The following is a 72089-nucleotide window of genomic DNA, read 5'->3' on the forward strand; positions in this document are numbered from 1 at the left end:
GTCTAAGTCCTATGAGATATTCTATAAATCAAGGACTTTCAAACAACAAGCTATCCCCATGGGTAAGAGTTGACACTACCACATTGTATATTGATTTATGATATGTTCTTTAACTCTTGCTTTAGAGGAAAGACTTAGTCCAAGGACTTTCAAACAAGAAGTTATGCTTACTCCTAGGACTTTAAAACAAGAAGTTATGCCCTATGAGCAAGAGTTGACACTACCACATTGTGTCTTAATTTATTAGATATTCTATAACTCTTGTCTTAAATACAAGACATAACCCAAGGAGTTTCAAATAATAAGTTACTCCTCATGGGCAAGAGCTGACACTACCACTTTGTTTCTTAATTTATGAGACTCTATACTTTTCTCGCTTTTAAGATAAGACTTAGCCCAAGAATCATACAAAAATACAAATTACGCTCCATGGGCAAGTGTTGACACTAACATATTATGTCTTGATTTATGAGATGCTATATAACTCTTGTCTTAGAGACAAGACTGATCTCAAGGATTCTCAAACAACAAGTTATGCCCCACGAGCAAGATTTGACACTACCATATTGTGTGCTAATTTATGAAATGTTCTATAATTTTTATCTGAGAGATAAGATTTATCCCAAAGAACTTCCAAACAAAAAGTCACACCCTTAAATTTTCTTCGATATCAAAGAAGGAAGATTCTTTGCGGATTATCCAACCATCTATTAATTAGCAAAGTATAATAAAAGTTGAAAAAAAAAAGAGAAAAGATAGAAACATTGAAAAAGTAAAGAAAAAATGAAGAAAAAAATAAAGATTAAGAAAAAAAAAGAGAAGAATAAAAAAACAAGAAAAGGGAAAAAAATAAAGATTGAGAAAAACATAAATGAAAAGAAAAATTAAAAATAAAGTTTGAGAAAATAAAAAGAATGAGAAATGATAAAAATGAAAAATAAAGATTGAGACAAAAGAATTAAAAAATAAATAAAAAATAAATAATATTTTAGAAAAAAAAAAAGATAAAAGAGGAAAAAATAGAAAATAAAAAATAAAAGAAAACTAAAGGTTTAGATAAATGAATTAAAACAAGAAAAAAATAATGAAAAATAAAAAAGTAAAAAAAAAAGAAATAAAAATAAAAACTGAGAGACAAATGAGCATAGAAAGTTTAAAAACATTCGAGGTGTATAGGGGCAAAAAAGTACTAGTTGGAAGGATAGTCTTCAACTTTTCTTATTAGAGATTAAAAAAGAGGCAAACAACATAAATAACATTTTTAGCGGGCGGCTTTGTTTTCTGTCCCCTATAAGAAAATTCCTATAAAACTAGTCTTCCTTTTTTTCTTATGTGTAGGACTATTATCTAATTGGCTCTTTATGCCTCAAATAACTTTAAATAACTCTTCATGTTTATTTATCTTTCAACTTCTATTTTTTTTTATCTGTTTTGTTTTACTTTTATTTTATTTTTTCTTTCCTTTTTTTTTAGTTTTTCTCAATCTTTACATTTTTTTTTGCTTTTTTCCTCTCAACTTCTATTATTCTTCTTTTATTTTATTTTTCTTTGGTTTTTATTTTTTCTCTTTTTTTGTTTTTTTAGACATTTTTCCTCCTTTTTTCAATTATTTTTGGTTTTTTATTTTTTTTTCTCAACCCTTTTTTCTTGAGTTTTTTTTTTTACCTTTTTTCCTCTCAACTTCTATCTTTTTTCTTTTTTAAAAAATATTTGTTTATTTTTTATTTTTTTCTTTTTCTTCAACTTCTATTATTTTTTATTTTATTTTCTTCAATTCTTTCCAAAGAACAAGTTGCGTCCCATGAAAAAAAGTTGACACTACTACATTATGTCTTGATTTATAAGATGTTCTATAAATCTTGCCTTAGAGGCAAGACTTGTCCCAAGGACTTTCAAACAAGAAGTTACGTCCCATGGGCAAAAGTTAACACTATCACATTGTGTTTTGATTTATGAGATGTTTTATAACTACTGCATTAGAGGCAAGACTTAACCCAAGGACTTGCAAGCAACAACTTACGTCTCATCGATAAGAGTTGATACTATCACATTGTGTTTTAATTTATGAGATGCTCGATAACTCTTGCCTTAGAGGTAAGATTTAGCCCAAGGACCATCAAACATCAAGTTTCCAAGGGCAAGAGTTAGCGCTACCATATTGTGTATTGATTTATGAGATGTTCTACAACTCTTGCCTTAGAGGCAAGACTTAGACTAAGGACTTTCAGGCAAAATGTTATGCCTCATGGGTAAGAACCACCACATTATGTTTTGATTTCCGAGATATTCTATAACTCTTGTCTTAGAGGCAAAACTCAACCCAAGGACTTTCAAAATAACAAGTTAAGCCTCATGGACAAAAGTTGGCACTATCATATTGTGTCTTGATTTATGAGATGTTCTATAAATCAAGGACTTTCAAACAACAAGTTACGTCCCATAAGTAAGAGCTGACACTACCATACTCTACCTTGATTTATGAGATGTTCTATAACTCTTGGCTCAGAGACAAGATTTAACCCAAGGACTTTCAAACAACAAGTTATGTCCCATGGACAAGAGTTAACACTACTACATTGTGTTTTGATTTATGAAATGTTATATAACTCTTGCCTTATTTAGCCCAAGGACTTTCAACCAACAAGTTGAAACCTATGGGCAAGTGTTGACACTACCACACTGTGTCTTGATTTATGAGAGTTTTCTATAAATCATGTCCTAGAGGCAAGATTAAGCTCAAGGACTTTCAAACAACAAGTAACGCCTCATGGGCAAGACTTGACACTACCACATTGCATTTTGATTTATAAAATGTTTTATAACTCTCGCCTTAGGGACAAGACTTATCCCAAAGGACTTCCAAATAATAGTCACTCCCTTAATTTACTTCAATATCAAAGAAAGAAAATCCTCTTTGCGGATTGCCCAAATTTCTATTCATTAGCAAAATATAATGGGAGTTGAGAAAAAAGAAAAAAGAGAAAAAAAATTAAAGATTGAGCAAAAAGAGAAACAAAAAAGTAAAGGTTAAGAAGAAAAGAAAAAAGAGAAGAACGAAAAAAAATAAAGATTGAGAGAAATAAAAATGTGAAGAAAAAAAATAAAGTTTGAGAAATTTTTTAAAAAAAGAAAAAAGAGAAATGATAATATAAAAATGAAAGAAAATATAGGATGAGATAAAGAAAAATAAAAATCGAGGAAAAAAAATAAAAATAGAAGTTGAGAGACAAATGAGCATGAAAAGTTTAAAACATTTGATGTATAAAGAGACAAAAATGTATTTATTCTATACATAAAATGGACGAAAAACTAGTTTTTAAAGACTTTCTTTTGGAAACCAAAAATATACAAAGCCACCTACTATGAAGCTCATTCCATGTAATTTTCTAAACATTTTGATCTGAAGATGTTTGTGACCCATTTAAATTAACCTTCGCTGGTGAAATTCATAGGAGACGACCCACTTTCATATAATTACGTATCATTTTGTATAGGGAGAATACTTACAAAAATATCTGAAGTTTGACCTAATTTTCTGTCGAGCATAATGAACTTTGCGAGGGGTTCCTATTACCCTCCTAGACTTTTTTAAAGTGGAATTATTACCCCCTCCCCCCGAAACTCTATACCTAGATTTGACTGCCGGAGGTGTGATACACGCGCCCTTTCTTCTCCATTTTCATTATTTTCACCATTACAGCCATATTACTCCTACAAACAACATTGGTAATACTACAATACAAATTTTCACCATTTTTTCACCAAATTCTTGATTCTTCATTCTTGAAATTTGACTTTTATTTAGTTCATTAAGAAAATCTTTTTCCAAATTTCAAATTCAAATCAAAAATTCTCTTCAATAATTTTATTCAAATCGCAAACAGAGGGTTCGAAAATAACTGAGCATTATGCCTATCAAAGCTCCACATCTCCAATATTTTCTTGGTCCTCTCCTTCGTTGCAAAAACATGTTTCCTAAGCTTCCAATTCCTCTCCTGCAGATCCTCCATTAATCTCAAAATCAAGTTCTCCGCAAATTTCATTATGAATCTCATCCTTTCTCTTTTTCCCGATTGATTATAAATCCCAAATCAAACACTAATCATATGTATATAAGTGAAAATACAAATAGATATAATATCTAATAAATCACAATTCATACAGTAAAAACTCAATTTCGCTGAGGGTGTGTGTGTGTATTGAAATTGGGTAAAATTAATGTAATTGAATTGAGTGTGTTGAAAATGACTCATTTGGTGTGTGTGTGTGATGAAATTATTTTCAATTCAACAATGGAGCACCAATTTAACTCTATTGAAGAGAAGAAAGAAAGAAGAAAGAAAGAAAGAGAAAAGAAAAAATGAAAAATAAATTAAAAAAATATAAAAATTTTAAAGTCAGCAAATTGAGGAGTTATTTGACCAAAAAAAAAGTTTTTAACATTTTTAAGCACTCTCACGCGCTCAAGAGGCGTGATTACACGCACTTGTCAAAGTGGGTTGATATATGTCATTAAAATATAAAAAAAATTCTAGGGGGAAATAGGACCCCCGCAAAGTTCAGTATGTTCAACTGAAAATCTGATCAAATTTCAGGTATTTTGTGAGTATTCTCCCTTTTGTAAAACAATATAATAGTGTAAATTAATATCTCTTATAACTTTATACACTTAACATAAAATCAATACATTACTTTGTATACCGTGTATAAAAATTATTGAAAAACAAGAAAAAAGAAGCTATACAGGTATGAACCAAAAATTTGGTTATGAAGATGCAATGTGTTGTAAATATCTTCTAAGAAAATCTCAAAATTTAAACCGTAGCAAGGAAAAAAAGAAATATTGAATTAAAAGTGATTGTCAAGTGAAGGTCTTCAAGTTTTAAAAATTAGGTAAAAGGAACAAAAAGAACATTTTTTTTTTAACATTTTTTCTCCAACAACTAAAAAGGTTGTCTCAACAACTATAAAAGTTGTCTCAATAACTATCAAAGTTGTTCAACAAATAATTGTTGGGATAACCAATGCAGTTGTTCTCAATTGTTTAACAGACTTTTATCTTTTTTAACTAAATAATATTGTAAAACCCACTTGTCCCCTTTATTTATTTAAAATCTTTCTAACTCATTTTTTTCGAAAGAAAATCCATTTTATGCAAATCTTACGGCAAGACCCGTTGATCACACAATAACACACTCGGAAATGGATATTTCCAAGACATGCACTTGATAATATATTCACCAACGAATTAGCTAATCGAGAACTTTGGCTATTCTGCTGAACAACTGTTTTAACAGGAATTTCAAAACAGTTTTTTAGTATTGCACTTCTGCTCTTTTTGTACTCTTGATACCTAATATAGAAATTAGATCTAGAGCTTCATCTATCAAGGTTAGAAACTGCACAAATGATGTTACAAAGCAAAATATGAACATGATGCTAATGGCAATTTACAACTGTTCAGAGACCAAATCTAAAAGGGTTTTCCTCTAAAAAGAAAAAACAGGGATTTCGACAAATTTAAATGTGATTCTGCGAGTTGGAAAAGGTTCAAAATTTCCCAGCAGCTTTAACAAGTACGATCAGTAAACAAATCTCAGTTGACGTACATTCGTTCTGCTAGCCACTTTTCTGAGCAAGCTGCTCTGTGTCATCCTTGTCCATGGCTTTCCTCGCTAGCTCATAGCCAGCAAAATTCATCGCACCCAGAGGAGCAATCCAGAAAAATCTAGGAATGGCCCCTTTAAACAATCCGACGGGCCCTTCATGATGAAGAATTGATAATGCAACCATCGACGACGTCACACTCCTTCCTTGTGGAGCAGTCATCATTCTGGTCTTTATCACATCAAATGGAGTCGTTAAAACAGCTGTCAAACCACCAGATAAAGCTCCAACGGCAACTGTTTCCCAAGGCTCCAACTCTCGCCCCAGAAGCTGTTGCACAGCCTAGAATAAACACAAACGATTTTTATCAACAAGAAATGAATGTAAGACAGCTTTGTGTCAAACAATCAATTTAGTGGTTGATTATGACCTTGAGTAATGTCAAACGGACTTTCTGGAAAAGTAATCAGAAGGTTCATCGACAGAGAGCAACAAGATAATAATTTGTTAAGCTGAAGTTGGCAATATACACATCTTAAACTCGAAGGAAGGAGATTGTAACATTCAACAAATTTGTTTACCATCGCACATCAACAAATCCATACAACAGATTTTATAAAGATGTCGTTGATCCATCCAACTGCGTCTCAGAAAATTGAACGAGTTTATATAGCAGAGACAACATCCTCATGATGGGTTTCCTATGTCAAAAAGTTGAATAAATCCAGATGATTAGGAAAAACTTTATATCCCCTCCATCCCATTTAATAGTTTGTCTTTAATTGGACATGAAATTAGAATGTTAATCTGACAAACATACTAGGTTATGAAACAAAATATAGATGATATTTATTGGAGACATGATTGAGGACATTATTCAACCGGGCTCCTTATATAAGAGTCTTAATCTACTACAGTAAGGTGAATAACTACTCTATATAATAAGGTAAGTAATGTAATCCTATATGAAGAAGAATGTACTGTAAATTAGAATGTTTATAGCATTCGGCTATGCAATTGCAATGACACTAGCGATATTGTGAATCTAGAAATACTTACCATACAATTACATTTGCTTTTCTTGATTACAACATGTCTGAAAATATATAACAATATTGATAGTGAAAGAAAATATAAAAAGAATAGTCAAAAAGTTAATTTGATAGATAAACATTACTCAAAATTTAAAATTTAAATAGTTAATTAAATTTTTATAAGTGAAAGTTGGGACACCGATAAAGAAAATAACCAATTAAAGTTCAAAATGTTAATGATTGAAAATTAAAAAATTGCACAAATAATATCATAAGTGGAATGCTATAAAAATTTTCTCGATGCGGAAGAAGTATCACTGTAATGCTAAAAAAGAAAAATAATACAGAGTTTTGGAATAGCATATGCATTTAACATTGCTCCAGGTAATGCGCCACATGCCAGGAGATAAAAGACCTAAACAGATGAAGCTAATCCAACAAAAGCCACTTCTAGCACCCCATAACGGAACAAGATAAGATTCACTGTCAATTTGAAATCCCTCCTTGCAAGTTTGTTTTCTACTTAGAAGTACTATAACTCTTTTGTTCCGTCTTTTTCTTTTTACATCTTTTGCTGTTTCTAAAATACAGAATGTACATCCATTACTTTGTAACAAATAACAGGTCACAAAACTACAGAATTAGTCAATAATTAGATGTTTCGCTGTGTTATCGCTAGGGCAACCGATTTTTTCTTCAGTTGGTGTTTGCTAGAGTCCCACATTGGTTGATGATGAAATGGTGTCTATATGATATTGGGCATTCCTCACCTCATGCTAAAGTTGAATTAGGCCCAATTATTTTCTTAACTTTGTAATAGATCTTAAGACTCATTCCTATTCCTGGTTACACAAAGTTGGGCCTCCCATATTATATTATCCACACTCTAGACGTCCAGCCTTGGGCATACAGGAGGGTGTTAGAGTACCACATCGGCTGTGGAAATGGGTTGTTTTCTCCTTATAGATATGGGAATCCTCGCTCATGAGTTAATTTTTGGAATTGTGTTAAGACTCAAATATTCATTTAACAGTGTTGCCAGCTCTTGTAATGAACTAAACTAAGATCCCCTCTTCCCCCCCCCCCCCAAACCCCCGAAAAAAAAAAAGGTGAGGTGCTTTCACATATCGCAGTTTCTGCTTAATCTGAATATAGGGGAATTGAAGATGACTCTCAGATTTTAAAGCTGATTTACACAGAGTGTAGATGCTTATGCCTCGTTGAGTTACGCTGCAGAGAAGAATGCATGCAAGAAGGGAATGTTTTGGAATTTATGAATTCTATATCTTGGCTTAGGTCTTACTCTGCTCCTTCAATATCTTGTTTTCCTGATTTTCGGTCATATATTTGTTACTAACCTTTTACAGCTAACAAAATAAACTGATACTTGGAAAGGATGAAATCAGGAAAGAAATCATACAGATTAAGGCTATTGAGAGCTTAAAGTAAGTGCAAAATCACCTTTTTGGACTCTGCATATAGGCCCATGCCTACAACATAAAATGGAATCTCACGGCAGAGAGTAGCACCAGTTCCACGGAAAAAACCCTTAAGACCATCTTGCTGCCAAGTGCCAATGATTGCTGCCCCAACATTGTCAAAAAGACCAGCTTGCAATCTTTGCTTGAGCACCTCACAAGGTATTCTCACAGCAGTACCTAAGAAAGTGCTGCAGAATGATGCCACAGATTGAACCTAGACAACATTCCAGTAACAACAAAATGGATAAGTAACTTCCTTTGTGAATCCAAAAAAATGAACCAACTCGGTCAGAAATGATCCTGAGTAACATGATAATTTCTCAACTAATTGATCTCTCTTCCCTCATTACTTTGATATGTTCAAGCCTTCTTGTGCAGGTACTACTAGGCATACATGAAACAGCATCGCAGGTGGCATCCAAGAATATCAATTTGACTAGAGCATCAAAACCAGGAAGGAGGGGCAAAGAGAACAAGCACACTGAAAAATGTGAAAGAAAGAGTATTGTATCATTTTCGTTTGTCTTCCCTAAATATCATTAGCTTCTAGGGAAAGATCTTTAGTCCCACTGAAAGATGAGCAGATGCCATGGACACTTGGATAGTTCAAAACCATGAGAAATGTCCCTCAAAATTCAACCTAATACGAGTAGTCTTTTTTACTCAACAATTGTGTTTCGTCCCTAGGATGCTTAAAAAAATATATATTTAAGACAACAGAAATTATTCAAATTTGGCCCCCCAATAAAATGAACCGTCAGAAGGCAGAATCTACTGGGTAGCCACCTTGATTCTAAATGAGAACTAGATAAACCACAATGAGAATCATAAGCTGGAAACAATAATACAAGGGAAAACAAGAAGCAGACCCCAGGGTGATACAAGTCAAATGGTCGCCCTAACTTTTGATGACATCTTTGGAGGCCAACACCTAAAGGCTCAAGACTTGGTCACCCCGAGAGCATAAGGATATGCAAGGAAGGCCCGTTTTGAGCATGACTTAAAGCAATCCCGCGTGTGGAAGGTTGCTTGGATGCTTACATTGTTGTTAACCCGAGAACCAGAAGCCTTGAAGTATAAACCATCCTCGATTTTGAGAGCATTGAAGAGGTGTCATTCATTCAAGTCCAATACACCTTGGCCGCCCCTTCATTAAGGTATTTTGGACATCGCACCCCTTCATTAAGGGTATTTTGGACATTGCACATGGTGTATTTACACATCATGGCAGCCCCTCTCATCAAGGGCAAAGTGGTTTTTTTGTCTTTTTTTGTAATATACTATAAGTAGGACTTTTTAGGTCTTCTCTCATTAGTTGTTTAATGATGAAAATATGAGACATTGAAAATCCCCTCTCTTGAGAGTAGACCACCTTAGTATAGTTCTTAGTTAGGGTTTGGATTAAACATTGTAGTTTAGGGCTTGGAAAAGCCAATATTGTTCGTTGCTTGAAAACGGTGGATCTTGAGGTGAGTTGATTCCCTTGGCGGTCACCGTAAGGACTTGGTGCTTGTTAACGTGTTGTGTAGAGGTTTTAGTAATATACTCTTTAGTTGCTACATTACGTGTTCTCCTTGTGTCAAGTTAACTATCTTCTTTATCGCTTTAAGTTAATGTTCGTTTCTTGTACCATTTGTGTCTTGTTGTTGCGGGTGAATGTGGGGGATTATTGTTTGTGTGTGGACTGTTTTGTGCTTGTAGATACCGTGTGGTATCATTTGGTATCAGAGCAAGGCTTGATCTTGTTCCCACAAGATCAATCTTGGGCTCATAAAATTGAAAATAAAAAAAAAAGTGTTAGAGAACTGAAAAATCAAAAAGAGCCAAATCTGTCCATTTTTTGTGTTCTTGGCCGAAATTATGTTCTTGTTGTTGTTTTGGCCGAGATTTGTGTCGAGATCTAGGTGTGTTTTGCTTGTCTTAGTTGTTTCTAAGTGTTAGTTTTGTCTTCACTAACACCCTTGAGTCTAGATCCAAGTTGAGCTTGAACATTTTTGTTGGTATTGTTGTTACGTTTTCAAGAGCATGAACATTGCTAGTGTTATTGTGTGGACCGAAACTCGAAGGTGTGGTTTGAGCTCATGTTGTTGGTATTTTGTTGTGATTTTTAAGCTTGAAAAAGGTGTTGTTGATTATTGGAGGTTCAAAGTGAGGCTAGGTTTTCAAACTTCTATTGAAAGTTCTTGTTGTTCTAGACTATCTTCATGTCTAGTTGCAAAAAAGCTCTTCAATAGTGCTGCTTGATCCAAAAGCCAAGTAGAAAGAATTGAGGCCTTTGTTAGTCTTGAAAACAAATCCCAAAGACCTACCAAAAGGGAAGGGGGACAAAAAGATCTACAAAAGACTTTGTACCAAAAAAGAGAAAGAACACTTTTCTAGGTGTCCAAAAGAGGAAAGGGCCACCAACCCTTCAAAAAGGTGTCTTGCCCAAAAGGTGTAAGACAAGTCAAACCTTTTTGAATGTGAGAAAGGGCTCCAATCTTGATAATTTTCTTCTCCAACGCCGAAATACACTTCTTCAAGAATTGAAAATTGAACCAAAATTTCAAAGTTGGAAAAATAAGAACCTTTCAAAAACCTCAACCAATCCTAAACCGCCATATCACCAATTTTTGTACAATACCGGAACTTGGGGCTCAAAATCTTGGATTCTTAGTTTCTTGTTGTTGATTCTTAGTTCCATTTTTTTTATTCTTATACTAATTGGCAACTAGTAAATACCTACTAAGTTGTAAATTAGTTTTTGAATATGTTTCTTTCGTGTCTTCGTTATTTGTGTGCTTTTCTCGTTTGTAACTCGGAGTAACTTCTTTGTTTCAAGTTCGTAAGTGAATTTTGTTTTGTGTCTTAAGTCAATCAAAACAAGAATCCATTCTGGCCGCCAAGTAGGATTGACATCTTATTGACTATCGGAGTATAAGCAACTTTCAATATTTGTCGCTCCAATTATGAGAATCACAAAGGTGAGTGTATACGAGTGTTGGTGAGGAGCTTTTACTACTAATCTTGTTTGTTTTCTTTTGTTTGTTGTTGTCCTTTTTTTTTGTTAGGTACCATGGTTGCCCATAATTTCAAGGCCATGTGTGATCGCATCAACGACGATCTTGAAGATATGCAACGGCACATTGAAATTATACGCCAATTGTTACCCAAACTCTTCCCTCAAAATCCAATTGTCCAAACAACTTGCGATGAGAGCTTCCCGAAGGATGTTGCTGCCCAAGCTTGTGACGAACTTTCACACCGAGGTAAAGACGAACATGTGAGTATATTGATTCTTTGCCATTTGTGGATGATGTACATATTGTGCGAGTGGATACACTAGTTGATCCTATAGATGCCCGAGTTGACTCTTCTTGTAAGATTAACGTGTGTCCACCTAGTGTTGAAGCTATTGCGTTGAATGAAAGTACATCGTCGTGTGAAAATTGTGTTGACCAACTTATTTGTGAAACTTGTCCACGACTTGAGTATGTGTGTGATGTGATTAATAGAACTCAAGTGAGTGAAATACTTGAAAATATTGGTCAACAAAATGGGAGTGAACCCGAGAGCCATTCTTGGGACAATCTTATGCTTGAAACCTCTTTAAAACTTGATATTGATCTTTTAGAGAGTGAGGAATTTGCTAGTTTCAAATCTGCCCGTGGGATAGATCATTCTCTCTTTAGGTATAATGTCTTGTTTGAAGATGATATACATACTCCTAAGGAACCTAGTGGAGAAAATAATGGTATAGATTGCCTTGAAGTCTATAGACGATATGCTAATCCACTGTGGTGTGACAACATTCCTCCTAAAGATGGAAATCTCTTTTTGAAAGATGAGAGCACGCTTAAGGGTAAGGAATGTGTAGTCCTTCTTGAAAACCCGAGGGCAAAGGTGTCATTGACTCCTTGGGTAATGTTTCTAAATTTGCATCCTTGCTTGACATACTTGTGCTTACATTGCATAAATACCAACTTGAGGATGCCAAGTTGCCTATTTGCTTGAAGGAAAGAATGTGTATGTGCTTAAATGATTTATCTTCACCCGTGTATACCTTTACACTTGGTTCTTTCCTATACTAACTCTTTGCCTATGATGACATCCATGTTAGTTTTGGATTTGTATTACGTAGAGGTACGAAACTTGTTGGTTGGTTGACTTGTTCTAATGACTATGTCATGTGTGTTTGGTGGACTTTAAGACCAATAGTGGCACCACATTTGATGAGGTCACTTGAAGGGGTAAGGAAACAATTGTGCTTTATGGTCCCTAAGTTACGGGTAGCCTTACCTTTGGGACTTCGGGATACTATTGAGTCCTTTGTAGTTTCTTTATCTCTTGATACTGGTCATAACCATGCCCTTTGTGATGTTTTTGCTAAGCTTTTCATGACTAACACAACGGATTCATGGTTATATTTCAAGTATGTTCCGCCTTGGCATGATGATGTTTATTATTGTGCTAACTCTAACTCTCATGCCATAAGTAAGTTGTGCTTGTTTGTCCTTACTCTTGTTTTGCAAGGTATGGATTCGAGGTCGAATCCTTTTCAAGGAGGGGAGGATGATACAAGTCAATCACTTAATGGTTGATACAAGCCATGGTTATAGCTTTTGATGACATCTTTGGAGGCCAACACCTAAAGGCTCAAGACTTGGTCACCCCGAGAGCACAAGGATATGCAAGGAAGGCCCGTTTTGAGCATGACTTAAAGCAACCCCCGTGTGGAAGGTTGCTTGGATGCTTACATTGTTGTTAACCCGAGAACCACAAGCCTTGAAGTATAAACCATCCTCGATTTTGAGAGCATTGAAGAGGTGCCATTCATTCAAGTTCAACACACCTTGGCTGCCCCTTCATTAAGGGTATTTTGGACATTGCATATGGTGTATTTACACACCATGGCAGCCCCTCTCATTAAGGGCAAAGTGGTCTTTTTGTCTTCTTTTGTAATATACTATAAGTAGGACTTTTTAGGTCTTCTCTCATTAGTTGTTTAATTAGTTGTTTAATGATGAAAATATGAGACATTGAAAATCCTCTCTCTTGAGAGTAGACCACCTTAGTATAGTTCTTAGTTAGGGTTTGGATTAGCCATTGTAGTTTAGGGCTTGGATTAACCATTGTAGTTTAGGGCTTGGAAAAGCCAATATTGTTTGTTGCTTGGAAACGGTGGATCTTGAGGTGAGTTGATTCCCTTGACGGTCACCGTAAGGACTTGGTGCTTGTTAACGTGTTGTGTAGAGGTTTTAGAGTTTAATATACTCTTTAGTTGCTACATTACGTGTTCTCCTTGTGTCAAGTTAACTATCTTCTTTATCGCTTTAAGTTAGTGTTTGTTTCTTGTACCGCTTGTGTCTTGTTGTTGCGGGTGAATGAGGGTTGTTATTGTTTGTGTGTGGACTGTTTTGTGCTTGTAGATACCGTGTGGTATCACAGGGCTTTGGTTTAGTGGTAAGAGAGAAGCAGGTGATGTGTGGGTTAAGCGCAGTTCATGAGTTCAAGCCCTTCAATAGACAAAAGCCTGGTATTTAAGTCAAGAAGGGTAGAGAGGCGAGCCTATTGTTCACCGAGCTTTGAACCATGCAGCATTGATCCTTGATGATTTCTTGGTCATAAGAGGAGTTAATAAGGAGGAGGCCTCAACTAGGCACCATGTAAACAGACACAGCTAAAGTCAAGCAACAGGAGTGAAGATTGCATAAGAAAAACAAACTTCTTTTCTAATAAGGAAAATCATATTTCATTTGGGAATAGCAAAACAAACTCCCTAGTTGTTATGTAGGTAGCTTGGGAATTCTATTTGAACAATCTAATGACTCCTAGCCCAACTAATGCTCTTTCTTTCCCATATACCAAAGAGATTGGCTTCAGGCATATGCATTGGTTCGATAAAACCCCTTTGGAAGAAAGATCATCCACCAGAAAGAGCAATTCTTTCATAGTATGGACATATGTAAGACATCGACGTTGAAAAGGTGAGATAGCAAACTTGTCAAAGTCAGCATAAAAACTGATATGTCTTCCATTCTGCAAAATTTAAGGTCCAATCTTTTTAAGACCAAGGCAAAAGTAACTTAATTAAGCCAATACCCAACTTTATCCAAGAACTACCAATTTTAAATTCACATCCCTCTTACTATATTACTTTTGTAAAATCAGTACATGGTTGCAAACTACAACTACCTTCAGCACTCAATAAGCATACAGAGAATAGAGGCATACGGAAATTGGGGATGTTTAGATGCGCTTTGCTGCGAAAGCAGCTAGAGGTACCTCAATGAAGACAAGGCCATTTGGAAGATGTTGATTAATGTGAAGTACTCGATTCGTTACCAAAGGACATGACTTCTCACCTTTTCCTATGGGACGATTCTTTAGAAAGGTCTACCAAAGGGAAGATTGGACTTTTTCAAATCCGTCTGGTTCTTGGTGAAAAATGGAATTAGAGTCCGGCTTGCATTCAAGATTAGGGTGAATACATTCTGAGAAATGATTTCCTGTGATTATTTCACTAGCAAGGGACAAAATCGGGGAGCAGCTGGGATTAGATAAGCAGCCGAAGATATCTTTCAAAAGTCTATTAAGAGTCCCACATCGGAAAAGGGATGGGCAATTGGTCTCCTTATATGGACTTGGACAATCCTCCCCTCATGAGCTAGCTTTGAGGGTTGAATTGGGCCCAAGATCCATTCTTTACATGATATCAGAGTCCGCCCCATCCCAATTTTTTGTTCACAGATGTTAGGCTCCCATATTATACTGTCCATGCTCCGGTTAACGAGTTAACGAGGCTTGGGCATGCGAGGAAGTGTTACAAGACCCACATCGGATAAGGGATGGGCAATTGGTCTCCTTATATGGACTCGGAAAATCCTTCCCTCATGAGCTAGCTTTTGGGGTAGCATTATGCCCAAGATCCATATCTTTACACTGATAAATATTGAAGAATATTATTGAATTTTGTATCTATATTATTACACTGAGACTATGTATAGACACTACATTTCAATCCTTTTTCAAGTAGGACACTACATTACAATCCTTTTCAAAGTAGGATTTTATATACTATTTCTGTTCCTACTCCTATTCTAATACCACACCATACCCCCCTCCAGCTGGTGCATATGTGGTGCATACATGTAATATGTACCGAGCTTGTTATAGATGTAATTAGTAAGAGGACCAGTAAGGGAGTTGGTGAAGATATCAGCAAAAAAACTGGTAAGGACTACTCGGGACGTCTGGGCAACCACAGTTGGAAAGGAACAAATTGAAAAAAGTGGTTAGAAAAGTAGTAAACGTCGTCGGAAAGTCAATATTTCGGGTATAAAATATGTGGGTTGTCTCGAAATCAAGGGACGAGTAGATTCTGAACAAGAAAGTCACCAAAAAACATGTTGAAACAGCCTCGCGCGCCGAAGATGCCTAGCGGCGCGTGGGAGGTCGATTCATAGTGGCATTGGTTGGGGTTTGATTGCAAGGAGACAATGGACTTCTTGATGGTGTTGGTTTTAGCACAATACAGACGAGAAGTGAAACGACGTATATCAGATCCGATGAGTCACCGAAAAGACGCATAAAACTATGCAAATCAGCTCTAAGGAGTCACCGAAAGACGCTCGGCGCTACACAACTCCGATAAGAGAAAGTAGTCCCCGAAAAGATGCACGGTGCTACGTAAATCAGATATATAAGAAAGTAGTTAATGGAAAAATGCACGATGCTACACAAATCAGATCTGAGAAGCCACCGGATAGAAGCACGTTGACTACTTTCTCTGTCTCATATTCTTCTCAAAACAGTCCTTCTCAGCATGTCATTGGCCAGAAGGGCAGCTATATGAGTTATAACCGCCCGCCAGCTGCGAAAACTTTTATTTTTTAAAAAAAAATTCTCTACCAAGACCGTTGAGGCTATGATACCATGTGAAAAATATTGGAGAAGAATATTATTGAATTGTGTATCTACATTATTACACCGAGACCCTATTTATAGATACTACATTTCAATCCTTTTCCAAGTGAGACACTACATTACAGTCTTTTTTCAAGTAGGATTCTATATTATATTTTTGTTCCTACTCCTATTTTAACAAAGTACTCTTTTTTCAAGTAGGATTCTATATTATATTTTTGTTCCTACTCCTATTTTAACAAAGTACCCTTCAACACTGGGCATATGAGGAGGTGAAGTCATATTTGTTGAGATTATATAGCTAAACAGTCAGAAAATCAGATAAAATGAGTGGGGAGAAGCATCCAAAACGGTGCTTCTAAGTCTTAGGGGCTGTTTTGACCACCGATAACCTAAGGACGAGGATATGCAGAGTGGTTAGTTGACTTGCCTGTCCAAGAAACTGGGATGTCAACCACCTCATGCTTCATTGCGACTTAGTCTGGGAGTTGTGGGCTTTGACATATGCAGCTTTCAAGTTTCGACATTCATCCGGTGCTCCTAGAATAGATATAGATACGATTCCAAAGTAACTGGCTTTGTAGCTGTAGGAAGAACTTACGGAAGACCTTGCCTTTGTATTTTTGGTTATTTTAAAGAGAAAGAAATTGAACAGAGAACCTTTGATAAAGTTGAGAACCGAGTTGAGACTAAAAAGTTTTCTTTCATTTCCTTTGTATTTTTGGTGCAAAGTGAGAATACCTGCTTGCATTTTGTAAGGATGACACCATCTTGGTATGGTACTATGGAATTGCTTTAAATTTAGATGACGGAAACTGAACATTATTTTCTAGAAGAGAGGGAAAACACCTAGGAAGGACTCCACTGCTAAGCCTTTACCTGCAGTTCTGGAAGTGTAGGAGCAATATTAATCAGCAAAACCTTGCTTGCTTCAAAAATTCCAGTTCGCAATCCATGGCTGCAAAAATCAATCAAATTTATGATCCAGATACAGAAAAATAAATTATTACCAAGCTAGATGAACGAAGCAGAAAACAACTAACCTTGAAAACTGGCCTACAATGGCAGGAATAGAGCCTCTGTACAATCCCCTTGCACCAAGTTCAGGAAGCTTTGATATGATTTGTGGAAAGGTAAGTGTTGATGCTTGTACTTGTGTCTGAGGAACCAGCCAAAAGTTTTAGAAAGTCATTTTCACTCTAAGTGATTGCTAATTAATTTTCTACATCAACTTCAGCGTACCCAACTAAACCACAAAAATAATGCCACGATAAATGACCGACTTATCACCTTGATTCAGAGTTAGTTATGCTTCATTGAAACATGTTTATATAAATCACAAATAAAACAATAAGATACTTTCCAGACACAGCATACGTAACTCCAAACATGAAAAAGATCATATGAAATATATAACCTTGCATGAACTTAATTACCTATTGAGGAACTGGTAAGAAGAAATTATACATCTTCAAGCTAAAAAATCTTCATCAAGAATAGGAAATTACATACGCTTTCAACATGTCCCCACATACTTCTTAAGTAATAATTTTAAATAATAGTATAACTAAAACGCAACCAGTAATCAACCATCTAAAGTATAAAACAAAGCAAAGACGTCAGATGTTTTATTATAACATCCTTTGAAGAGACCTTCCATCCAGTTCACTTTCTGTATTTCTCCTTTAGACTTTATGACCAAGAAGAGTAAACTATCTATGCACGAAACAAAGGTTTTAATCCTAAAGGGTGTAGATACAGGCTTACAATCAGAAATGTATAATACAAATACAAACCTCTGTAAGGTGTGCTTATGGTAAAGGAAGACAAAATGAAAGCATATAATGTGCTTACTATCACATAAAACAATAAAATACTGTTGAATACTACTACCTCATTTCCAATTAACTACATTAATTTGACCACTTATTAAGCTAAAAAAAAAAAATATTACATTGACTATGCATTAAATAATGGTCGGGAATGTGATGAAGAGGAACCATTAGTTAGTAAGATGCTATATCAAGTTTGAAATATCATGAATTAGCATCAGTTTTATGTTAATTTGAAGATTTTGGAGGAAGATTTCTCATTTTCCGGAAATAGGTGATATATGTGGCACAAACCAAAAAGGAAGTAAATTTGCTTTGGGACAATGGAGCTCCTTTTGAATTGTTTACCCAAGATTATCTAGTCATATTTTACCTTTCTGGGTAACTTTTTACTGGAAATCCAAACAGTAACACCATGTATTATTTACACAAGCAAGTAAATGCTTCTGGAAAAACAAGTTACCTTAATCGTATCCACAGGGTGCATTAGAGATGTAGACAATGCACAGGAAAGGCCTCCTGCTAATGCTGATTTTAGGACACTTCCAGCAGGAATTTCTACAGGTGGAGGAACAGCAACTACTGTAGCAGCCTCAAACCAGATATTTCTGTATGTTATACACCACCAGAACACCAACAAACATGCGCAAAAAGGTTTAGAAACAGACTTGTGCTTTGAAGTAAGGCTCCATATCATCAATTAAAGATAAAGTAACAGTCAGGTTTTGCAATGCTGACAATTGCATGTACCATAAACAAAATAATTGTTAGAGACAAAAAAAGGAAACTGAACTTGTCACATGCATCTACATCCAAAAATGAAAAATTGATATCGCGAGTATGCGAAATTTTGATCTGAAATTTAATAACACACAAATCCTCCGCCGTTTTCTAATCGAACATTAAAACATTCCACTTACGAATTCTATTCCATCATACTATTCTCTCTCTAACATCTCTTTTCTTTTCGCTAATTTTGTGCTTCAACATTCTTTAACTATGTAATGTTTCACAAATATCAAGGTCCCTTTCATCTGCAGACAGCATCTGATTGCTATAATGTCGGGGGACCCACATGCATTCCTTTCTTTTGAGTAATAAAAAGGAGAGGAAATGTAGATCGTCTTTACATAAACTGCAAGTGTTATTAAACTCAATGCTTGATTTATTTGCTATGTGCAGATACTGCCTTTACTTTGCTAATGTGGATAATACTTCCAAATGCAATAAAACCATCAATGGATTTGGAAGCTAATTAAGGGGTAGGAATTGAGTATTGCATGTGATTACTTAAAGCAGTTACCAACTACATGCATAATTGTACAGCTTTTAAGAGATCTAATTACTCAAGGCATATTTGGTGGTGTGCACACGATACTCCATGTGTAACCTGGAAACACTTTAATCTTTGGCAACAAAGACATCCCCAAGAGCCAACTGGTAGTCTGGTACACGGTTCGAAACTCAGTGCATAATGGACCTGCACCTCTACCCTTCCCACCTAAATACCTTTTTTTGTCCACAGAAGGATTAAAACTCAAAACGTGTACCTAACCCACACATTATGCGTTGAGCTTGAACCAAAGCCTTGGGGGCTAGCGAGGAACTCCATTATATAGAGATTCATAGTTATGTAACTATATTATAGGGGATCTTCCCATTAATTGTCCATTAAATTTGACGAATGAGCTGGCAGATTTAGTCATAATCTGTTCCACAAAGCAGCTAGCAGATTTGATTGTAATCAGCTCCTGTAAATATGGGATAGCATGTATCTTAGGAAAATATATTATATATTAATTGTTATTCTAGGAAATAGATTAGAGGAAATTCCTTGATTCAAGAATCAGGGATTGATTAGTTTATTTTAATCTTACTTCTTCTATTATAAATACTGTAAAATTCTATGAATGAATATATACTTTTGCAGTATCTAAACCTTCATAGTATCAGAGCAGGACGTTTTCTCCTAATATCACATGGACAAATCGGCTTTCCAAGAAGATCTTCTTTCTGGATCATCAAATGAAGACAAAAGTTCTTCGCTAGAAGTTCCAACAGAAAATCTGATGACTCAAGGAGGCAATGCTTCTCACATGTCCTTCCAGTTAACTTCTCATCGATTAAACGGGAAGAACTATTTGGAATAGACGCAGTCCGTAAAGCTTGCAATTGATGGTCGCGGAAAGTTGAAACATCAGACCGGAGAGACGAAAAAGCCGAAAGTCGGAAACCCAAAGATGAATATGTGGAGATCAGAGAATCCACTCTTGATAGCCTAGTTAATAAATTCCATGGAAGCAATCATAGGTAAACCTTATCTTTTTTTACCTACTACTAAGGATGTGAGGAAGCCATTAGGGAGACATATTTTGACGTAGAAAATGTTTCTCAAATATTTGAGTTGAAAATTAAACTATGGCAGGCTAAGCAGGGTGACAAGGAAATGGTGTCTTTGTGGCAAGAGTGAGACCAGTGTTATAATGGTGAATGGGAGTGTTCTGTGGATAGTGTGAAAGCAAAAAAAGAGAGGATATGCTCCAAATCAAAAGGGATATAAGTGTTATGATCTTTAGTCGGGGAGGATAATTGTCATAATAGATATAACTTTCTTTAAATACCGACTTTATTTTACTACTCATCTTCAGGGGCATATCACGTAGGTGGAGATTCATCTTTTTGGGATATTGAGGAAACTAAACATTAGACAAATAAAGGGCTAGATATTACAATAAATACCAATGTGAGGGATCTAGGAGAAGATATGAATAAATGTGATGCAAGAGATGAAAAAGACAATGATTCGAGAGATGATAGGGACTTAAGTGACTTAAATGATAAAAACTTTGACATTGAACCTATAGAGCCTTCAAATGACAAATAAAAATGGGAACTGAGAAAACAAATACAAGTGTATTCGAGAAGGAACCGAACTCAAGAAAAAAAGACCAAAGATCCTCAACACTATCGAAAGTCAAATCTGCAAGACCTTCCTAAAATTCAAGGTAATCTTCCAACTTATTCTATTTCTAATTCCTTCTTAGATCTGGACCTATCTATTGCAAAACACAAAGGTGTTAGAAATATTTATAACTATCTTATTTCTATGTTTGTGTCCTATAAAAAATTGTCTCCTAGTTATTCAGCCTTTACTTCACAACTTTCTAGAGTGGAGATCCCAAAAACTGTGCAAGATGCTCTACGAGTTCCCAAGTGGAAGGAGACTATTTTGGAGGAATTGCAAGCCCTTGAAAAAAATGAGACATGGGAGTTGTTAGATAGAAATTAGTGGGTTGCAAATGAGTGTTCACCACTAAATTTAAGTCAGACGGATCCTTGGAGAGGTATAAGGCCCGCCTAGTAGCTAAGGGGTTCATGCAAACATATGGCATTGACAATCTTGAGACATTTGCTCTAGTAGCAAAGCCAAACTCAACTAGAGTTCTGTTGATAGTCGCGGTAAACCTTAACTAGTCTCTTCAACAGTTGGATATGAAGAATGCTTTCTTGAATGGGAAACTAGAGGAAGAAGTCGATACGGATCCCCCACCGGGTTTTGAAGAAAAGTACAAGTCAAAGATATGCATACGTAGAAGATCTCTTTATGATCTAAAATAGTCTCCAAGGGCTTGGTTTAAAAGGTTTACTCAATTTGTGGAAAAACAAGGATATGTGCAAGGACAAGCAGATCACACAATGTTCACTCGATATTCACTAGAAGGAAAAATAGCAGTTCTTATAGTGTATGTTGACGATGTCATCCTCATAGGAGATGATGAGGTTGAAATAAAAAAATAAAGGAGCGTCTTGCCTCAGAATTTAAGTTAAAGGACTTAGGCCTGCTGAAGCATTTTCTCGACATGGAAGTCGCACGATCAAAACAAGGAATTATAGTGTCACAAAGTAAGTATGTTCTTGATCTGTTAAAGGAAATGGGAATGAGTAGTTATAGACCAACTAAAACTTCGATTGACCCGAATCTAAAGTTTGCGAAGGATGGAAAATCAATTGATAGGGGTCGATATCAAAGATTGGTTGGCAAGTTGATTTACTTGTCACATACTTGACCTGATATAGCCTTTGTTTTTGTTGTGAGCCTAGTTAGTCAGTTCATGCATTCTCCACGAGAAGAACACTAAGAAGTTGTGTATCAAATGCTAAGGCATCTAAAGAGTTCTCCTGGGAAGGGGGTTTTCTTCAAAACAAAAAAAAAAAATGAGCAAAGAAGTGTTGAAGTTTATACAAATGCGGATGGGCTGGTTCATCTATTGATCGAAGGTCTACGTCCGGATATTGTACATTTGTTTGGGAAAACTTAGTGGCATGGAGGAGTAAAAAGCAAAACGTGGTGGCTCGAAATAGTGATGAGGCTGAGTATCGCTCCATGGCACATGGAATTTGTGAAATATTGTGGCTCAAGAGATTTCTGAAAGAACTAAGAAACCTATGAATTTGCAAATGAAGTTGTACTGTGACAATAAGGATGCCATAAGCATTGCTCATAATCTAGTTCAACGTGACAGAACAAAGCCTATTGAAGTGGACAGACACTTCACTAAAGAGAAGATTGAAGATGGATGTGTGTGTATCCCTTTCGTTCCAACTGAAGAAATAGCAGATATTTTCATAAAAGGCCTCTTCAGAACTACCTTTGAGTCATTTGTTAGAAAGTTTGGCATGTTCAATATTTACATGCAAACTTAAGGGGGAGTGTCGAATGAGCTGGCAGATTTAGTCATAATATGCTCCACAATGATTGGAAGATTTGATTGAAATCTGATCCGCAAATCAACTAGCAGATTTGATTGTAATCAGCTCCTGTAAATATGGGATAGCATGTATCTTAGGAAAATATATTAGTTGTTATTCTAGGAAATAGATTATAGGAAGTCCCTTGATCCAAGAATCTCTCAATTAATTAGTTTATTCTGATTAATTGTTCTCTCATAAATACTGTACAATTCTATGAATAAATACATACTTTTGTAGAATCTAAACCTTCAAAACTGACACTCACTGAAAAAGGGAAGTCTTGCAAGTACCCAAATTATAAAGAACCAACTCTCGTATAAATACTCTATGAATAAAAATATATTTTTGTAGTATCTAAACCTTCAAAATTGACACACACTGAAAAAGGGAAGTCTCGCAAGTACCCAATTATAAAGAACCAACTCCACTGTCTTCCCAAAGCCAAAACTTCTAATACTTCTAATACAAAACAATATTTTCCCACGGCAAAATATTAATGTGCTCAGATTAAAACATAAACTCCCCGATGTACAATAGCTGGCTGTTTCTCAAAATTGTTGTATGTCTTGCTACTTCTTCTGTGATGCGGCCAAAATATAATTAAGATCATAATGTCTCAAAATTAACAAAATTTAGAAGAACCAACCCAACAACTTCCAAAACCCAAAACTTTTGTATCCTCAATTCATATCTTTGGAGAAGTCACTGTATTATATGATCTTGGATGATATATAAATATCCTAACCAGATAGTTCCAAAAGTTCTTTTATGTTTTCTGTATTTAGCTACATACGAAGGAAGAATGCAAGAATATCATTTTCAATAGTATAGCATAGCTGTAAATAGCCATGTTCATTGTTGGTCTTAAGAAACAAAGGCAAATTTTGTCAGCCCAAAACCTTGGTATCATCCATCTCTTCCTTTTTACTAAGACAATTGTCGGCCTCAATAACCATTTATCCAGTTGGGTGATATAATGTCCCATATCAGACACAGGACATCTAAAGGGACAAACATTACAAAACTCAACATATGCCATCCGGGTAACTTGTTTTTCCAAGTTATGCCCCTACAAACATCTTTTCTAGTTTCATTTCCACTAGCATAAACATGAACAGTGATTAATCTCGTGCAGTAGTACCGCTAAAAAGGGGGAGTCCAGCGCACTAAAGCTCCTGCTATGGGCAAGGTCTGGAGAAGGGCCCCACCCACCTTGCAATTGAAATGCCACAGCAGTACCACTGATGCTAGAAATTAATTATCATTTAGGCCTCTGTATATTTGATCTTCAAATGATCAGTCAATACGAGACGTGATTAACAGTTGAATATTGTCTTCAAAAGAATCCCACAGAAAAGCCTCTAATCAACTCATTTCTCCAGATTAACTCAAACAAAAAATCTAGCTTTCCCAGCCAAAACTTGGGAAGTGTTACCTAATGGAAGCCAAAAGCTGGACCACCAATGCAAACCTAAACAAGAATCTAATCACTGTAACTTTCTTTCAGTAACTTTCTTTTATATTCTAACATCTTACTGTATTACGTGTTAACAAATTATCGAATGCATAATATTATCATATCATTTAAAAAGGGTAAAGTTATTCTACCGAGGATCTTCTTGAAGCCGATCTGATGGCAGTAGAAGCATAAAGTTCCGGAAATGTCCATAGGAAATTGATTCCTCTGCATCCGCACTTAGAAATCGCATCATGGCAATAGCATTGTCTTCATTTGCTGGAAGTCCTGCATTGTTTAGTGATGCAAGTATCTCACTCTTCTGCAATGTGCCTGACTTGCTTAAACAAAGACTGGTATAAGCCCGCAGGATGGTAGATTCCTTCTGTTCCATCAACGACAGAAATTGTTTCCACCCGAAAGATTTTGAGAACAAGTGACTTCTAGCACGATGCATGAGTTCATGGGCATATCTCTTTGGCAATTTTCTCTTTCTCATAGCAACTTCAAGATCTTCCAACGTGACCTGGCCATCACCATCTCTATCTAATTCCTCAAAGAATCTCTTCCCTGCAAGTTTGCAACAACACAGGACTAAGGGCATGTTTGACAATATGGAAATTTAGTTGCCGAAAATTACTTATTATGGAGTTCTTGTATGTAGCAGGCAGCCTCATCCTGACCAAAAGATAATAATAATAAAGTCAAATACATAGAGACCCACCTAAACTTGTCCACGTTTTTCATTTAGACACCTTAATTAGGGTCTGACCTAGTGAACACCTAACGCTGAAAAATATGTGCCTATTAAACACATACAGCGGACATGGCACAGTGCATGTTTGACAACCAAATTTGGACACATGCAATTGCTCTAAGTTACAGAACAAGGTATATGTTTGCAGGAAACTATGAAACTTCACTTAAAAAAATGGATTTCCAACCATTATCGTTTTCTTTTCAATCAAACTATATGTTTGAATCTGGTCAATGTTATCATCCTCCTTTTTAAAGTATTCATATCCTTTTTAAATATGGACGTCAATGGCAGCCTCTTCCTGAGATATCAGAATCTTCCAATCTATCTTGGAGAGTAATTTCTTTGAAATTGGACATTATGACTGCAAGCTCGACTTGCCGTATTTCCCATGGCAAAGTCAAATTCGATAAAACAGCTTCTGAAAATTAGAACATAAAAGTCTTACTTTTCAATATTCATTTCATCAGATTATTTGTATGGTCCCAAAACTATTGATCAAGTTACTTCTGTTATCAGAGCAAGAAGGTGAAGAAATCACAAGGTACTTCAGAGCATAAAACGATTTGCAGTTTTGTTCTCATTTGGAGGATATCTCTCTCACTGGCCAAAACGAACGAAGTTCTACTCCCCATTGTCAAACCTCCAGGTACCTCCATGTTAGATTAGAACTGTTGCAAGTTAATGGAGAAAAGCTACAGCATGACCACAAAGAGGAGCACGACTACTGCTGCCTAATGAGCTGAACATGTAGGGTTAATTTTGTAACAGTGGCTACTGCAATTGGATATGGCTGGTAAGCGCCGGAAGTAGTAAGGAGAAACAAAGAAAAGCCAATGTCTTTATTTTCCCAACGTGTCCGTTTTCTTTTCCTTACTGATGTGACATAATTTCCTTTGTTTCATTTGCCACGTCACAGCGAATGACATTCACACACTTTAAGTGGTTTAGAGTTGTCAAATATGTATTCAATAGGCACACATTTGATAACATAAGTTGTTCAATAGTATAGGGAACCTAGTTTAAGTGTATATGAAAAATTCAGACAAGTTTAAGTGTTTGTCTGTGTGTTTGACCCAATAACAATAACAATAATAGTAATAACGCTGATGACAATGACAATGATAATAAAAATAAAAGGTGCACATAATAGAAGGAATCATTTATTTCAATCACGTCGACAGTTGTTCAGCTACTGGAAAAATGTTCCAGTTACTTCTGTGTTTCCTTAAACTTGCAATCTCATCCAATTCCACATTAACAAAATTTTCTTCTAGGGAAATTTTTAGTTATTCTTACAAGTCAAAACCTGGTACAAGCTATATTTCTTGTGCTTCCACTCTTGTTTATCTTGAGTTTGCAGTTTTCTTGTGTAGCCACATCTTCTAGCACAATGTCATTGCAAAATACAACCAGATAGACAATAATATTGTATGCAATTATCTATCAGACATGTTCCACGTCTCATATTTTCACTGAACATATTGTTACCATGCCCCTTAGATAATACAAACTACGTGCCAATAGTTACGAGGTTTCTATTTTAGCCATCAGAACAGATGCTCTGAACCTCAAAAGACTTGGGAAAATCAATTCTTAGAGAAAGTCAAGCATTACCAACTATTTTTCCAAGCTTCTCAATATGTAAAATTAAGGCTTTAATTAAGCTAGGGGCAACAAGTTTAAGCAGAGGTACGTGGAACAGCATAGTATGCGCATACATTAATGTGTCTCCTGTCTCATGTTACAAGAGAAATAGTTCCCTTGTTATCCACTATTTCTGATGCTAGAAAACAGTGCAGCTGACAGGGTTACTGTTTATTGAAGATGTGCATTTGCTTGATATATGACACAAGGCGAAAATGGGAAAGAAAACCTTAGACAAGGCTCTTTATAGTTTAGGCACATATTGTCTTTGTATGGAAGAGCTCACTAAAGCAAGAAGAGTAAAGAAAATCTTATATCACTCAGTTACTGTGGGTCCTAAAATATTTAAGATCAGCTAAATGAATCCTATATATCCATTTATCTGCTGTCAATCTAGTACAACCCCCCTCGTTTATCCAGGTTCAGAATCGGCTTAGCCTTGCGGAGTGCACACAGGCAGTGCAAGGAAATTCTATGCTCAAGGAGAATTAGAGACAGGTTGTTACGGAGTGTAGATTGCTAAAATGATCATCATTTTCAATCACAGAAAACTAGAAAACTTCTCATGGGTTTGATAAATGTGTAAAACATGAGCGGAATAACTAGCCAAATACTGGTGCACTGGATTGCCAAACACACTGCAAGCGGTTAACATTGTCTGAAAGAATAACTATCTGACAAAGATTAGTCATTAGTGTACAGCACTATAACTACGGATTATATGAAAGCTGAATTAAGAGACAACAGAAATATAGTTTAATCTTATTGAAGAAGTGCAGAAAATATACAAAGACAAACCCGACGTAGAATAGAAAGCTGCAAACAAAAGGAAAATCAAACAAAGAAATCAACATTATAAGATCAATTATGACCACATAGTTCTCAGAGTATGGTGCTAATGCTATTGACTCCTACATCGCCCTTTCTCCTTTAAACCAAGGACCCAAGAAAACATGTTCTGTAATATAAAATAGAAGATCAGAAGTAGTAATCAGTCTACTGTAACACAAAATGGCACACAGATATGAGGAAAACTCACTATTTGTTTGATTCGTGACCAAGAGAAACAAATATGAAAAGCTTAAAAAGTTATTTTGACAAATTCACTTGAACGGGATACACATCAGATCAACTTAAAAGTAGGAGAGAGGCATACCTTCAGCTTCGGTGTATCTGAAAAAGTCCTGTACAGAGATCAGCTTTTTCTTGTCAGGATGGTCTTTACTAGACCGCCCTAACTGAGGAAAAAGCTCAATTAGCTCTGTTATTGAAACTGTGGACAATGTTGATCTCAAACGCTCGACATTGGATAATGGAATACTAAGCAAACCATTCGCTAAACTTTTTGCGGAATTTCCTGTGCTCTCATCTTGACCATCAATATCATTAGCACCAGCTTCTCTCTCTTCTCTTGTAGAAGAACCTACATCAACAATACTTGAAGGAACACCTCCTACTCTTGCAAAATTCAGATTCCCCAGAAATCCATTGACATCAGCTCTTTTACCCTCTATAATACTGACTAGCACCTTAAAATGATCAAACTGATTGGCAGGCTGAGGAATTTGACTGAGGCATTCGTGTTGTTGTACTCCTAAGTCAAATTTTTGAAGCTTCATGGCTATTTGATCAAAAAGAAAACCAAAAACGCACTCAAAAGATAAATTGTTTTCCTCTTTGTCCTTCACTCCATCATAGTTTCGAATAACAACCTGATCACTTGACTTCTTTACATGATTCACCCTCACAGTGTCCTCATTCGCCTTTGAAGACGGCTTTTTCACAGACTTAAACGGGGTCGGAACAGCCTGAACAAAACCATTCATTAATAATGACCAAGCAACATCAAACTGCAGACAGTTTACACAGCTCCCACCATCTCCTTTTCCAACACCAAACTTTTCCTTCAGCCCTTTCTTGGCCACATTATTGGCCCCTTTATTATTATTCCCAAACATTCCAACAAACATCTTAATGGGTAACTTTATGAGCAAGCCCTTCTTTTTCTCATCAACACTAGCAGCCACGTCTTGCTTACTTGCTGCACACATTTTCTTGACATCTAATCCAGGAGTCTCATTCTTTGGAGCAAGCGGCCAACAATGCTCAAAATCCTTTGCCACTTTCTTAATACCTGACTCTATTGGGGAAAATGCATTCTTAAACAATTGTACCGAATTCAGAAATGACTCGACAGGGTCTCCTCCACCCCCAGATGCCACCATCACTCAACACCCTTCTTCACAGACCCTAATCCTATTACTATTCACAAAACAAACAGATCCCTAATTGTACGAGAACATAGCAAAACAATTGCCCCCAGCACAATTCAATTATATCAATTCAAACTCGGAGCTGTACAACGTGGTCAACTGTTATTTACACAAAAATTGAAAATGACAAGAAAATTGGTTTTCTAACTTTCCTGTTACTGTTATCCACTAAGATTTTAGAAGCCACTAAAATTCTGCAGATCAAATACCAGAGAAGTGATGACCGTAAAAGAGAATAACTCAGAAAAAGAGCCTCATATTTTTTTTCTTTTTTTTTTTAATTCATATATCATTGGAGGTAAGATAATCTTAGAAATTTAGAGAAGAATAATAAAATAAAATTAAAAAAAGACGTCCACTTGTGCGTGATGATTCTTCTTAAATGACAGAAATAGCCGTACTATTTATTAGGAGGTTTTCAGTTTATACGAAAACTAAGTGAGCGATATATTTGTCATTTGGATCGGGGTAATGGAGTGGCTGGAGTTTATTGGAGGGTTAACTTAACTATAATTGGAATATATATTTGAAAATGTTATTATTTTTCCTCTTTCTCTTTTTAAGAGTATTTTGTTAGTTTTTAATTTATATATTTTTGAAGGTAGGATTTGGATAAATGACTGGGCTGAGGGTGAGTGTAGATAATATTGGGTGACGCAGCGTCTAGTGGGAAATTGGACAATTTGTTGGCATTACACATATTCGGTCTCGGTATATATATATATATGTGCGCTTGAATTTAGAGCTTATGTTATTTAATCATAATTAATTAACAGATATTTTACTTAATTTAATCACTTAATCATAGTACAGAACATTAATTTGATATATACACTGAATGTGAATGTGTGTTAGTTTTTACCTCATTCTAGGCTTTAGTTGTAAAGAGGTATAAGGTGAGATATCTCATCAACAAAATTTATTATTTTTGTATTTTTGATATATTTTTTTGTGAGTTAATTTAATTAATTTTTAAAGTTAAATTTAATTTGATTAATTCAATTTCTTAAAATTAAAGTTTAGATATTCAAAAACTATATGAAATCTACCATGAATTATAATTTTTTTTAACTTGATTAAGAAATACATCTCAAAATATTGATTAAAGTTTTATCGTTTGACTTTTAAAAAGGTAAAAAAATATATAAAAAGGAATAAATTTATTTCCGAGCTAATTTATACAATCATCCTAATATGGTATAAAACTAATATCATCAATCATGGGACTATTTATACCACCTTTCACATAGTATAAAATTGTCCAGAAATTATAATCCCAGGAATACAATTCTAGGGATAATTTGGTATGTACCAAACAACCCCTAATCATGTGTAATTATTAATAGGTGTTCATGCAATCCTACTATAATACGCATTTATTCTTTTTTCCTGATACTTTCTTCTTCTCATATTAGTTGTCTATCTTTTTTTTAATAAATTATATATAAGATGGATAATTTTACTAATTTATATTTTATCAACAAATTTGAAATAATAAATTCAAAACTTAACTTATTTAGGCTTTCAAAAATATTAACTGTAGGGGAAAAAATAATTTTTTTATTAATTTTATTTTGATTTAGTAAATGGACAAATAATTTGATACAATTATTTATAATAAAGTGCACAACTAATATGAAACTAGGGAGTATGGCATAGAACTCTGATTTGGTAGTTGGGTAAATTAAGAAAGTGACAGGAGGCAAGTGAGACTAGTCATATGTGATTTCGCATAAACAATATTGGATCTATTCTTGAGCTATAACTAAACCTTAGCAACTCTGTCAAAACTCTCTTAACATTGGTTAACTCTAACCAATTTGACCTTAGGCAACTCTACCTAAGCACCCTCAAAGTAAAGAAAACAAAAGAGCATTACTCTTATAGACTTAGTAATTCTGTTACAAATCAGGATTCACTCAAGAGAACTCACTCTTTTAGCTTACAAAATAAATAAGAATATGACCAATACTTGAGCAACGTTGTAAATTGATTTTTTTTCTTTTTTCTCTCTTCAGAACTCTTTTAATTTTGCAAAACCCACATGATGAAGAAGCATCCCTTTCCTTTTATAGATAAGTGATAAATAGGATTGAAATATAATTAGACCAGGTGTCCTCAATAGTACAAGCAACACATGCACAGTTTGTTACATAAGAGGACACAACTGTACAGACGCGTGCTAGCTATACTGTTGCCTTGAACATCTATGACCTGGTCCCTTGTAGTTATTTGCTCATCATTAAAACAAGATACAATAATTTCCCCCCTTTTTTATGATGACAAACTAGCCTTAGAGTTTTGAGCATCAATATACATTCATCACATTTAATTAGTGTGATTACCATTACTGAAGATGAATGTTCCCCATATCATCATGTTTCCACCATCGTACAACATAGGGATCTTGTCCATTGTTATCAGTTGGCACAAAAAACTCAACTCATTTGCTTCCCCCTATCAACAAAGCACCAATATTTCTGCACTATCATTACTTCCTACTCTGTCATTATGCCTTCATACGATTTATCACATACTTTCCCTTGTCAATATGCCATTCATATTTGTATTTCAACTCACAACGTGGTACCTAGTCCCTACCACATAAAATTAGTATTTACTCTTTTGGCATTATTAAAAAGTATAAACAGTAAACCAAGAGTAAAATAAGCACATGTTAGTTAACTCATGGCTACTAGGGCAACACTAGCCTAAAGACCAGCCTTTAAAATGAAAAAGATACAGATTAAGAGAACATAAACAAGAATTCATTCATATTCAGCAGTTTAGGTATCATTGTAGTGCAAGACTTATACTTCCTGTTCCACAGAAAGAGCCACAGAAGTTAGAGAAATTAATAAGAATGAAGGATTTGGGGAGACGGTTTGGAGAAGTAAGGCCATCAGTTTAATAATTCTTTGGTTAGCGTCTTGAAATCTATATTCAAGATTAGAGGCCTCATGGTTAGAACTGTAACCTTATTGTTGAGTTCATTATTCTCACTTGCTAAATTTAAACCTGCATCTCTCAATTTACGTATTTTTAGTAATTGGTTTGTGTTTTTCCCTCTTTTTGTTATATATATAATCCCTACTAGGTGCGTCATAAGTCATTATTTTTTTCTTGGGACCAATCCTTCAGAAGTCTGATGCTTTTTAGTAGGATTTCTAGATTTCACTTTGGAGACTTGTTTTCAGGCTGTCATTTTGGTTCTTAGGAACATCCAAACTTTCTTCTAGGTTATGTGACAGCAAAATGTATTTTTCAATAACCCAAGGATCACCAGTCATCATACTATCAAAGAGGTAATGTGTTTCTAGGGATAAATCCCTATCAGAAAGGTAAGTGAAGAAAAGTTTTGGATTTGAATGGTTAGAATAACTGAGTTGGGCAGGGTCCATGGAGTTAATTCAAAGATGAGTTTGATTTCAATTTTGCATAAGACAAATTTTCGGAAAAGGGGAGGATATGGCCTTTTATAATAGAACAGATTGAATCCCATATATGCAGAAAATGCAACAAGAATTCTTATTGCCTCTATTCTTACTACAGGCAAAAGTCTTATCATAGTCAATCCCTTCTTCCTAGTTATAACCTTGAACAACTAGCCTTGCCTTGTTTATGTTAATAGTTCCACTCTCATCTTGCTTTTTCCTGTACACCCATTTGGTCTTAATAATTATTCTGTCAACAGGCCTGGGGACCAGATGCCGGACTTTGCTTTTTTCAAATTGCTGGAGTTCTTCCTGTATTAAATTGATCCAATAAGCATCTTTCAGAGCTTTTTTCAAATTTTTGGGCTCAATTTGAGACAAAATAGCTGAAAATACCATACCATTTTTGGCTTGAGATCTTGTTTGGACTTTTGTTTCCAAAGGTGTAGTGAGGTTCTCAAAGGGATGAGAGGATTTGTGCCTCCAATTTTGCCTTATGAGATTGATACCACTAGGACCACGTATCTGTGTATTCTGACTAGTTTGCTCTGGTTATTCTTCTACTAGATCTGGATTTTATGACTGAGATCTTGGATCAATATCACTATCATCACCCTCATCTGCATCATTTATCCCTTGATCATCATCTTCGGCAATATATCCCTTTGAATAGGAATGGGTTCTTCAACTTCTGAATCTTCGCCATCTCCTGAATTTATTTAGTTTCTTAACTCATTAAAGAACATATAAACACTTTATTCAACATACAGTGTTCTTTTATTGAACACTCTGTAAGCTTTGCTTATTGAGGAATAGCCTACAAACACTACTTCATCACTTTTGGAGTCAAATTTTTTCAATTCTTTCTTGCCATTGTTTAGCACAAAGCATTTTCATCCAAATAGTCTAAAATAGTCTAGCTTAGGCTTTCTATTGAATACCGGGTCATATGGAGTCTTATTCATTAGTGATCTAATTAAGCACCTATTAGTAACATAACAAGCAGTATTTATGGCTTCAGCCTAGAAACTCTTTGGAAGACTATTATTAATTAGCATAGTCCTAACAAACTCTTTGAGTATTCTGTTTTTCCTTTCAACAACTCCATTGTGTTGTGGAGTTCTAGGAGCAGAAAAGTTGTGACTCATTTTATGCTTATCACAAAATTCATCAACTTGAGAATTCTCAAATTCAGTTCCATGGTCAGACCTGAATTCACCAATTTTGCCATTTAGCTTCACTTGTATTTTCATGGTAAAATCCACAAGAACCTCATATGTTTCATCCTTAGTTCTTATAAACATTGTCCAGGTGAACCGGGAGTAGTTATCTATAATAACCACCTTATATTTCTTCTTTTCTCTACTATGGACTTTAATAGGTCTAAATAAATCCATGTGTAGTATTTCAAGAGGTCTGGAAGTACTCACCAGCTTCTTTAATTTGAAGGAGGACCTGGTCTGTTTTACTTTAACACAAGCATCACAAACTTTATTGTCTGGAAATTTTAGCTTTGGCAAGCTACGGACTAGGTCCCTTGAAATCAACTTGTTTAACAAAGAGAAACTTACATTTCCTAATCTTCTGTGCCATAAATTAGTATCTTAACCTTGAGCACTTAAACAAGTTAATTCCCCATCAGCCACTAACTCTAGATCAGCTACATACATGTTTTTTTTAATCTTTTTTTCTTGTAGAATAATTCTTCCATATTTCATGCTTGACAATAAGAAATTGCTAACACAATGGATCAATACACGGGAAACTGGCCGAGAAGTCTAAGCTAGCTACCAGCTGCCCTGGATGGATTCATTCATTCATCATAATGAAACTAGTTTTAGTATGTTAAAAATAGGGTTAGTGTGAAAGAAAGATCCCAACATTCATTTCTGAATGAATATTCATAGTACATCCATTAGATATGAATTTTACCTCATTTCCTTTGTCACAGATTTGAGATACACTTAGAATACTGTACTTAAGGTCATTCACATAATACACATCTTCTATTGCATGATGAGGTAATTTTCCAATCCTTCCAACACCTTGGATATACCCATATTTACCATTTTCAAAAGACACTCACTTGAAGTGTCTTTATGGAGAGAAAACAGTCAACCCTTCCAATCATATGCCTTGAACAACCACTATCCATAAATCAATTTTGGGTAAAATCTCCTTTTTCTGCCCATTTTCTTCTTTATTTTCATTAGTTGCCATGAGAGAAAACCAGGAACCTGAGATGATTTTCTTATCATCCCTTTTCATCATAAAACCAACTCCATACACTTTATCTTTCTCAGATTCATTGGAGGAGTCTTCCCATGCAACCAACACCTTTTTGACTATACAGCTAGCTGCTTCCTTTCTTTTTGATTTTTTTAGGATTTTTCTCCGTCTTTTGCATTGGGCAATCCCTAATGAAATCTTCAAAACTACCACCTTTGTGACACATTTAAATTTTGCCATTCTTTTTGCTAAGCTCACCATTTTTCTTCATTACTCTAACAATCCTTATTGCCAGAAGTGCAACATCTGTGTCTTTCTCACTTGAGTCGGACTCTAAAGCCTTCAAAGTCAGGAATCTCTCCTTTTTTGCTCCTTTTCTCTCTACCCCTAGCTCAGTTATAGCATTTTCTTTACTTTTCCAGGTGTTTGGAATAACTTCAAAGATTATTCTTACCTCTTTGTATAAGGGAACCTTTTATCCTGTTCCAAATTCAGTGAGGCAGCCATGATGACCAAAACACTCTAGGTATGAACCTTTTAGAGTGAACCGTCTCTGATACTAATTGTTGGAACCCTTGGGGGTCGCACCACATAGTGAGGGACCTGGTCCCTCAAAATCAGTCATAGAAAATAGAACAATGAAGCAACTATGAAGTGCTGGAAAAACTAAAGGCTTTGCAGGAAATTAACAACATAAAGATTTAACGTGGAAATCCCCCAGCCCAAAGGAGGAAAAACCACGACTTCCCCTCTCAAGCTCATCAGAAATCCACTATAATCAACCTCTTGATTACAGACTCGATTTTAGCCTAACTCTAGGTTCTTCCTGTTTGTAGTAACTCTACTACAGCCTAACCTTAGCAACTCTACCAAGACTCTCTCAACATTGGTTAACTCTAACCAGTTTTGACCTTAGGCAACTCTACCTAAGCACTCTCAAAGTAAAGAAAACAAAAGAGCATTACTCTTATAGACTGAGTAATTCTATTACAAATTAGGATTCACTCAAGAACACTCACTCTTTTAGCTTACAAAAGAAATAAGAAGATGAGCAATGTTGTAAATTGAGTTTTGCCTTTTTCCTCTCTTCAACACTTCTTTAATTTTACAAGAAACACTTGATGAAGAAGCATCCTTTTACTTTTATAAATGAGTGATGAATAGGGTTGAAATATAATTAGACCACTTGTCCTCAATAGTACAAGCAGCACCCGCATAGTTTATTACATAAGAGGACAAAACTGTGCAAACGCGTGCTAGTTGTACTGTTGCCATGAGTATCCAGGGACCTAGTCCCTTGTAGTCATTTGCAAATAAAAAAAAAGATAAAAAAGAATCAAGTAACAACAATGAAAAAAGAAATACCTAAAGTCTTAAATTAATCACGTAACCAAAAACCAAGAACAAGAGAATTCCGAGATCAAAAGTCAATTTTGAAATAAATATATATTTATAAGAGTATAAAGTGCATCAAAGTGTGTAAACTAACTAAAAACGTCAAAAGAGTATTTATAGATTACATAGAAACCATAGAAATCCTTTGAAAAAAAAGAGGAAAATTGAGTCTGCGACCACCTATGGTGCCACTTACGGTACATAGATGGCCTCACGTAGGTGACAGGGTCTTCAACTCTACATTATCTTTTAAATCTTTAATTTCTAGCACTTACGGACCATAGGTGGTACCTATGAGCTGTAGGTGCCCTATCATAGGTAGTATGGTCAAATTCTCAACTTCTGATTCTCTGAACTTCAACCTTCTGACACCTACTCTATTACCTATGCCACGTAGGTAGAACCTATGCCAAGTAGGTGCCAACATAGGCTGGTCAAAGATCAGCTTTCATTTTCTTTCCTTCTGTTTAGATCCCAAAACCTAGTTTACTGCAAAATAAGACACAAAACATATTACATCTACAAGATAGGCCTAAGTACTTGCATATTTCTCGGTTTTAAGCATCGAAAGTGCCATGAAACCATGGCACATCATCCTTAACTTAGATATTTGTGTGTCCTCAGGCAATACAAAATAACAAAACAACACAATGATGCTTAACCAAGAGAACCTTAAGACACCTACGATAGTCAATTTCAATTTGAGCTCAAGAACATTGCTCCTCCAATTTTGACATTTTAAAACCAACTGTGTGGATATCAATGTAGCCCAACCATGTGGCATGAAGGAATAAATTTCATTTTCAACAAATGATCATACATATGTACAAGTTACACTACCCGAATTGATAAGCAACTAGCAACACAACCCATGCATCCTCATAACAAAGAATACCTACTTACTCTATAGGATAATACATGTTTCACGACCTGAATCGGTATTTTTCGTGACGGGCATCTCTAATTCACTATGGATATAAGACCACCCCACCGTCCAATAATGACTGAATTCTGAACATATAACAAAATAGCACAAGATAAGTTCAATGAAAAAAAGATATGTCTATAACCGATAATCGACAACCGACCAAACATATCTAACCAACATCACCCAAATCCATAGTAATCCAACAAAGCCTCTATGAAAAAAAAAACCAAAAACCAGTTTTGGTCGGGATATGTCCTCGACTCCGATAATGATAATGGCAATGATAATAAAAACTCTCAATTCTAATCTATGATAAGAATTAATTAAATGTCCAAGTCTTTCAGAGAATGGAAGCTCACCACTTTACAATAATGAACCGACGAACTAAGATGATCCACCCAACTCTGCATAGAAAAGTAGAAGTATCTCCGGTGCCTACATCATGTGGGGATACAACGTCCGAAGATGGTTAGTGGGTTGAACACTAAAATGTAACTCAGGGATAGAGGATAAAATAATGCCATGGATAACCATTCAAATCCAGTCCAAAATCTAATACACATAATCAAATACAAATACACACACACATATATATATCACGTATCAGGGTAGGGAACAAGTCTTAGCATGCCCTTTAAAACTTAGGTCTGGATTTTGTAGCTCAACCTTCATATCATAAGAAGGCACCCACGGGCTATATAGGGACAACTCTCCCCCAGTTGGAAGGGCCCCTATGCATGTGGCTGCACGAACTAGAGACTGTGTATATGCACCATGGAAGACTCGAACTGGGAACCTCCCAGCATACCGAGGTGACAAAATCACCCAAATATGTAATATAATATGGGGGACTCGAACCTCCCAATCATATGATAATAATAAGGAGGACTCGAACCACCTGGTCATATGGACCCCAGCGTTGGTAATCTCGGTTTCTAGTATTGGTCCCTAGGGACCTCCACTTTTATGACTCAGCTACACAACCCTCATTAAAGCCCAATTAAATAATTTATCACATATTCTCAATCATTGAACTATGATACATATTTAGGCATACATTGTTGGTATCATCATACCAACTACACTTGTAAGGTAACATCAACATGCCGAAATAATTTCATTATTTCAAGAAATTCGTAGCCCCCTTGGTTCAATTATGCATTAGCCTAGGGAATTGTACAACCCCATAAGGTTCATTTCAAAACCATTATGCTTCATTGACTTTTCACATTATACAATAGTTCAAGAGTAGTTAAATATGTATAATGTTTATATTCAAACCAATTTCATAATATGGGATTAGGTTCATTACCTCTTCAAAAGTCACAAGTTGGAGGAAATCACAATCCACTAATTTATTCACCATACCCATGTACCCCCACCAGTTCAAAACCATAACCAAAGCATGATAGTCATAGGTAAACCACGAGAAACATTGTTCAACAACAAATATTCAAAATCCTCAACCCATGTTTCAAAACCAATACAAAAACCATATGAATAATACTTTAAAACACATACTTTTAAGCAAATAACAATTAGGGTACATGCCTGAAATACCAAATTTCACAGAAAGAATTTGACCCTTGAGCCCTTAAATGGCCTACTTCTTAGAAACCCTAAGTATCACTCTTGAGAGGATTTGAGGGATTTCTGAGAGTATTTAATTACGTTATGAATGAGAAAAAAACCCTTTAAATGCTTTATGAATATGGGGTTTTAATTGGGTAAGAAGGGAATTGTCTAAAGTGCCCTCAAATTAAAAGCTGAAGTTTAGTCATCGGTGTTTACGGGTCACTATACGACTCATAGGGTTTCATTACGACTCATCACCACGTGTCGTAGCCAAGACAGTTTTAAGGGAACACACTATTGACCTTAAGACTCCACTAATACAACTCGTAATGGGCCCCTACGACTCGTAGTGTCCAGTCATAGTCAACATAGAAACTATTTGGGGTAAACATTAGACATTCTATAGTTTGCACAAAAGGACTCAAAACGAGTCCTTATGACTCATATTGAGACACTCGTACTTAGAACATAACTTAGATAAACACACACTATTTATGCTATGATTTGAGTCTAATGACTCATTAAGACTCCCTACGACTCATACAATAAGTCATAGTCAGGACAGTAAGGATAAAATTTCAGAAATTCTCAAAGTTCAACACCTGGGGTATTTCATTCTGCCCCCTTAGGATCATTCATCCTCAAATGATGGGTCAAGACATCCCTTAGCATAATTAAACACAGAAATTCACCCATACTTACCTTTAACAAAGACAGAAAATAAAGATTTTAAGATCATACATGCCTTAAGCATAATTTTTCGGAATAGGGAATAGGAACGGATTCTTGGACTTCATGTCCTCCTTAACTTCCCAAGTAGATTTCTCATACTTTTGGTTCCTCCAAAGAACCTTTATCAAAACCACATCCTTCGTCTATAACCAACAAACTTTCCTATCCTAGATCTCTACCGGAACATCCTCGTAATATAAGAAATTCGAAAAGCCTACACCTTCTAAAGGAACAACCAACGAATGATCACCCCCACTCTTCCTCAACATAGAGGCATGGAAGATCAAGTGAATAGAATTCAAGCTTGAATGCAACTCCTATTCATATGCAAAAATACCAACCCTTTTCAAAACCAAATACGAACTAACATAACGAGGACTGAGCTTCCCCTTCTTCCTAAACCATACACACCCTTCACGAGAGACACATTCAAGAACACCCAGTTACCAACATTAAACTCTAACTCCCTTCGTCTTACATCTATATAGGACTTTTGGTGATTGTAGGCAGTTTTAAGACTATCCTGAATCACCTTTACCTTCTTCCTGGCATGGTGAACCAAATTGGGGCAAGATAACCTATTTTTACTAACTATAAACCACCTTATAGGAGACCTACACCTTCTACCATATAAAGCTTCAAGCTGAGCCATACCAATGCTAAAGTGATAATTGCTATTATAGGCAAGTTCTATGAGAGGCAAGTGGTCAACCCAACTACCACCATAGTCAATCACATAAGATTTGAGCATATCCTATAATGTCTGAATGGTTTTCTCCGCTTGCCTATCCACCTGTGAATGGAAAGCGGTACTAAGGCTCACCTTAGTCACCAAAACTCTCTAAAAGGAATGCCAAAAATGAGAAGAGAAATACGTACCTTGATCTGATATGATGGAAACCAGAACACCATGTAACTTCACGATCTACTTAATGAACAACTTGGCATAATCCTCAGAAGAAAAATTAGTCCTTACTGGCAAGAAATAAACAGAGTCCTTACTGGCAAGAAATAAACAGACTTAGTCATCCTATTGATGATGACCCAAATTGAATCAAACTGATGGTGAGACCGCAGAAGACCAATAATGAAATCCATATTAATTATTTTTTATCTCCACACAAGCAGCTCAATTTCTTAGAAAAATCCACCAGGCCTTAAGTGCTCCACCTTCACTTGCTGACACACCATGCACTTAGCCACAAAATTGGACAAATCCCGCTTCATATTATTCCACCAATAAATTTCCTTAAGATCATGATACATTTTTGATGAACTAGGATAAATAGTATATTACGACTCATAAGCTTCAACCAAAATTTTTTCTTACAACCCATCAATATCAGGAGCACATAATCTACCTTGGTACCTCAAGATACCATCACTACTAATCTCAAAAGACTTTATCTTCTGCCTACCTATATCATTTTTGAGTTGCATCAACATAGGATCCAACACTTGTTTCTCCTTTACCTCAGCACTAAGAGATGACTTCGCCATCTCTTGAACAATCACACCACCATCCTCGAAATCTAAGAGACAGACTACAAGATTAGCCAAACGGTGAATATCCTTCAACAAATCCTGCTTCATCTCATCCACATGGGAACAGCTTCCCATGGACAACCTGATAAAAGCATCAGTAACCATATTAGCTTTATTTGGATGATAGTAAAGACTTATGTCATAATCCTTTAGCAACTTAAGCCACCTCCTTTGCTTGGGATTTAGCTCTTTCTAACCCATATTGCAGGCTCTTATGATCAGAATAAATATCAATAAGGACCCCGTACAAATTATATTGCCAGGTCTTCAATGCAAACATCACAACTAATAATTCTAAATTATGAGTCGGATAGTTCTTCTCATGAACCTTCAGCTGTCTAGAAGCATATGCAACCACCTTTCCATGATGCATCAACACACAACCCAGTCCCACCCAGGACACATCACAATAGACAACAAAACCATCAGTACCCACCCTCAGGTAGAGTCAAGACTAGAGGCGAAGTCAACTTATCCTTCAATTTCTCAAAATTACCTTCACAAGTATCAAACCATAAGAACTTTACCTTTTTATAAGTCAACTTAGTCAATGGGGTAGCAATAAAAGAGAAACTTTCCACAAACCTTCTATAATAAGTGGCTATACCCAAGATACTTCAAATATTGGTTGGAGTCGTTGGTCTAGGTCACTTCTTAACCACCAAAAATTTTTGGGAATCCACCATGATCCTTCACTAGAAACAACATGACCTGGATAAGTCACAACATTCAATTAGAACTCATACTTAGAGAATTTAGCATACAACTGCTTCTCCTTAAGGGTCAGCAACATTAAACAAAGATGATCGTCATGATCTGTCTCACTCTTAAAATATATAAAAATGTCATCATTGAACACAATAACAAACAAGTCCAGAAACTGATTAAAAATCTAATTTGTAAAAGCCATAAATGCTACTGGGGCATTTTTCTAACCAAAGAACATCACCAAAAACTCAAAATGACCGTATCAGGTTTGGAAAGCAATCTTAGAGATATCTGCCTCCCTAATTTTCAACTGATGGTATCCAAACCAAAGATCAGTCTTATAAAGTACTTAGCACCCTGAAACTGATCGAACAGATCATCAAATCTTGGAAGAGGATAATTATTTTTCACGATCACCTTATTCAATTGGCGATAATCTATGTACATCCAAAGGGACCCATCCTTCTTACAAATAAATAGAATTGAAGAACCCCACAGAGAAATACTAGGTGGATAAAACCTTTATTTAGAAGATCTTTCAACTGCTTCTTGAGCTCTTTCAATTCTGCCGGATCCATTCTGTAAGAAGGGATAGAGATAGGATGAGTGTCTGAAAGAAGATCAATCAAAAAATTGATTTCCCTATCGAAAGGAACACCAGGAAGATCATTAGGGAACACCTCAGAAAATTCATAGACCACAGAGATAATCAAGAGACGCATAGAACGAATGCAACCAATCCATCCCTAAAATCACATCAAAGTCTAATATTTCCAACTCTATCAGATCTACTGGGGTCTCCCTATCACAAACTGATATCACACAACCCCTATATAATTTTCTAGCCACAATAAAGTCACCCACTTAGTGGACATAGAGAAGGGATCCGGAATACACTCAGGGTCAAAACCAAAATGGATAGCCACATTAGGGGTCACATAAGAGAGGGTAGATCTGGAATCAAGTAGATAGTATATATCACCAGAGAAAAGTTTGAGCATACCAGTAACAATATTGAGGGATGACTTAGAATCCTGGCGAGTGATAAGAGCATACAAACAGTTTCGTCCAGTGTTAGAGCCAGAAGCAGAAGTAGCACCCTTTAGTGTAGGAGACGATAAAGTATTAACATGAATCTTATTTGCTCCAGAAGTAACCCTAGAAGGACAATCCCTCTGCATATAACCGATCTGCCTATATTTAAAGAACTTGTTCCTCTCCTTTTCACAAATACCATAATGCACTTGACCACAAAATCTATAAGGGGGATATAGTGGCGTTATTTGAGCCTTACTAGCCTGAGGCTGGGAACTCTATACCCTTGGACACACACTATTTTTAAAATGATGATCACTCAATGACTATGGATAAGGAGCACTAGCCGTAGAGTAGAAAGCAAAATTTTCCCACTTCTTATTAGACTATTTTCCCTTATCTCTACCACTCTACTGTCGACCTCCACCCTGATTTGAATACCAAAACTTCTTACTTTTCCTTTCAATCATCTCAAACTACTTTTTCATTTCCTCCTCAACCTATTGAATGTACACTACCAACCCAGAGATATGCATGTCTTTGTTCGATAGAGCAGCTTTGCATTCTAATACCAATTACAGGATAATCCTAAAGAAAATTTCCTTATCTGAGTTCTCATAGAGGATACCAACTCTAGAGTATAATGAGACAGCTGGTAAAGCTTCAAGGCATACTCATTTACTGTCATCCTGCCTTACTTCAAATTCAAGAATTTTTCAACCTTTGCCTCTCTCAACTCTTGGTCTCATATGCTCAAATTCTCCTCATGATCGACCTCATTCTTGGAATAAATTCAACTGAATCATCCAGTTCCAGCCAGAAAAGTCATTTGCACTGGTGAGTGGCTGAATATTGTTCGTCACAATTATAGCATAATCCCTTAGCTCTTCTCTCCGCCATCTCTGTCCGGGTTAATCGCTTGGCAAAAGGGGTTTGGTTGTTGTATGGGTACTAGTCGAGGTAGATGAACCAACCAAACTAGTAGCAGACTTTGCTGAATTTACCGTGCTGCCAAGGCTTGTTCGGGACTGCTGCCATGCCACCTTGCGGATATTACTGACTTTCTGCAATTGTTGTTTCTGTTCTAGAGCCCGAGCTAAACTCATAGCTGTCAATAACTCAGGTGGTTTGAGAAGTTGCACGTCCATTCTGATTGAATCATCCAACCCCGCCATAAATATTCCTACGTGCAAGTGTTCTGGAATAAGATGACTAGCCCTAGCCAAATTTTCTTGAAACTGACGTTAATAAGCTTCAACTGTACTAGTTTGCCTAAGCGTGACCAATTCGCCCACCGAGTTGCTACTTTCAGGAGGTCCAAATCGCTGGAAGCAATGTTTTTGAAATTCTTCGCAAGTCATTGGGCCCTTAGCTCGTTTAAGCTGATAATACCATAACTGTGCTTCTCCCAATATGTGAAACCTAGCCACTCCAACCTTTTCTGTTTCGATTGTGTGTTGATTTTCAAAAAATTGTTCGCAATGATGTGCCCCAATTAATGGGTCATCAGTACCATCATAAGTAGGAAAGTCCATCCTTGCATACCTTGGTGTTGTTGAATGGGAATTACCACTTGTTTGATGGTTTTGGTCGCCCATGATTGGAATAAGTAGAATATTGCCTTTAGTAGCATAATTTGTTGATTTCCCAGCCGTTGGGGCGCTGCTCGACTCAGTTCCATGGGTTTTCGATTTTGTGGATCCGATTCCCATGCTCGAAAATTGTTCTTGATGACTTGAATAATTCTTTCACTGAGACGTTCCATAGCTATAATTTTCAAGTCTATTAGGGTTTCTGTAATCTCACGTTTTTCTTGGAATCTGGAATTGATCTCTCGTCCATTGTGAAAGGCTCTGATACCAAATTATTACGATTTCTTGCAAAGGATCGAGTCACAGGAAAATTAATAGGAAAATCTGAATCAATTGTCTTTGATTTCCCTTTGCTTTTGTTAGAATTCCTAGAACGACCTATTTTGTATAACAATATTTGGTATATAAATTCAGCTCGTTAAAAGGGAGACTGAAAACCTTAGAGTTCAGTGGGAGACAACTCCGATCTCTTGATTCTAGTTGAAATTTTGCGTAAATTTTATTCTCTAATTCTCCCTTTAAATAGGAGTCTTTATTATAACAAATAAGAAGCCTAATCCTTATGAAACTTGGAAACACAAAACCCTATTGTAAACTAATAACGACAGCTAGCCTGAATCCTATTTTAGAATAATAAATAAAGCTACTAATAATAAAATTAATTTCTTAATTTAACTGTCCTTCCTGTGGACATATGTCTTGCCCACAAACGCATCCATAACAATATCCCCACACAAAATAACCAGAAGCCCTTGTAATGTTAATCCAAAACACATATTTAAATACCTAGGAACATTTAAAAATGACTAGAACAGGTCAATGTCAAAACAGGAATCCAAGTGTTCATACCAGGACTTTTTTATCTTTAACATGCTCCACAACAACCGATTTACCGTCCTCCAACTTCTCATAATTTTATCAGAGCAAAACACTTATATGGAACTGAGTTCTCCAACTCGAGAGAAAAGAGGAATAAAAATTGGACCAATAGTTGCTGCAAACGCAAACTCAGACAGATCTGTCATATTCCATACTTCTATATAGCAAAATGATAAAACATAACGAACTGCATTCACATAGGGTAAGGAACCAGATTCAAAGTAATAAAAGATTGCGAGAATTGGGAAAAGCAAGAACTGAGAACAAATGAGCAATTAACCAAAACTGAAACTTACCTTTCCAGGCAAGGAAGCCTTGTACTACAGCACGCAACTAAGAAAGAAATTGTGGACTGAAATAACATTTCCAAGGGGGCAACAACCAACCTTCATCATGCCTATTGAGAGAAAACTCAAACCCAAACACACTGAAAGCGATAGCAACCCAAAGCAAAACTGCAGATACCACCAAAGGTTACAGAGCTAGGCAAGTCAGACTAGCAGATTAAAAGTGCTAATTACCATTCACCAGAGTAAACAAAGACGTCCGTAAAATAGCCCACAAAAACAGCAACAACGACCAAAGAGAACAGGGTTTCACCTTTTATCTTGCCACAGCAATTCTACAACAAACAAGCTAGACAGGATGCACATGAATGCAAACTGAACACCAGCCATCAAAATTTACTAAATTTAATCCTCCTAACTGTCACATACATCCCAACAAACAAAATCAAGCTGGAGTAATACAAGAAATAGGAGGCAGAGAATATAAGCAGTGAGAACACCAATAGAAAGGGACCACTTGACAGGGCTGTCAAAAGATCCAAGAACGAGTTTTGAGTACATATCAGGTGTCCGTAAGACCATATTCCCATCAACCATGAGGAATGTCATCACTGGACATCACAAAACATAAGCATCTGGACTAAAAACTAAAAATGACAGCAGAATACAACACACAAGTGAAAAAAAAAACTATTTTAGTTGGGAACATCCATAAAGCGACAATTTTGACAGAGAGGAGGGACTACTCTGATAGGGGACAAAACTGAAATGAAAATCAAAACTTAAAACTAAAAAAAAACTCACGCTCTATGAAAAGAATAATTCACTACTTTGAAGGACCCAAATGCAAGCGCAAAAAGAAGGGAACAGTTGAGTGAAAAGCTGATAAAACCCTTACCACCTAAGAGATAATTAGAAATGCAAGATCAAGATTAAAAATCCCCTTTTTGGTCTAAGCCTAAAATTGGAGTGCAAGCACCAAAGAGACCAAGAAATACGGGAATGCATACTAATCATTTATTACTGTCACCAATGTGGTCTACACATCCATCTACCAACAAACAAGTTGGCGTCTAAACTAAGAACTAGGACACAAAAAGTAGAGGAGCACTTTTTTGTACCCATAACCAATAAAAGACACCAGGATCATCAAAGAACATGAACATCTAAACTAAGAACTAAAACTGGAAGCAGAAAGCAGTATACACACTTGTGAAAGAATTATCTTAGTTGAGAACTTCCATATAGTAGCAGTTTTGACAAAGCTTCAAGAGACAGAAATATTTATTACTTATATAGTCAAAGACCTGGGAACTATTGTATCTTTCCCGATCTCAAACCTCAGAATTGCCCAAAACCAGGAAGAGAACGTTCAATTTCTAAAAACATTGGAAATCAAATCAAAGAATATGAACATTACGACCAAGATAAGTGGCAGAATGTAACAAGAAGAAGGAAACAAAGAGAGAAATCCTCAAAAGATATTCATTAAATACACTGGAAGATACCCCATAGTCATTCTCCTATGATCCATTAACCAGACCTGATAAAAAATTGGCACTGTTGACATACAAACAAAAAAAGTAACTGTGAACTAATTTAGATCATTAACCACACCTGATCAAAAAAGAAAATCAAGAACTCCCAAACCCCTAAAAGGCTCCTCCACTTATCCTAGACTTAAGTTTCTTCTCAACAAAAAAAGATAAAAAAGTTGCAAATGCAGAAAATCAAAAGGAAACAAATGAACTAAGCAATTGTAGTAAAGCAAGATTTGAAAGTAGATAGGGTGAGATTTATGAAAGATGGCCAAGAAATCAAAACACAACCAACCGCTCCACTGAACAAACCAATCGCTCCCTCCACAGGAAAAATCAATCACTCATCTTTCAAAGAGAATCAATAAACAATCTGGCAATCAATGGATTGAAAACCCATTGACAAGAAGAGGAAAGGGTACTAAAACAAAACAAACGATTAATTGCCTAGGCTATTTATAGGCTAAAACAAAACGACGAGTATGATGATAAAGACATCGTGCGGCTGTATATCTGAATATTTTCGAGGCGGTTGCTTTAGGTCGGTGTTTTGAGTATCATAGTGGCAAACACCTAAAATTATCCTTGACCCCCTCCACTAATAACAGCCACGACCAAAGAGCAGAAACCCGCACCCAAAGAAAATTAAAGTCCAACAAATCAGACAGATAACTGGCAGAAGGATAGAATTCGAGTTGCCCGTCCTCCCCACCCTTCGAGCAGGGATGTTTATAGAGAGTAAGGGATGTTTATAGAGGGTAGTGAGGAGAAATAGATCAGTACAAGATTAAGCAGAAATATCAACTCCAAACCATCAAAGTCTAACCTACGACCAGACAAGGTTATGAAACTCCCTTTCATCACTGCCGGGTGATATCCAAATTGCAGTGCAACCACCAAAATGGAAAGAACTAGGGTACAAAGGGATGCACGCTGAAACCAAACTACAAAATTTCCAAATTTTATCCTCACTATCACCACCACATGGGTAAAAATATTCATCAAAACCAAACAAAATCAACTGGTGAGCTAAACAATAACAGAGAAAGTAAGTAGCAGGAACACGAGAAGTAGAGGAGTACGTTATAGAGCCATCAAAATATCCAAGATTGAGTTCGAGTACACTCATCATGCGTCTATAACTATGGAGATATCATCAGTTGAATCACCAAAGAACATAAGCATCTGGGTTACACCAAAGTAGAGGAGCACTTGGGGCCATAAGAAGATCCAAAATTGTGTTTGGGTACTTCTCAGGTGTCCATAATGATCAGGTATCTCATCAGTTAGATCATCCAAGAACATAAGCATCTGGATTAAGAACTTCATTGCTGCTGAGTACACAATAATTAAGTAGAAAGCTGAATTGAAGAGTTCATGCTCTGGAAGACCAAACTGTTACATGCATATAAAAAAAAAGGACAGCTTAGTGCAAAACTCGGGAAACCAATAATGCAGGATAGATCATTAGAGATGCCATAAAAGACAAGATTGCAAAGCACCCGTTTCTAATGGCTGGTAATATCCAAATAATCAAATCGCAGTGTAAGTACCAAAATGGCAAGAAGATGCACACTGAAACCAGAATACAAAATTTCCATATTTTATCCTCATTATCACCACATAGCTTACAAACATTCATCCAACAAAACAATATCAACTGGCTGGCTTAACAATAGCAGAACATGTAAGTACTAAAGTAGAGGAGTACGTTACAGAGCCATCAAATGATCAAAGATTGAATTCGAGTACACTCATCATGCGTCCATAACCATGGAGATCTCATCAGTTGAATCACCAAAGAACATAAGCATCTGGATTACTAAGAAATAAATATGGCAACAGAATACATACTAGTGAAACAGTGTTGACAACGAGAAGGGAACCATTCCGATTAGGGAAGAAAACGGAATTGAAGATCTAGATAATCATTAGAAGCATCAAACAAAAAACCTCAACATACGTTGATAGACAAGACTGCTCCATCAAAAGAAGAGTCTACGGCTCTGTAAGAGCCAGCGGCTACAAGCACAGAAAGACTGGAACAGTTAAGTGCAAAGCTGGTGAATCCCGTACCACCTAGGAAATCACTAGAAATGCCAAACAAGATTTAGAACCCCCTTCTTTCGAACCCTGACTACATCCAGATTGCAGTGTAAACACAAAAATGGCAAAGCAACAGGGTGCACAAGAATGCACACTGGACACCAACCTTAAATATTTTCCAAATTTAATCCTCTTAAATGTCACGTACATCCATCCAACAAACAATGCAAGATCAAGATTAAAAAACCCCTTTTTGGTCCACTTCTCTGAATGATCCACTGCAAGCACAAAAAGAAGGGAACAGTTAAGAGCAAAGGTGAAAAAACCCATACCACCTAAGAAATCACTAAAAATGCAAGATCAAGATTAAAAAACCCCTTTTTGGTCGAAACCTGACAATATCCAAATTGGGGTGTAAGCACCATTCACCAATAAGACCAAGAAACAGAGTGGACAGGAATGCATACTAATCCTCTATAACTATCCCCATGCACTCTACACATACATCCACCAACAAAAAAAAATCATGCTGGCATAATAACCTATGGGAAATAGAAGAAGAGAGAAGATAAGTAGAGAGAAGATAAAGCTGTGACATAGATCAATTTCTTTAATTTCACCCTAAGATTTTGTGGAGAAAAGAAAGTATGAAGGAGCTCTCTTTCTACATTAAAGTTTTACGTAATAGCTAACACTCTGACACAACTCCCCAAATGATTGAATATCTGGAACATAATACACATGCTTCAAAAAGAAAAATTAGGAGAGAGATCTCCAAAAACAAAGAGACTTCATTTACATAACAACAAATAGTTTGAAAATAGTATTAGTGTTTGTGGCTGTAAATACAACATACAATAAACGACGCCGAAATTGAATGAAAAATGGCCATGTAATGTAACAACCACCAATATGTAAAATTGTCAGTAAAATCTAACTACTAGAAGAGCACCACTTCCAAGGAGTGTATGGTGAGAAGATCATACCAATTAAAGAAGAGAACCAAACTGAAAATCGAACACTCACAGGAGCCTGAACTAAATGAAACACCTCAACTCAAATCAACAAACAAAGGATGCTCCACGAAAAGAATAAATTTACTACTTCAAGACCATAGCTGCAAGCACAGAGAGGGAATACTTTAGTGGTGAAACCCAAATTACAAAGGAAATCAGTAGAAATGATATAGATAATATTAAAAATCCCCCTTTTTCTCGAAGCCCTGATGATATCCAAATCGCAGTGCAAGCACCTAAAAGACCAAAAACATCATGAATGGGAAAGCTTACTGAATTCAACCTTTAAAAATTCCAAATCTGATCCAACATCCTTCCACAACAGACAAAACTGAAAATGGTGTGATAAGTAAAAACGAAAACAAATGCAGAGAAGATAAGCAGCAAGAACACGAAAAAGTAGACGGCCAACTATATAAAGATCCAGAATTGAGCGAGTACTTAACCGATGTCAACAACCATAAGAGACCTAATCGGTTGGATCATCGCAAAAAGTAAGAAGCTGAACTAAAATCTGAAAAGGGCAAAAATGACATTATACCTACTTGAGGAAAGATTTATCAACTATCATAGTTGAACACTTATGTATAACAACACTTTTGAAAACCAGACAAGGGAATCTCCAAAATCAGGGAAGAAAATAGAATAAAAAATCTAGACACTAGATCAATGCCTGAACTAAGCGCCTGAACTAAGGAAATCTCAACAGTAATTGAAAAATGAGGCTGCTCCTTGAAAGGAAGATTCCACTGCTCTTGAAAGATCCAATGACTACCAGCACACAAAAAAAGGAATGGTTAAAGTGCAAAACTGTGAAAACCTATGCCACATAGGAGTGACTAGAGATGCCAGACAAGATTGTGAAACTCCCTTCCATTAATGCCTGGTGATATCGAAATTGCAGTGCAAGCACCAAAAAGGCAAAGAAACAGGGTGCACAAGGATGTACACTGAACCAAACTACAAATTACCAAATCAGATCCTCTCACTGTCATCATGTGATTTATAAACATACATCCAAACAAACCAAATCAAATGGCATGGTAAACATAAGGAAAAAAAAATCAAAGAAGATACGTGAACACCAAAGTAGCAGAAAGCTTGGGGAAATAAGATGATCCAAAATTAAGTTTGGGTACTTGTTCCTGTGTAGTCCGGCCCGTCATATTGTATGGAGCGGAGTGTTGGCCGGTTAAGAATTCGCATATTCAAAAGTTGAAGGTGGCGGAAATTATTCGGGAGAAGGTGGGAGTAGTGTCAGTGGAGGATAAAATGCGGAAAGTGAGATTGAGATGGTTTGGTCATGTGATGAGGAGAGGCACGGATGCCCCAGTTCCTAGGTGTGAGAAGGTGCCTCAGTTCCTAGGTGTGAGAGGTTGGCCTTAGAAGGTTTTAAACGAGGTAGGGGTAGGCCGAAGAAATACTGGAGAGAAGTGATTAAACGTGACATGGAGCAGTTATAGCTGACTGAGGACATGACCCTAGATAGGAAGATATGGAGGAAAAACATTAGGATAGAGGGCTAAGGGTATGGTTGAGTCATAGTAAGTATTTAGGTGGACTTTGGTGTCCTTTGTTTGGCAATGTACATATTTTATGAATGTCGTACCTATGTTATTTTATCGTGTTCTATGTTCTTGATGCTTGTGTATACTGCCTTTTATCTTGAGTCGGGGGTCTATCGGAAACAGCCTCTCTACCTCTGTAGAGGTAGTGGTATGGACTGCATACACTCTATTCTCCCCAGACCCCACTATGTGGGAATATACTGGGTTTGTTGTTGTTGTACTTGTTCCTGTAGAACCACTGGCACTAAAGTTCCATCCATGTATTCTTGACAACTGATAATGAAATCAACAGATGACCAAACCAAATAAGAAGGTAAAAGAAGTTGATGAAACGATTAAATCAATATTAGCATTAAATTGGAAGTCAAGGGATCAAATGCAAACAGATATGATTGAGCACTGCTTGTGACACAATAGGTCTGGAATAACGGCAGACACATTCATTAGAAGATCCAAGTCACAGCATGGAGAGACAAATTCCCAGCTCTGCTAGTATTCTGATTCAACAAAAAGGAAATTGCTAGGTTTCGGGAGTAGATAGGGTGGCAAAACAATGTACAAAAGCACACATTTTTTAAATTGAAGGATCTTGCGTAAATCAAAAGTATGGAACAACCCCTGAATCCATAAGAGGAACCTGATCACTAGTATATCAACATCATCTCCAATCATTATGGCGAAAGCTAAAAATAGAACTAATTGCATAGAGGAATCTCAAAGCAAAAACCTCGGAATCGCCCAAAACCTGAAAGCAAACTTGATGCCCCCGAAAATGCATATAGCACCAGCTTCCAACTTCTTAACATTGCATATAACTCAACGGATTGCAATTAGAAACTCACACACCATAATACACAATAAAATGATCAAGAAAGAGAAGTCCTCAAAGCTACACATGGGAAAACAAGGATATGATCATTGAGACCAAGGTAATGGCAGAAGGTTACAGCAAGAAGGCAACAAAAAGGGAAGTCCTCAAAAGCTATTCATACAGCGTAGTGGGTGAAAGAACTAGCTGCAATTCATGAAGAAGAGACCATCCACCTTCACAAAATAGAAGAAGAACCATGAAATCAATTGGAAGGTACCCTGATCAAAATATTGCCAACATTGACATACAACAATCACGAATCAACAAATTAAAGAAAAAAATAGAACTAATTACGAACTGAATAAAAATCAAGAACTCCAAATTCTTAATGCTCCCTTTGCTCGAATCGCTTCATCAAGTGTTTCTTCTAGAGTTGAGCTTCCATTTGTCCATATTTCGAGAAGAAGTATCTCTTGTTTTTCTTAACTCAAGCCTATCACATCCAAGAAACTAATAAACTGAAACGTGTCGTGAAGTCCGCCGCTACTTTTTTTTTCTAGCTACTTCAAAAACTGCAAGGTGCACATAGATTAACAAATTACTACATATTGTAGGAGAAAGCACATTAGATAGTGCTGAATGACGAGAACACTCAAGTGTAGTTGAACACATCCCCACATAAAATAACCAGAAGCCCTTGTAATGATAAACCAAAAGACATATTTAAATACCTTGGAACATTTAAAATGACTAGAACAGGTCTCTGTCAAAACAGGAATCCAAGTGTTCATACCAGGACCTTTTTATGTTTAACATGCTCCACAACAACCAAGTTACCATCCTCCAACTTCTCATAATTTTAGCAAAGCAAAACCGCTTATATAGAACTGAGTCCTCCAACTCGAGAGATAAGTGGAACAAAAGTTGGACCAGCAGTTGCTGCAAAAGCAACATCTCAGACAGATCTGCTCATATTCCAAACTCCTATATAGCAAAATGATAAAACATAACGAACTGCATTCATGTACGGTAAGGAACCAGAATTAAAGTAATAAAGATTGTGAGAATTGGGAAAAGCAAGAACTAACAAATGAGCAATTAACCAAAACTCAAACTTACCTCTCCACGCAAGGAAGCCTTGAAGCTTGAACTACAAGTCCAACACGCAACTAAGAAAGAAATTGTGGACTGAAATAACATCTCCAAGGGGACAGCAACCAAGTTTCATCATGCCTGTTGAGAGAAAACTCAAAACCAAACAAATTAAAATAGATAGGGACCCATACCACTAAAGGTTACAGAGTTAGGCAAGTCAGACTAGCAGATTAACAAAGCTAATTACCAATTCACTAGAGTAAACCAAGGCGTCCATAAAGTAGCGCACAAAAATAGCAACAACGACCAAAGAGAACAGGGTTTCATCTTTTATCTTGCCAACGCATGAAAGACATAAGCAAGCTCACCTGTATAAGCTAAGTTGCATGGACTCTTGACGAATTCGACTCCAAATATTACACTACTTTTGACGAAATCGACACACATCCATTTACGTTTTTGAAGAGTCCAAGCAACATAGTGTATAATAGTTCACAGCAATTCTACAACAATCAAATTTACCAAATTTAATCCTCTTAACTGTCGCATACACCACAACAAACAAAATCAAGCTGGAGTAATACAAGAAATAGGAGGCAGAGAAGACAAGCAGCGGGAACCCAAAAGAGAGGTACCACTTGATAGGGCTGTCAAAAGATCCAGGATCGAGTTTCGAGTACTTATCAGGTGTCCGTAAGAACATATACCCATCGACCATCAGGAATCTCATCACCGGACATCACAAAACATAAGCATCGGGACTAGAAACTAAAAATGGCAGTAGAAAACAACATACAGCAGAAATTTTGACAAAGAGAGGAGGGACCACCAGAGGCGATTGAGGATTTGAAGAACCTAATTTTTTTTTTCCATTCTCAATGACCCTTTTCATACAAACACTAAACAATTCGTATTTCACTTTATTAAGAAAAAAAAAAATTAATTTTTGTATTCATATATTTGTTAATCATGATTATATTATTAGCGCTGAATTAGACATTTGTATATATTTTCTTTTTTATACTTTTTGCTTTATTTATACTTTGAAGAAGGGTTGCATTGACGAGTTCTCTCTAACGGCTCTCTCTCTCACTAGACTCTCTCTCTCACTAGACTCTCTATCTCGGTCCACGGCCTTCGGCGCCGTCGTCGATCGTCGGCGCCGACCCGACCCGACCACCGATCCCCGGTGTCGACCTTCGTCGTCGGTCTCCGGCTTCGTCGCCGGTCTCCGTCGCCGTCGCCGGTCTCTGGCTCCGTCGCCGTCGTCGACCTACGGCGCCGACCCTACCGCCGGTCACCGCCGTACCCTCTCTCTCCCGCGCCTCGGCCCTTCGGCCCCGTCGCCGTCGCCGACCTACGGCGTCGACCCGACCGCTGGTCACCGACGCTGACCGCCGGACCTGACTGCCGGTCACCGACCGCCGTCGCCGAGATCCGGTTCCCCCCTGCTGTACCCCCCCCTTCTCTGTCCAGACCCCCCCCTCCGCCGGCGCCGTACAACAGGGCAGCAGCTGTAGCTCGGTCTTCAGCCGGCAGTCGCGGATCCATCTCAGTAGCGATCCCCCGGCAGCAGGTCGACGCGGGGCTTGGTTGCCGGCTTGGTCTACAAGTGAAATCTGGTGACTTCTAACCTTTGCTTATTTCATTCTTCATTCTGCATTCTTTCATTCTTCGTATTATACTAGTAATTGAGTATAGTTTGGTTGCTGGAATATTTCCTTGAATTGGTGTGAGCCTTGTATTAATTGCTGCTGCTTTACTATTACCATCGTTTATGTCTTTATATTTTTATATTATCTTTATATTCTCTTATACTTTCGCCTAGTTGTGGCTGTGGGCAGTAATGGGTGGATAGGGTCATGTCCGAGGGGGTTGGGGCGGGGGGCAGTGGTGGGGGCGGGGGATGAGGAAAGGGCGGGAGTGGGAGGGAGGCCAAGGTTTGGCCGCGGGGGAAGTAGTGGAGGGCGTGCGGGTAGTGAAGGTAGGCTGAGGGTTGGGTCTTGGAATGTAGGGACCCTGCAGGGCAAGTCCATAGAGCTTGTGAAGACCCTTAGAAAGAGAAGGATCAATATTGCGTGTGTTCAGGAGACCAAGTGGGTAGGGTCTAAGGCTAGGGATGTGGATGGTTACAAGCTGTGGTACTCTGGGAGCGAGAGGCGTCGGAATGGAGTTGGCATCTTAGTGGATGAAGAGCTTAGAGGTCAGGTAGTAGAGGTGAAGAGGATCAATGATAGGTTGATGACTATTAAGTTGGTCATTCGGGGGTTTACCCTGAACGTGTGTAGTGCCTATGCACCGTAAGTGGGATCGGAGTGGGAGGAGAAGATGCGGTTTTGGGAGGCCTTGGAGGAGGTGGTGAGAGGCGTGCCAAGCTCGGAGAAGATTGTTGTAGCAGGAGATTTCAACGGGCACATCGGGGCGCTACCGGGAGGCTTTGGTGATGTGCATGGTGGTTTTGGTTTTGGGGAGAGAAATGAGGAGGGGGCTACCCTACTAGAGTTTGCGAGGTCCTTTGGGCTGGTGGTGGTGAACTCGGGCTTCCCGAAGAAGGACGAGCACCTGATCACCTTTCGGAGCGCGGTAGCCAGGACCCAGATTGACTTTGTGTTGCTTAGGAAAAGGGATAGGGCGTGGTGTAAGGATTGTAAGGTCATCCCGAGTGAGAACCTTTCGACCCAACATAGGCTCTTGGTTATGGATTTGGGTATAAAGAAGAATAGAAAGAGGAGAAGTAGGGAGTGTAGACCTAGAATTAAGTGGGGCGGCTTGACGCCAGTGAAGGCGTGGGAGATAGGGGAGAAGTTGGCAGGAATGGGGGTGTGGGAGTGTCGGGGAGACGTGGATAGTATGTGGGATAGGGCGGCTAGGTGCAGCAGGGAGAATGCGAGTGAGGTGTTGGGGGTTTCTAGGGGCCGGGCCGGGCACCATCAGGGGGATTGGTGGTGGAATGAAGAGGTGGAGAAGAAAGTGGGGACCAAGAAAGGGGCGTATGCCAAGTTGGTGGAGAGTAAGGACGAAGAGGAGAAGCGGGTAAACAGGAAAGAGTACAAGCTAGCGAGGAAGGAGGCTAAGTCAGCAGTCACGGCAGCTAAGACGGCCGCCTTTGAGAGCCTGTATGCAGGGTTACAGGGGAAGGGAGGGGAGAAAAAGTTGTTTAGACTCGCTAAGGCTAGGGAGAGGAAGGGTCGTGACCTCGATCAGGTGAGGTGCATTAAGGGGGAGGACGGTAGAGTGTTGGTGGAAGACGGCCACATTAAGAATAGATGGCAGTCGTACTTTCATAGGCTCTTGAATGACGAAGGGGATAGAGCTATTGTGTTAGGGGAACTGGAGCACTCAGAGGAGTGTCGGGATTTTAGCTATTGTAGACGTTTTAAGGTAGAAGAGGTTAGACAGGCTGTTCGCAGAATGCGAAGGGGTAGGGCGACGGGGCCGGATGAGATACCGGCCGAGTTTTGGAAGTTCGTTGGAGAGGCTGGTCTGAGGTGGTTGACGGGATTGTTTAATGAAATCTTCAAGACGGCAAAGATGCCCGAGGCTTAGAGGTGGAGCACCATGATACCTCTCTATAAGAATAAGGGGGACATCCAGAGTTGCAACAACTATAGGGGTATTAAGTTATTGAGTCACTCTATGAAAATCTGGGAGAGAGTGGTCGAGGTGAGGCTGAGACGGATAGTGTCTATTTCAGAAAACCAGTTTGGATTTATGCCTGGCCGCTCGACGACGGAGGCAATTCACCTGGTACGGAGGTTGGTGGAACAGTATAGGGAGAGGAAGAAGGACCTGCACATGGTGTTTATCGACCTGGAGAAGGCCTACGACAAAGTCCCTAGGGAGGTGCTTTGGAGATGCTTGGAGGTGAGGGGAGTACCGCTGGCATATATCAGAGCAATCAAGGATATGTATGATGGAGCGAAAACTAAGGTGAGGACGGCGGGAGGAGACTCAGAACATTTCACGGTCCGGACAGGGTTGCATCAGGGATCTACTCTTAGTCCCTTTTTGTTTGCAGTGGTAATGGATGTGTTGACGCGGCGTATTCAAGGGGAGGTGCCGTGGTGTATGCTTTTTGCAGACGATGTAGTCCTGATAGCTGAGACCCGAGAGGGTGTGAGCGACAAATTAGAGGTGTGGAGGCAAACCCTTGAGTATAAAGGGTTCAGGGTGAGCAGAAGCAAGACAGAGTATGTGGAATGCAAGTTTAATGACATGAGGAGGGAGAACGAGGTAGTAGTGAAGCTGGAATCACAGGAGGTAGGTAAGAGGGAGAGTTTCAAGTATCTCGGGTCCGTGATCCAGAGTAACGGTGAGATTGATGAGGATGTCTCGCACCGTATTGGGGCGGGATGGATGAAGTGGAAGTTCGCGTCGGGGGTGCTGTGTGATAAGAAGGTACCGCCTAAGCTTAAAGGCAAATTCTACAGGGCGGTAGTCCGTCCGGCCATGTTGTATGGAGCGGAGTGTTGGCCAGTGAAGAACTCCCACATCCAAAAGATGAGGGTGGCAGAAATGCGGATGTTGCGCTGGATGTGTGGGCTGACTAGAGGGGATAGAGTTCGGAATGAGAACATCCGGGAGAAGGTTGGTGTGACACCAGTGGAGTGCAAGATGCGGGAAGCCCGATTGAGATGGTTCGGACACGTGAAGAGGAGGGGCATGGATGCCCCGGTCCGTAGGTGTGAGAGGCTAGCGTTGGATGGGTTTAAGCGGGGTAGGGGTAGGCCGAAGAAGTACTGGGGTGAGGTGATTAGGCGAGACATGGAGCAGTTACAGCTCACCGAGGACATGACCCTAGATAGGAATGTCTGGAGAACGCGAATCAGGGCAGAGGACTAGGGCCAGCCTGAGTCGCTAGTGTAGGGAACTACTTGGTGGGGGTTTATGCATGTTAGGAGCCCGTGTACCATGTTTTATTATGGATCTGTGTGTTTTCCTTTGTTTTAGATTACTTATGGGTGCCGTATTTATGTTATGTAATCTTGTAACCTTGTGCTGTGCTTTACTATATGTTTGTGTGGTACCGCGTGTCTTGAGCCGGGGGTCTATCGGAAACAACCTTTCTACTTCTTCAGAGGTAGAGGTATGGACTGCGTACATCCTACCCCCCCAGACCCCACCAGGTGGGAATACACTGGGTTTGTTGTTGTTGTTGTTGCTTTATTTATACTTTATACTTAAATATAACTTTTTTGCTTGTAATAATATTGTGATACACTAAGAGTATCTTAACATAGACGTTAGCAATACTTTCACTGTCGATTAAGGGATATTATCATATTTAATTGATCGTCAATAACATGAATAGTATTGAAAAAAATAAGTAGCCGTTTGGCCATGAAAACTAAAATTTTTCGGAGTTGGAGTTGAAATTGTGTTTGACCATTTCTTTTTTTAATTCTTTTTTTACTTTTGAAAAAAACTTTTTAAAATATGATTTTATGTCCTAACTTTTACAAACTATCAAAATCACCAAACTAAAATTTACCTACTATGAAAATAATTATATACACATAGTCATATTTAATGAATTTCAATCATAACATATATAATATTTACATTAATAGTCGTTTTCTCATATTTGAAAATTTTAAATATGGATGTTATAGTAACAGATCACTGCTTACGGTTTTTTTAGGTAACAAATATTATCTTTCAAACAAATTTATTTTTTCAGGAATTTATTTAATTTATTTCCTTCATTTTTTGTTCCTAAAAAATAGGAAATGATGAGTTGTTATTAAATTTTAAGGTACCGCTAATTTATTTCTTTAATTTTCTTATACATGAAATATTTTACTCTGTGTGAATAAATTATTTCTATATAAAACATACTTTGCATATTTATGGTTTATTATATCATATACCACAAATATATAAATATGCTTAGTATATTTCTTTATACTTTGTATTTTTATATATGTGTGTAAATGGTATATACTTTATATGTTTATATTATAAATATGCTTAGTATGTTTCTTAATACTTTGCATATTTATATATGTGTGTCTATGGTATATACATGGTATAAACTTTATATATAACATACTTTGTATATTTCTATTATAAATATAATACTTTATATATTTATGGGTATAAATATAAATTAACAGTAAAATAATGTCTTAAACAAGGGAGAAAATTAAATAAGGGACAAAAATAATGATGAGAGAGAAAAAGAGATGTGTATTAATTACGATAACATTAAATTTGAAAATATAATTATCTTATTCTTTAAAACTGTTATATACGTAATATTGAAAAAGTAATGTTATAAGGAGAGCTTTATGTAAAAATTTAAAAGATTGGGGTTGTATGTAATAATAATAAAAGTTGGAATTGGAGTTGAAAAATTGTGAAAACAACAAAAATCTGTTTTTCCTTTTCAGAAAAAATTTTCGAAATTATTTTCTGAATTTCCATGGCGAAACACCACAATTTCCAACTCCGAAAAAATTTTTCGAAAAAAAAAGAAAAAAATTTCATGGCCAAACGGGCCCTAAATATATAGAACAAATATGACTTCTAAGCTAATATGCTTTCTTATAACATGAATTTCAACTAATATGTTGACTTTTAACATCATCTCAAACCAACAATTTTCATGTTATAAATTTATAATAGCCTTTAAATCTAAAAAGCGAAAATGTTGTGAGACACAGGATCGATCCCGGTCACTTGGTTGAAAGTGCTGGCTTTAACCAGTGCACCAAAGTGCACTAATATTATTCTTTGGGTGCACTATTAAATATATCTCAATTTCTCAAGATAAATATACATATATATACATATATATATATATATATATATACACGCGCAATTTTTTTGACATTAACGGGTGCACGTGCACCTCCTCCTCTACCTATAGATCCGCCTCTGGGGACTATTCTGATAGAGGAACAAAACTGAAATGAAAATCAAAATATAAAACAAAAAAAAAACTCAACACAAATGGCCAAACAAAGCCTCTTTAAGAAAAGAATAATAAAAAACCTCAACATAAATGGCCAAGCAAAGTCGCTTCAAGAAAAGAATAATTCACTGAAAGACATAACTACCACACAAATGGCCAAACAAAGCCGCTTTAGGAAGAGAATAATTCACTGAAAGACACAACTACCACACAAATGGCCAAACAAAGCCGCTTTAGGAAAAAAATAATTCACTGAAAGACACAACTACCACACAAATGGCCAAACAAAGCCGCTTCAGGAAAATAATAATTCACTGAAAGACACAACTACCACATATGATACAAGATTGATTATGACCACACAAAAATAGTCACAACATAAGACAAAGCCGAGAACAACAAGAAGAAAAAGCTCCGTCCATAACACAATAAAACCGTGAATAAGAAACAAGATACAAAATCCCCAAAACACCCTTAATGAGGGTGCTCTTCAAGGCTCAGAGGTCATGGCTCTTCAAGCTCCAAACGTAAGGGAAATGAACATCTCAAAGTCGTGTCTTCAAAACGTGAAACCCTTAGGGCTCTCGGGTAGGCATCAAGGCAAGCCCCCTAGCAATCTTCCACATATGATATTGCTTTTTGGTGTGCTCAAAATGGGTCTTCCTTGTTGTAACGCCTCGAATCTGATACCCAGAAAACTACACGATGCTAGCAATCCCGAAGGACCTAACCCATGACTGATATCTGTAACTGAGCACTGTATAATATATTGTATAAATGCAGAATAAAAGGGCTAAAAGGCCATAAGGTTTAAATATCTGATAAAATCTAATATCTAGAAATATGGTATATCAATACCAAAACTGAAATAAACTGTCTGAACATGCTAGTCTAAAAGTTGTAGAATTGATGGGACATGTCCCCAACTAACTTTGTCTACTAAAACCGAAATAATAAAGTAATGAAATAATCATGCTATCATCGAATGATGAGGACTCACTGCAAATCTACTGCTGCTGGCTGAATCTAAAGCTATGTGCGATTGGAAACTTGAGCGTCCGAACCGATGGTATAAAACACCATAGCGCAGAAGAAAAGTATGTGTCAGTACGCCTGAATGTATTGGTATGCAAAATGAGGTAGGCTGAATTCATAGGGTTCATATGCATGAACAATACTAACTAACTAAATAATATGAATGTGAGAATACATGCATGAATACGTAACTGTAAATGAGATCGTGATAATATTGACTACTGAGTCTGAATACTGATAACATGAGTTTTGTATAACTAATATACTGTTAACTGAGTGACTGTGTCTGACAGTCCTGATTCTGATGGAACTAGCTGAGTTCCGTACTGAACTAAGTGATTATATCTGATAGTCCTGAATCTGAAAAACTATCTGAGTTCTTTTACTGAGTCTGTGGGAAGTAGTCATCTAACCGACATGCCCCTTTTCTGTACAGAGTTGGGGTCTAATTTGTAAATCCAATTAGAAGGGTGTCAATACAGCACCACTGGTAAGGACAAACTGTGAGTGACCCTCATCTGGCAATGTCTCTAAAGGAGAACGGAGGGACCCTCAACTTGCAGTGTTAATCCACCTCATCAATCCTCAACTGTTAGTGTTGATGTCTCAACCTATGCTGGCTACGTAGTTCTGGAATGCAAAGATTGCTTCTAAGGGTCACACTCTCTACTGTCAGTGTGGCCCTCATCCTTGGGACATTTCTTGAACACATGACCATAGTCAACAATTCATAGCACAAATATTGGGGATTTTCATGAAGTATTTGTGTGTCATAAGCTTACACATGAATAGGAATACATATAAACATGTCATAATTTCATAAGTCTAATCTCATGAGCATTCCATCGAACCATTACAATGCATAACAATTATATGGAGGTCATTGTGAACATAAAGGTAAAGCATCGATTCATCAATTTGATCACAATTGAGTCATAAAGTATAATTCTTATTCTTTTAGGGATTTTAGCAAACACTTGTCATGCATAACTTGAGGTTTAGGCATGAACATTAAAATAATACATCATGGCAACATTTTCACTTCAAATACAAGAATTGCAACCACATGCTAACATAATTTCATTATAGGTATTAAAGATTTCAACTTGGTAATCGTACAACAACATAAACATGGATATGATTCAATTCATAACATGGAATTTAAAATTTATATTTTTGAAAGGGTTTCTTGAGCTTCATGGGTAAAAGGAACCCATGAATCAACACTTTACAAACCTTCGATGGAAGTTTCTTGAAGATTAACGGTGGAATCTCCTGGATTAGAACCTTCAATTGAAAACCCTAGACTTGTTCTTGAGGAAATTTGACAGAAACAACTATATTTTGGTGAAAACCTAGCAGAATCTCGTGTTATAGACTTATATAGGAGGTGGGAAATTGATTCTTTTGACTTTAAAGATGCGTACATTTAATGATTGAAAACTGGCATTGACGCGATTGGTGATGCGGCGCATCGATGGCATCGACGCAATACCCTACGCGTCGCACCATGATCGTGCCAAGCCTCAGTTGTTTTTACTGGCAGTCCCTTCAACAATGTTAACCAACGCGATAGGCAAAGTGGCGCGCCATGATCGTGTTGGTCCACTATTTTGGGATACCAAATGTGGTCTAAACGAGTTCTGAAAAATATGAAACTTATTCGGGAACACCTATCAACCTCTCTAATTATAAATCAACAAAAATATGGACCATTATGGGACATTAAGGTCACAAAATGAGATTTCCAACTTTTGAAGGACAAAAATAAACTAAGTCTGGGAACTTAGCTTGAATTTTCTAAGTCTGAGACCCCTTGACAAGCCTAAAAGGATGAATTAAGCTTAGAAATTTTGCGGGGTCTTACAATATCTGCCCCTTGGGAATATTCGTCCTCGAATAAGACTAATTTAGATGGGAGAGATGATAAGATGAAGTATATACTGATCATGAACAACTGAAACATGAGTACATGATTGACATTATTGATTTAATAAGATTTATACTGAGCATGCATATCTGATGCATGATTTCATGACTGTGATGATACATGGATACATAACTGGAGTATTGATTCACTTGTTCATGTATATCTGATGCATGAATACATGACTGACATGATGCATGAACACATGGCTGAATATGCAATGGTAGTTGATACTAATTTTATAATGAAAATCTGAGCTTGAAACTGAATACTAAGTTGTAATTGAAATATGAACATGAAAATGAATAAACTTTATGGAAAATTATTACCTTGGGCTGAGTCTGAGTTTGCGGAGAAAAGGTGAGGGTACTTGGTCAGCATGTCTGCTTCTGCTTCCCAAGTAGCTCCCTCAACGGACTGATTCCGCCAAAGAACTTTGACTAGAGGGACTTCTTTGTTCCTCAGTCTGCGGGTCTAGTAGTCAAGGATTTCGACTGGAATCTTTTCATAAGAAAGGTTGTTCTGAATGTCTATGCCCTCTGTAGGGTCTACAACTGCTGGGTCACCTATGCACTTCTCAAGCAAGGAGACATGAAACGCTAGATGGACTGAGGCTAGATCTGAAGGCAATTCGAGCTTATAAGCTACCTTGTCGAAGCGACTGATAATTTTGAAGGGATTGACATATCGAGGACTGAGCTTTCCCTTCTTGTCGAACTGCTTCACTCCCTTCATGGGAGAGATTTTTAAATAAATATAATCACCAATCTCAAACTCGAGAGCTCTCTTGAGCCTTTCTCTGATTAACTGGACTTTCTCTAAGGTATTGAATACCAAGTCTGGCCCTACTACTGCGGCCTCACCCACTTCGAACCAACCGATTAGAGATCTACATCTCCTACCATAGAGAGCTTCAAATGGAGCCATCTTAATACTGGAATGATAGTTGTTGTTGTATGCAAACTCAATCAAAGGCAAGTGGCCATCCTAACCACCCTTGAAATCAATTGCACACGCTCGCAGCATATCTTCTAAAGTCTGGATGGTCCTTTTTGCTTGACTATCTGTCTGGGGATGGAAGGCTGTACTGAGGTAAACTCGAGTACTAAGACCCATTTGGAATGCTTTCCAAAACAACTGGGTACCTCTATCTGAAATAATAGACAATGGGACACCGTGTAATCTGACCAACTCCCTGATATAGAGTTTGGCATAATCCTCGGCTGAATAAGAGGTATGGACTGGAATGAAATGAGCTGATTTGGTCATCCTGTCTACAATGACCCAAACTGAATCATGCTGATGATGAGTACGGGGTAAACCCATCACAAAGTCCATGTTCACTTCTTCCCACTTTCAAGTAGGAATATTAAGCTCTTGTATGAACCCACTAGGCTTCTGATGCTCTATCTTAACCTACTGATATATAGAGTAGTTAGCCACAAACTCTGAAATATCTCTTTTCATACCACTCTACCAATAGATCTCCCGTAAGTCGCGGTACATCTTAGTGGACCCTGGATGAATAGAATACTATGCACTATGCACTTTTGCAAGAATTCATTGCCTCAAGTCATCTACACATGGTACACACAGACGACCCTGACAATGCAATACACCATCTCCCCCTTAGGAGAAAACCTCAACCTTCTGATCTCTGACTGACTCTTTTAACTTGACTATACTGGAATCTCTATCCTATTTTTCTTTCACGTCAGAAACTAGAGATGATTCTAAGCTGTTCTGAACCCATATACTACCTTTTGCTAAATCGACTAAGCGAACACCTAGTCGGGTAAGCTGATGGACTTTCTGAGCTAACTTCTTCTTACTGTCTCCAACATGAGCAACACTACCCATAGACAGTCTATTGAGAGCGTTGGCCACTATATTGGCCTTGCTCAGATGGTAAAGGACACTCATGTCATAGTTTTTCAAAAGCTCTAACCACCTTCTTTGATGGAGGTTAAGATCTTTCTAAGAGAATATGTATTAAAGGCTTTTGTGATCTGTGAACACATCTACATGCACCCCATACAAGTAATCCTCTAAATCTTTAAGGCAAAAACTACGGTTGTAACTCAAGATCATGAGTCGGATAATTCTTCTCATGGGGTTTAAGCTGTCTAAGGGCGTAGGCTATGACCTTACCATGCTGCATGAGGACACAACCCAAACCCACTCTAGACGTATCACAGTATATAATAAACCCCTCTGAACCATCTAGAAGAGCTAAAATTATAGCTGAGGTGAGTCGAGTCTTCAACTCCTGAAAACTCTTCTCACAAGGATCTGACCACTGAAACTTGACTTTCTTCTGAGTCAGTCTGAACATAAGGGATGAAATAGAAGAAAATCCCTCAACAAACCATCTGTAATAGCCAGCCAAACCCAAGAAACTTCTGATATCTGATGGAGAGACAGAGCGAGGCCAATTTCTTACTACTTCAGTCTTTGAGGATCAACTTTAATGCCATCACCAAAAATGATATGACCAAGAAAGGCTACTGACCTTAGCCAAAATTTGCACTTACTAAATTTGGCGAACAGCTGATGATTTCTGAGAATTTGAAAAACTATTTTGAGATGTTCTGTATGATCACGCTCACTGCAAAAGTAAACAAGGATATCATCTATAAAGACTATGACGAACATATCCAAGTACTGCTTGAACACTCGGTTCATCAAGTCCATGAAGGCCGCTGGGGCATTGGTAAGACCAAAGGACATAACTAAGAATTTAAAGTGACCATACCTAGTTCGAAAAACTATTTTCGAAATACCATATTCTCTGACTCTAAGCTGATAATAACTTGATCTGAGGTCTATCTTAGAAAAGTAACTGGTGCCCTGAAGTTGGTCAAATAAGTCATCAATACTGAGAAGTGGATACTTGTTCTTGACTGCGACTATATTAAGCTGATGGTAATCAATGCACATTCTGAGAGAACTATTTTTTTTCGCACGAATAAGACTGGTGTGCCCCATGGGGACACACTAGGTCTGATGAATCCCTTATCTAGGAGATCTTTTAACTATTATTTCAATTCTCTGAGTTCTGCTGGTGCCAATTTGTATGGCGAAATAGATATAGACTGAGTATCTGGAAGAAGATCAATACCAAAGTCTATTTTCCTTTCGAGGAGAATTCCTGGAAGATCTTCGGGAAAGATATCTGAGTATTCATTCCCTACTGGGACTGATTAAAGACTGGTAGTTTTGGAACTAGTGTCCTTAACTCGAATAAGATGATAGACGTATTTCTTAGATATCATTTTTTGTGCCCGAAGGTAATAAACAGGCTGACTTCTGAAAGCTGAAGTACTACCCCTTCACTCTAGGACAGGTTCATTCAAAAACTAAAATTGGACAATTCTATTTTTGCAGTCGACTGTGGCATAGCAGGAATGAAGCCAATCTATGTCGAGAATAACATCAAAATCAGTCATCTCTAATTCGACTAAGTCTGCTGATGTAACTTTCTGAGATACCATAACCGGACAGTTCCTGTATACCTGCCGGGCTATGATAGCTTTACCCATTAGGGTAGAGACTGAAAAAGGCTCTGCTAGAATTTAGGGACTAACTTCAAAATCAACAACTATATAAGGAGTAACAAAAGATAAAAAAGCTCATGGATCTAGCAAAGCGTAAACATGTATATGAAAGATCTGTAATGTACCAGTGACCACATCAGGAGAATTTTCCTGATTTTGTCGGGACTAAAGAGCATATAGTCTATTTGGGCGTTGCCCACTAGTGGCACTGGAAATGGCACCCTGCTGGTTTGGGCGCGACCGAACTAAGCTGAGAAATGGTTATGCTTATCCTGAAAGCTTGATTGGGGACAATCTCTGACCCTGTGGCCTGTTTGCCACGTCTGAAATAGACGTCGCTGCCAGCTCTGCAAATACCCTGATGGTTTTTGCCACAAGTCTGACAAAGAGGATGAGTGTGGGCACCGTAACACTGCCCTGAGGCTTAGGGCCTGACGCTCTATTTCTATTACCATCTCTGAATTTCGGCACTGGAGCACTGGCTGAGGAAGGAGCTGGAATGGATGACTTTGGGTGGAACTGAGAATAATTCCCACCCTCTGACTTAGGCTGAGCAAAGTTGAAACTCCCTGTCCTTGCTATCTCATTCTGCTTCTCTCTCATCTTAATATTCTGTACTTCTATCTGTTGAGCATGTATCATAAGCCTGGCTATGTCCATATCACTAATCAACATCACGAACTTGCTCTCATTGACCACACTATCATTCACTCCAGAAACATACTTACTCATCTTAACCCTGCTATCTGCTACTACGTGAGGAGCGTATCTAGCTAATTGAGTAAACTTAAGAGAATACTCTTTCACTGTCATGTTGCCCTGCCTGAGGTTAATAAATTCTAATACCTTAGTTTCTCTCAGCTCTATGGGAAAGAATCTATCTAGAAATACAGTGACAAACTCTTCCCACTCAATAGGCTCTGCATCTATAATCCTCTCTGCCTTCCACTATTTGAACCATGTGTGAGCCACATCCTGCAACTGATATGCAGCTAGCTCAGCACTCTCACAAGTGGTAAGCCCCATGATATCTATAACCTTCTGAAGCTGATCAAGGAATTCTTGAGGGCCCTCATCTGACTTAGACCCGAAGAAGGATGGAGGATTCATTCGAGTGAAGTCCTGAATCCTGGCTACAACTGAATTGGCCACTGGGTTGGGCCGAAACGACAGTTGGTCGTTCATTCTAGGTAGCAACTCAAATAGCAAGAGTAGTGAATGAAACTCTAAACTTTAAATGAGAAACATATTCGTCCAAGGGATCTGTTTGGACGGGCTGAATGGTTGACAAATTTTTGTTTCTTCTTTTGGGAGGCATGCTCTGTTAGTGAAAAAGGGAGAAACAGATTAGACTAAAAGTTAAATTTGAGCTCATGTTCACTGGCACGACATGAATACTGAAAGAAGGAAAACTATTCCTAAAACATCTTATAGCCTCTTATACATAAATGTGGCGCGTAACACACCCATGCACAAGACTCTATTAGATGTAAATTTTCAGACATCCCAGGACACTGTTGAACTTTAGGCTCTGATACCAAGTTTGTAATGCCCTGAATCTGATACCCGAAATGCTACATGGTGCTAGCAATCCCAAAAGACCACAAGCTAACCCAGACTGATATCTGTAATTGAGCTCTGCATAATATACCGTTTAAATGTAGAATAAAAGGGCTGAAAGGCCAAAAGGTTCAAATATCTGATAAAACATAACATCTGGAAATACGGTATATCAATATAATAACTGAAATAAACTATCTGGACATGCTAGTCTGAAAGCCTCAAAAATGTCTGAAAGTTGTGGAGTTGATGGTACATGTCCCTAACTAACTTCGTCTACAAAAATAGAAATAATGAAGTAATTAAATAATCATGAAATCCTTGAATGATGAGGACTCACTGCAAATCTACTCCTGCTGGCTGAATCTGAAGCTAAGTGCGATCGTGAACTTGAGTGTCCGAACATATGGTATAAAATACCATAACACAAAAGAAAAATATACGTCAGTAAGTCTGAATGTACTGGTATGCAAAGTGAGGTAGGCTGAATGCATGGGGTTCATATGCATGAACAATACTAACTGACTAAATAACATGAACGTAAGAATACATGCATGAATACGTAACTGTAAATGAGATCGTGATAATACTGACTACTAAGTCTAAATATTGATAACATGAGTTTCATATAACTTATATACTGTTAACTGAGTGACTGTGTCTGACAGTCTTGAATCTGATGGAACTAGCTGAGTTCAGTACTGAACTAAGCGACTATATCTGACAGTCCTGAATCTGAGGAACTATCTGAGTTCTTTTACTGAGACTAATATTAAGCCTGTAGAAAGTAGTCATCTAACCGACATGCCCCTTTTCTGTATAGAGTTGGGGTCTAATCTGTAACTCTAATTGGAAGGGTGTCAATACCGCACCACTGGTAAGGACAAGTTATGAGTGACGCTCATCTGGCAGTGTCCCGAAAGGAGAACGGTGGGACCCTCAACTTACAGTGTTAATCCACCTCATCAACCCTCAACTGTCAGTATTGATGTCTCAACCTATGCAGGCTACATAGTTCTGTAATACAAGGATTGCTTCTAAGGGTCACACCCTCCACTGTCAGTATGTGCCCTCATTCTTGGGTTCGTTCGGTGCTGAATCCTACTCCCAACTGAATAGACACTAAACTAATTATACTGAGATAAACTGGATTGAGTTCACTGAGTTTTGTGGACTGACGAAATATTACTGAATTCTGTTAACTGACTGAGTTCAGGAGATTACTGAGTTTTCTTGAGTCAGGTAACTGACTGAATTCTACTGAGTTCTGAAACTGACTAAGAATACTACTGATCATGGCGTGACTGAGATTATCCTGAAACTGACACTGTCTTTAGGCACACAACTAAATTGTCGGGTACAAGTACCCTCAGCACTCGATAGCATGATATTTACAAGACATGACACTTCTTGAACACATGACCATAGTCAACAATTCATAGCACAAACATTGGGGATTTTCATGAAGTATTTGTATGTCATAAGCTTACACATGAATAGGAATACATATAAACATGTCATATTTTCGTAAGTCTAATCTCATGAGCATTCCACCGAACCATTACAATGAATAACAATTACATGGAGGTCATTGTGAACATAAGGGTAAAGCATCGATTCAGCAATTTGGTCACAATTGAGTCATAAAACATAATTCTTATTCTTTTAGGCATTTTAGCAAACACCTTGCATGCATTACTTGAGGTTTAGACATGAACATTACAATAATACATCATGGCAACATTTTTCACTTTAAATACAAGAATTCCAACCACATGCTAACATAATTTCGTTATAGGTATTGAAGATTTCAACTTGGTAATCACACAACAACATAAACATGGATATGATTCAATTCATAACATGGAATTCAAAATTTATATTTTTAAAGGGTTTCATGAGCTTCATGGGTGAAAGAAACCCATGAATCAACACTTTACATACCTTAGATGGATGTTTCTTGAAGATTAACAGTGGAATCTCCTGGATTAGAACCTTCAATTGAAAACCCTAAACTTGTTCTTTAGGGAATTTGAGAGAAACAACTATATTTTGGTGAAAACCTAGCTAAATATCGTGTTATAGGCTTATATAGGGGGTAGGAAATTGACCCTTTTGCCCTTAAAGATGTGGACATTTAATGACTGAAAATTGGATATCGACGCGATTAGCGATGCGTTGCATCGATGGCAGTCCTTGCAACAATGTTAACTAACGCGATAGGCCGCGTGGCACGCCAAGATCAAGTTGGTCCACTATTTTGAGACACCAAACGTTGTCTAAACGAGTTTCGAAAAATCTAAAACTTATTAGGGAACACCTATCGACCTCTCTGATCATGAAACAACAAATATATGGACCATTAAGGGACATTAAGGTCACGAAATGAGATTGCCAACTTTCGAAGGCCAAAAATAAACTAAGTCTGGGAACTTAGCTAGAATTTTCTAAGTCTGAGACCCCTTAACAATCCTAAAATGATGAATTAAGCTTTGAAATTTTGCGGGATCTTACACTTATATATTATTGTCTCTTCGAGGTGACCATGTCTTTAATCTTTAGGTGTTGTCCTCCAATTATGTCTTCAAAAGCTAGGATGGTTATTTGGCTCGTATCATCCTCTCCTTCTTGAAAAGGATTTGACCTCGAATCTATACCTTGCCAAACAAAATAGAGGACAAACAAGCACAAAATCCTCATGGCCTGAGGGTTAAAGTTAGTACAACAAAGAACATCATCATGCCAAGGTGGTACATACTTGAAATATAACCACAAATCCTTTGCTTTAGTCTTGAAAAACTTAGTAAAACTGTCACAAAGGAAATGGTTATGATAAAAACCAAGAGATAATGAAGCTACAAAGGTCATAATGGCATCAATAACCTGTAAAGGAAAGAATATTTTCCTCTTAGGAGACATAAGAGACAATTGTTTCTTCATCTCTTTAGTAGACCACATCAAGAGTGGCGCCTTTATTCAAGTTACAGTCCACAAAAACATATAGCAATGTCACTCAAACAAGTGGACCAACCAACAAACATCCTACCTCTACGTAAAGCAAATCCAAAATCATCATGGATATCATCATAAGTAAAGAGGTAGTATAGAAAGGAATCAAATGTAAAGGTATCATCCAAGGTGCTACCATCTCTGAGAAGATCGTTTGGCTCAAAAGACTTAGCACGTGATGTACACAAGGATGAAATCAAAGCATTTAAGCACATATAAATTCTTTATTTTAGGAAATTCATGACAACATACGATGTAGATTCAACAAGATTATAAATATCATCATATGCATAAAGGTAATGGAGAAAGGTACTAAAGACACTATTCTCATCAAAGATGTATTCACAAGTAGGAACATACAAAGAGAGAAAGAGACATTACAAGCACGTAGGACCTCTCTTTTTCCTATAACTTCCCAAGGGAAGGTATTCTATCAAGTCGGATGTACAACAATCTCCACATCCCAAGAGCTTACCAGGGTCAAATGGGTGGATTAGCCAAGGACATAGGTTTTGGCTATTCTCATTTTCCCCTATGGTGCCATCCCCAAAATTAGGCATACTCTCTTTATCACCATTAGAAATATCATGAGCAAAAAGAGGGTTGATGAAGGTGTTCCACAAGTTAACTTCAAATATAGGGTTCTCATGCATGCATTTACTACTAGTTTCAAGATCTCCACTAGAAGTGTGCCCAACATAAAAAAACACATATAGAAGAAGTAGGTGGAATTTCTAAACAAGCACCACTTTTTCTTTCACAAGAGTAATCCTCACATAGATACAAACCACCATGAGAAGCAAAAGAATAATAATCAAAACCATTTTCACAAGAACAATCACAATTCGGGTTTCTTAAGCATTCAAGCAAATCAAGGTCATCTTCACCTGATTGTTGATTTTCATGATTTCTATGAGAAAAGCTAATA

The 72089-nt window shown here is 37.3% G+C and overlaps 1 protein-coding gene and 1 long non-coding RNA gene across 10 annotated transcripts; both read right to left on the reverse strand.

Annotated features, from left to right (window-relative positions):
• Positions 1–5411: 5411 nt before the first annotated feature.
• LOC107850016 (mitochondrial substrate carrier family protein C) lies at positions 5412–29314 on the reverse strand. The gene is made up of 7 exons (XM_016694507.2): positions 27628–29314; positions 24220–24637; positions 18323–18467; positions 17071–17186; positions 16907–16985; positions 8103–8336; positions 5412–5949 (listed from the first exon to the last, which is right to left on the reverse strand). Exons 1-7 carry the CDS (start codon positions 28694–28696, stop codon positions 5620–5622), a joined length of 2391 nt encoding a protein of 796 aa, XP_016549993.2. The 5' UTR covers positions 28697–29314; the 3' UTR covers positions 5412–5619.
• Positions 29315–31358: 2044 nt separating this feature from the next.
• Positions 31359–54052, reverse strand: LOC107850017. 9 transcript variants are annotated; one of them, XR_007047935.1, is made up of 7 exons: positions 53182–54052; positions 49654–53046; positions 48834–48945; positions 44767–48016; positions 37090–37165; positions 32580–32887; positions 31359–32490 (listed from the first exon to the last, which is right to left on the reverse strand). It is a non-coding gene; the product is annotated as an uncharacterized LOC107850017 (long non-coding RNA). The 9 variants fall into 9 exon arrangements; XR_007047934.1 differs by lacking the exons at positions 31359–32490; positions 32580–32887 and adding an exon at positions 32889–36291 and having other exon boundaries at positions 45093–45251; positions 47704–48016; positions 53182–54044; XR_007047933.1 differs by having other exon boundaries at positions 31359–32887; positions 53182–54051.
• Positions 54053–72089: the final 18037 nt, after the last annotated feature.

This window comes from Capsicum annuum, chromosome 12, assembly GCF_002878395.1.
Source record: "Capsicum annuum cultivar UCD-10X-F1 chromosome 12, UCD10Xv1.1, whole genome shotgun sequence".
NCBI lineage: Eukaryota > Viridiplantae > Streptophyta > Magnoliopsida > Solanales > Solanaceae > Capsicum > Capsicum annuum.

Bases quoted from the DNA above. Each gene is read 5' to 3' on its own strand.
- LOC107850016 (XM_016694507.2), bottom strand. From the start codon at position 28,696: ATGGTGGCATCTGGGGGTGGAGGAGACCCTGTCGAGTCATTTCTGAAT. The intron at 18,468-24,219 runs GTAGAATAACTT...TATAACATACAG, and splicing joins CGGCTTCAAGAAGATCCTCG to AAATATCTGGTTTGAGGCTG. The intron at 16,986-17,070 runs GTTAGTTGTTTT...TGATTTTTGCAG, and splicing joins ATTGTAGGCCAGTTTTCAAG to CCATGGATTGCGAACTGGAA.